This window comes from Salvia miltiorrhiza, chromosome 8 (genome assembly GCF_028751815.1).
Source record: "Salvia miltiorrhiza cultivar Shanhuang (shh) chromosome 8, IMPLAD_Smil_shh, whole genome shotgun sequence".
Taxonomy (NCBI): Eukaryota; Viridiplantae; Streptophyta; class Magnoliopsida; order Lamiales; family Lamiaceae; genus Salvia; species Salvia miltiorrhiza.
The window spans coordinates 29,384,238-29,444,626 of NC_080394.1; the positions used below are offsets into that span (position 1 = coordinate 29,384,238).

Genomic DNA, 60,389 nt, shown 5'->3' on the forward strand with positions numbered 1-60,389 from the left:
GAATACCTCTGGATTTTTATAGACTTTTAAAAGTCTTGAACGAATACACCCAAATTTTCATAGATTTTTAAAAGTCTTGAACGAATACACTCAGATTTTAAAAATCTGCAAAAATCTATTAAAGTCCTAAACAAATACACCCCCTAAATCAGGATAAGTTGTCGTCTTTTTCCTTTGGAATAAGTTGCAATTCTTTATTAATATTATTAAATGAGTATAAATTGCAATTGGGAAACTTAAGTTATGGCTGATCCCAAATGGATTTGAGATCTAGTACATTATATTTGATGTTTTACTTTCAATGTTGTCACTACAAAAAAAAAAAGATTTCTATTAGTCATCAGGCTTCGTAGCTAATATTCATGTTATAAAACACAGTGATGTTTGAAAATGTAACTATTAATGATTAGATACATCATCAAATATTATTAATTTTTATGACATACATAATAGCTACCAAGCCTCATGTCACTAGTGAATTTTTTTTATAGTGTGTTTATTTATATCTATATCTATATATATATATATATATATATATATGGGCTAAAATAAAAACATCTCTTATAATATAAATTATATAGGAACCATTTTCAGTCCTTATGAATCATCAAGATCTACGGTGTGTGTGTGTATATATATATATTAATTTCAACTTTATATACTTTAGTTTAATTTTTTGTGATTATTAACTAGAGTTTATTCCATCTAATTAAGGTATATAATTATTCTTATTATTTAATTCCACTTTTATTAGTTAATAATTAATAGGTTGATAAATTTAAAGTTATGTTATATAAAGTTTTATTTTTTAAAATTGAATTAAAGATAATTTATAATATTATAATAAATTTTATTTTAATAAAAAATATAATAATTGGACATATATAATGACACACCAAAAATTGTGAGACATTAAATATTATCCCAACCCCATTTCAAATGATCCCCTTATATCAAAGGTTCTAAGTATGATAAGAAGGCGACCTCATGAATTTAAAGGTACCACATAGACACTTTCATATTAATACCATCAAATTTAGATTTCACTCTGACTGAAAAGAACGAACATTTTTATGAGCAATTTTTTTTATATAGATTAATAATAATACCATCAATTTTTTTACCCTATAGGCATTAACCACTCTACCACTTAGTTGACACACACACTTCCTGAGCAATTTTTGAAATATAGTAGTAACATGTTGTGTTGCAACATATTTTAAATTGACCACTTTTATAATTGTTAATTTTTATAACTTTAAACTTAATGTGGCAAAATTAAATGAGCTCTAACTATAGATTGTGCTTATGAATTATGATTTGGTTACGTCGATACAAATCTTGTTATTGAGACATAAAAATTATCAAAGATATCAAAATCATATCATATAAAATGAATAATGTATATACGATCACCACCATATAATATAATAACAAGATTTACTTATAAATCATACACTAATTTGTGTCGAATATGTTTTAAAAGAGAACTGATCACAACCTATATATATTAGTTAAAAAGCTCACATGAGCTGTCCCACAATTTCGTGTGTACCACTCTTAATTTATTATAATTTTTAATTATATTTTCTTCAATTTTAATTTGTTATGCTTTAATACAATAAGAAGATAATTAACAAGGGTTCACTTATCCAATTACGGTTTATAATTATTTTTATATTTATTTGAATTGATAATTGATTATTTGGGTTAATTAATTCAAAGTTATGGTATATAATTTTTTTAAATTTCAATTTTTAGTTATAAATATTAATTAGAGTTCATAATATAATAATATTTTTTATTTTTACAATAAATAATTATAAAATAGACAAATTAAGAGTGGTACACACTAACTTGTGGGACAGAAGAAAGCTAGGTCCGAGCGATCATTAAAAGTTTTAAACATGATACAAAGCCGAATCTTTGACAGAAAATTATAATAGAACGAAACAGTCTCATTTTATGAGCACATGGGTAAATTATGCAGGAGTAATATTTTTGAGGTTTTACGAGAGAGAGAGAAATAAAGGATTGCAGAAAGATTGAGGCAAGAGTAGTTTGGTTTTATTTTGTGAGACGTTACACGTAAGCGGCGGACCACGCGACCACCCGTTCTACAAGCTCATTCAACACGCTCATGCAAAAATTTACACACATGCACGCAGGGCCGGCCCTGAGGGCGGGCGGGTATGGGCGACGGCCCAGGGCCCCAAAAAATTGAGGGCCCAATTTTTTTAATATATCTCATTAATTATAGGCTTTATGTATACTAAAAAATATTAGATAATATAATTTATTGTCAAAAATTCAAAGTTCAATTTAAAATCAATTTCTAATTAATTTGATGATAATTTTGTAACATAATTTTGAGGCCCCAAAATTTTAAATATATCTCATTAATTATAGACTTTATATATACTAAAAAAATATTAAGCAATATAACTTATTATCAAATTTATATTATATTAAAACTTCAAAGTTCAAATCGAAATATAAAATTATGTTGACAATGCCAGTTACTGACTTATTGTTCTAAAATGAGCTTCTTAAATTTAAAATTGTTGAAAACGTATTTGAGATCCTAGAGAGATTGAATGATTTGACAATATCTATATACATATATAAAAGCTCAATCACTTTCAAAAATAGTAAGTTAGTTTTCCTACCAAAAATCACCTTACTATTTTTAAAAATAAATTTTTCTTTCTATTTTTTTTATCAATCTACTCTAGATAATAATAATAATAATAATAATAATAATAATAATAATAATAATAATAATAATAATAATAATAATAATAATAATAATAATAATACAAAAACGTACTAAAAATTTAATAAATGTAAATCATATTAGAAATTCTATTTTGAAGTTATATATATATATATATAATTATTTATCTACAAATTTATATTTTAAGCTCAAGAGTTCTAAAATGAAAAAATATAAGTTTAATCTTAGTAACTGCATGAAATTGTTATAATAAAAAATTTAAATATAAACATAATACTATATAGTAAAAATATAAAAAAATAGAATAAAATAAACAAATTTTAAAATGTCATGATTCTTGATCATAACAAATTTTAAATTTCATCTTTGCTAGGTTATCAAAATAGAAATTTTAAAATTAAACTATATATTCATTAAATAATATATATATATATATATATATGCTATTAGTACTGTGTATATTTCAGTAGAAATTTTGTATAAGTTATTTTAATATAATGTGTATATATTATATCATCTTTAATTTTGTCATGTATGAACGAAATTAAAATTCAGGGCAAATTTCAGAATGAGCTAAAGTTTATGTATTTATATTATAACTTTATATAGTTGAAAAAAAATAGCAAAATTAACTAATAGTTTGTGAATTTACAGTCAATTAACGCCTCAAAAAAATATATATTATGAAATGCAAATAAGTAAAAAGTAATTAAAAGTTCCAAAAATCCTTTCAAAACTAATAGAAAATTTGAAAGAAAAATATCTAGATATTTGGGTGGAAATTTTTTAAATAGATAATAATAATCGTTAGTTAAAAAGGTTTTGTCAAGATCTTGATCATTCATTTTATATCCTCCAATTATAAGATGGTTTTATCTTCATTTTAATGATATTATCTTTATTAGAGCTATTTTATATAATAATATAAGTAACTTATAGAATTTTATTTTCTAAATATAATATTCTAAAAAATATAAATTTTTTTACCGTGCATCGCACGGGAGTAATACTAGTTATGTATAGAAAAAGAGATTAAGAGATTTTAGATAACATGCAACTAAAAATGCTAGATAAAGTCATTTTTTATAAGTAATGAAAAATTTTATTTTTCAATATATTGAGGGCCCATTTTTATAATTTCGCCCAGGGCCTCATTTTTCTCAGGACCGGCCCTGCATGCACGCGACGCACATCTATTTTACAAAAACACGACGATCGACAAAATACAAAATTGATGAGGCATCACACGCTCACCAAAAATAATTCAAAAAAGGAATCATGATCTGGAGAAGTAGGACTTGGTGGAGAAGAGACGCTTGGGCGAGAACATCCCCATGTACCTGGGCGAGGCCAGGCCATCGATGGGGCGATAACTCGGCATGATGTAGCCTTCCCTGTCGGCCTGCGGCAGCTTCACGGTGGCGCCGCTGAAGGTTCCGCACTTGGCGAGCTTCCCCAGCCACGAGTTCTTCTTGTGCGCGGGCTTGTGCGACGTCCCGTTGATGTTGTCGCACAGATACTGCTTCACCATGTGCAGCCCCTGCTCCATCACCTCCGGCGGCGGCGACACCAGCGGGTTGCCCTCCACGCTGAGCTTCTGCAGTTTCTTCAGGCAGCCGATGGAGTCGGGGAGGGCGGTGATCTTGTTGTAGCTGACGTCCAGCTCCACCAGCGACATGAGGAGCCCCACCGAGTAGGGGAGGGCGCCCAGGTACTGGAAGTTCTGGCTGACGTTGAGGATCTGCAGGTTGATGAGGTTCTCCAGGTCGTCCGGGAGGGAGCGGAGGCAGTTGAGCCGGGCGTCCAGCACGCGGAGGTTCGTCAGGTGGGACGTCGACTGCGGCAGGAATGCCAGCTTGTTTGAGTTTACCGACAGCTTTCTTAGGTTTAGGAGCTCGAACCCGATCGTGTCGGGGAGTTGCCGGAGCTTGTTGAAGTTGGCGTTCAGCTCTTGAAGGGATCTGCGTAATTATTTAATTAATTAGGGTTTGATTAACGGATTGAAAATGAAAGTTGACCAATAATTGTTTAGTGATAAGCCACTTGATAAGTTAGATAAGATGGATGAGTGGGTATCTGATAAGTTGGGGTGTTTCAGTTTGGGCCCACGTGTGAGTGTACAGGTGTACCAAATATATATATATATGATAAACAAGGAGATCGAGCTGTAGGTTGTTTGATGATTATTATATTATATATATATGTGTGTGAGAAGAGAAGAGAAGAGATAGATATGTAATAAATTACCTGCAGTTCTCGATGGTTCTAGGAAGTTCTTGAAGGAGATTGCCGGAGACGTTCAAGATCTTGAGCTTGGAGAGACATCCTATGGAGTTTGGGAGGCACTTGAGCTGATTGGAGTGCACGTCTAACACGATCACGTTTAGGAGTCGCGCTGTCAACGATTCCGGGATGCTCTGTCAATCACCACTTATAAACTTATATAAATATATATCTCTCTTTAATTAAGCATGAATTAAGGAAACAACACAAATGATCACGTCTTTGCACGTTCATGTATTCAAGCAACAGCCACATACGTCGTTAAGATGGAGAGGACAAAATATGTGGGAGTGGGACAATTCTTTCATAAAATTGTAACTTGTGTTTAAAACTCATTCCGTACATATATTGGTTTTCTTTTCACACAGATTTTATTATTGCACATAAACAGACACTTTAATTCTGGATGAATTCACAGGATATATATATGTACGTTGATTATAAGTTCTGAATATTTGTTCGTAGCTACAACTTCCCAAAAAATTGTTATTTTTAATTGGAGACATAATATTATTAATACAGTAATTTTTTGACGAACCCGAAGATTTATACTTTTATCACAATTACAAACATATATGTTTAATTAATTATTTCTTCCTTGATGCAACCAACGATATGATGAATAATTATGTTTTGATGGAATTTAAAATTTACCTGGAGATTGTTGTTGGAGATGTCTAATTTGCAGATGGTGGCCAAATTGAGAGGGGGATTAGGAAGTGAATCCAAAGACATCCCACTCAAATCCACGATCTCCAGCTTATTGGAATCTTCATCAGAATCCTGTGTCTGCTTCTTACTCCTCATATTAATCCCCACCTGCTGTCGCTGTTCGTACATCATCTTCATTTATACACACACACACCTCTCTCTCGATGTATATCAAAATTAATGAATACAATTAGAAAAGCAAGGGTCTCATCATGAGCAAGATCAGACCGGGGGACTAATTGTATATATGTAGAGAGAGAGAAAGGGAGAGAGAGAGAGAGAGGGGGGCGAAGAAGAAGAAGAAGAAGAGAGAAGGTGGAAATTATTATACTAAAAAAGAGTAAATTAGAGATGGTACGTACGGTCAATAAGAGGTGGTGAGGAATGGCAAAGTACAAAATCCGTATAATGTGCGTAATGACGTTACCAACTCTGCTCCTTCTAAAAGTCAACCCTTTCGGTTACTTGCGCTACCCGCCAATTGCGCTCTACTTCCCCACTATATTTCCATTTTCACTGACGTTGCCGTTTCATTATTAAATTATACTGTATATACGCTACCTCATCTTTTGTACCCCAATAAACATTTTTTTCCTCTTTTTTCATTGGGAAATAAATTAAATATAGTCGATTTCCTACACAAAGTGACACATTCATGATGTGTTTGTGGGATATATCATGGAAAATACCGTACGGTCATTTTGTTTCTCTACGCTGAATGTCGACTCACTCTTCGTCTCTCCCTTCTTCTTCTTTTTCTTGTTTACAAATATATTTTATTTGAACACTAGTACTTTTTTATAATTCACTTGAGTTTTGGATAATGATCGATTAGAAATACATTTCTGTTATTATACTAAGAGTTTACTTTGGAAAGGGCAAACATTTCAAGAATTCAGAAATAGTTTAATGTTCATGATCAGCATTATTTAAGGGATACAGTTGTGCTCGGCTCGAAAAAATAAAAGGATATATATACACAGATGAGAATAAATCCAAAAGTAGTTAATTAAGCGTGACGTTGGAGTATTATTTTTGTCTAAGTTTAATAGATTAATTTACTTGGGACAATTGTAGTACCATTATATATGTTTATACACCCAATCAACCCAATCACATTCCTCAGATTGTATAAAAACTCATGTCAACTACTACCAACCGTCAAAACAATACTAATTAAATTACTAATGTTCAATACATAAACATTTTATATAGAATAATATTTAAAATTTGGATTAAAAAAAACATGTACTTTTTAGAAGCCATGTTGATTAGCAAAATTCAAATTATTCTTTGAATTCGCACAAAAAAAAAGAGGATCTTTCTGTTTTCTCAATAAAAAAAGAGGGATGTCTCTATAACTCTATTGTATTCCCCTGTTGAAATTAAATATCGACAGCCCATAATTAGAATACGATTTGTCCCTCGTAAAATTAATATACAAAAGAGTATTAAAGAGTAATAAAAGGAGCGATCGAGGACAGGCCCGAGAAGGAGACTATGACGCTGGATTCGAATTAGCACTAATCCAGATGAAGACAAGACGCATATTAATTGTTAATTGTTTTGTATAATTATTTTGTAGTGATGAAAAAGACAAATCAAACACTATTTTGCAAGTCAGTTTCTTTATGGCGACAAACTTTGGTGGCTTCCCATTTTTCTAATGCGAAATTACGCTCTCCATTGCGGATCCTTAGGATTCGGATGTCTACATTTTCATGTGTTTTAGTCAAAACAAAAGATAAGGTTGTTTCTCAACAAATTAATAAATAAATAAATAATAGCGTAATCTCATTCAACATTTGAAAGTTTGAGACCTGCCTTATTTTATGGGACTCGAATCCAAAACCTTTGGCTTCAGGCATTAACTTCTTACCGCTTGGTCAACACGTGCATACAAGAGACGTGCCTTATTTATTATCAAGTATATAGCATTATGTGAGCATGTGTTAGCCTAGCAATAGATGGTTAATACACAAGGCCTGAGGTCCTGAGTTAGAGTCCACTGTCGTGTTGTTTTTAAATTTTGTTTATTTATTTATGTTATTTATATATAAAAATATATATATATATATAGCATTATTTATTCGCAAAATCTTTCGTGCGGACATACATAAACTCTAGTATGATATTCATAAGTGTTCTATAAAAGGTGTAGTTAGAACACTTGTAAATGTTATTGAAGTTTGTGTGTGTTCGTATTGAACGGAAGTCCGCATGGGAGACCTCATTTATTTTATTTGAGATTCATAAATTTATTTGAGTTTTGAGTCGAGTTTAATTGAATATAATTAATGGATTATAAATCTAAACTCTGTATGTGGCTAGGGTAGCAATCTCAGAGGTGAGATGTGAACTTGAATCCCACCAATAATATTTAAATCAATATATATATATATATATATATATATATATATATATATGGAGAGGTTCAAATAAGAACCACTAATAAAATAAGAATGGAGAACCATTTTAAGCCATTCGATCATCAAGATCTACGGTGGATGCATCATCTTGGTGGATGGATGCAGGTGCTGGGTTCGAATCCTGAAGGGAGCAAAAAAATTATTTTTTTCGGATGCATTAAATTTAATAGCGGATGCATTAATGTGTATAGCAGATGCAGTAATTTTATTGGTTCTTATGTTCTCACGATAATTGTGGTTCTCACTATAACCGCACCCTATATATATATATATAAATGAATTTATGAGCTCGCAAACTAAGCAAACCATTACAACAAATTTGAGCTTAATCATTAATTATTTTTCAAAATTTAATTTAATAAGTTGAGATGGTTTTTTGTTGAATCAAATCTATATAATATATAAAACATGAGTTTAACGTAAACTTTTTCCCACCAAAATTTCTTTCTCTTCACTTTTCTTTTTTTATTTTGTTTCTCATTTAAAAATCATCAATTTTGACTTATAAAAATATATTCAATATAGATGTTAAATTAAAGATAAAAGAAAAGATCTTTAATTTGATATAAGAATTATAAAAATTTATTCTAAAATAAATAAGTTATTATTGTTTATAGTCACAAAATTAGTATTTTTTCTCTCCTCTCTCATCTATTCTCTCCTCTCTCCTAAATCCATTCTTTTGAATGTCACGTTTATCTTCTTTCTATTTGACTCCTTTTTCTATATTATTTTATTTTATTTTTATATTTTTATTAGATATCATTTTTAATATTTATGCAACTAAAAAGATTAAACTTATATTTGTTCATTTTAGAACTCTTTAACTTAATAAATTAATTAGTTTTATTTATAAAAATAAATCTCATCTTTTCAGCAAAATCAATTATTTGAATGTGCATAAGAACTTTATTTTAAAATTTATATTCAAACAAAATGACCGTATAAATATGATTTAAATATTCATTCAAAAATATATTAAACTATATACAAATAAATAGTTTTGTACATCTTAGAATATTATATGATACATAATGATGCTCATTATCATTTACTTGCTTTTGATATTTGATGATTTATATATTTATGCACAATATCAATTATAAATAATTAATTGGTATTTCAAAAATAAAAAAAGTTCAAATATTTTAAGATTCATGTATTTATTGAGATTATGTCGTTCATAACTTTAATATTTTTGATTGAGATCCATGTTTACATTTGTTTATATTTAATATGTATATTTATTTAAAGGTTAATTGCATCAAAATACCTGACCTTTTCCCAACATTTAGTTTTTTGACAAACTTTTTAATTGTAGCAAAAATTTTAGCTATGTTTCAATTTATTGCAATGTTCATCCCGCGTATATTTCCGGCCAAATCCATGTTGAGGTGGACCTCCGTAAAGCTTAGGTGGCATGTCGTGCCGGGTAATGAAACATTGTTGTCTCAAATCCATTGCAATAAATTGAAACGTAGCTAAAATAAATTGGCCGAAAATGAATGGATTTGGCCGGAAATATACGCGGGACGGACATTGCAATAAATTAAAATGTAGCTAAAATTTTTGCTACAATTAAAAAGTTTGTCAAAAAACCAAATTTTGGAAAAATGTCAGGTATTTTGATGCAATTAACCCTTTATTTAAAATATCGTTTACTTTCAATATCGATCGTGCATCGCACGATCAATGGTAAGTCAGTGCATGCACAATTGTGAATAAATAATGATAAGGTTCGCCACAATGTGAAAAATGCCCAAAATGTCAATGAAAATGCAAGCTAGCCTTCGCGGATATTATTCAAACTATTTTCATTATCCCTGGAAAAAAAAAAGGCTTATCAAGTTTACAAATTAATTCTGACAAATTGAAGAAAAGCGGACCACACACGTTGTGATATAATTTGATGCATGAACAAGTTTATGGACCCGTGAAAAGGAGTTTTGTGCATGAGCGATAATAAGTTTTTTTTTTATTATTACTAATTTTTTTGTTGATTTTAATTTATTTCACACACCTTTAAGCCGTAAAATGTGTATATATATAAACTCGACTTCAAGTGTGTATAGAGGGTATTTTTTTTGCAGCGGTAGAGCCGATTTATTTGAAGATATATACACGGCTTATTTAGGTAATTCGGTTATTCATGACGTGTTTGTATTGATTTTGTAAAACAAAAATTTACTTAGAACACAATAGCTAGAAATTTGTTAGTTTTCAATAACTTGTTGAGAATTCTATAATGTAAATATAACAATATGTTAGTGGAAATTTTAACATTAGCTATTAGTATTGTGTCGTATTAATATGATTTTTTTTGTGTTCATCGTATATATAGATAGATATACATGGAGTAGTTATAATAAAATTCAAAGTTATTCTAAGATGAGAAATAAATTTAGTAAATATAGTACATTAACATAATTCATATTGCATTTTACAATATATAGTTGTATATGCCTTCTTATAGTTGTATGATTTTAATAATTTAGTTTTTATGAGAAATGTAAAAATACGACACAACTCTTGTAAAATACGAATTATGTTACCGTGCATTTATTAAATTTGGTTCTCATCAATAACTTTGATTTTTATGTTATCCACACGCACACACATATATAGGGGAGAGCTAAAATAAGTATACTTCTTAAGATATAAAATAAGAATCATTTTAAGCCCTTAGATCATCATGATCTACGGTTGATTCGTAACCCTGTTGAATGGATTTATGGTCCTGAATTCGAATCCCAAAGGTAGCGGAATTTTATTTTGGGATAAGGTACAAATCCACCCCTAAACTAGACACCCCTAGAGCATATACCTCCCCATTCTCGACCTTGGCCCAAATACACCCCCGAAGTCCAAAAAATGGTGCATTTAAACCCAGCAAAATAACGTTCGTTTCTTGCCGTTAACTTGCTGGGTTTAAATGCACCATTTTTATGGACTCTGAGGGTGTATTTGAGCCGAGGTCGAGAATGAGGGGATATACGCGCAAGTTAACTGAATTTTTTTTTTCTTTTAATTTCTAAGTGGGCCCTCCTAATCGTCGGACGAAAAGAAGTGTCATCGGTAATAACATAGAGGCAGCTGCGTTTTCAGGAGAAAGGGGCGAGGCATAGAACAACAGCCTCACCAATTTTCGGAAGCTACTGGCAACGACGTCATTGGATTTTAGAGAGAGGGATGGTGGCGCCAAGAGTCGACAGACGAGCACCACCCTTGCCTAGCCCTTCAGCGACGACGACAAACTTTTATAAGGGAATTAGAGCTCGATTTGGGTATTCAAAATTTCACGTGAGAGAGAGAGAAGAAGAAGAAGGTTGTGTGTGATTGAGATGGAAGGCTAAGGAGCTCGCCAACAGCCTACTCACGCAGATCAATTGGTGAGTGGGCTGCCGGCGAGCTCCTTAGCTTTCCCTCTCAATCACACACAACCTTCTTCTTCTTCTTCTCTCTCTCGTGAAATTTCAAATACTTAAATCGGGCCCTAATTCCCCTATAAAAGTTTATCGCTACCGCCACTGAAGGACTAGGCAAGGATGGTGCTCGTCTGTCAACTCCTAGCGCCACCATACCTTTCTCTAAAATTCGGTGACGTCGTCGCCGGTAGCTTTCAAAAATCGGTGAGGTCTATGCCTCGCCCCCTTCTCCTGAAAATGTTGCTGCCTCTATATCATTGCCGCTGACACTTCTTTTCGTTTGGCGAGCAGGAGGTCCCACTTAGAAATTTAAAAAAAAATTAAGTTAACTTGCGCGTATAACCCCCATTCTTGACCTTGTCTCGAATACACCCCCAAAGTCCATAAAAAATGTGCATTTTAACCCAACAAGTAACGGCAAGAAACGCCCGTTAACTTGCTTGGTTTAAATGCGCCCTTTTTATGGACTCTAAGGGTGTATTTGGGCCAAGGTCGAAAATGAGGGGGTATACGCTCTAGGGGTGGATTTGTACTTTAACCCTTTTATTTTTCACAATTCATACCTTTATACAGCGAATTCATACGTGTTCTACATAAAATTCATATATTGAAAATTGCTCTTATTTCTTATTTTAAGATGTGTTTTCACGGTAGCCCACCCCTATAATATATATATATATGGTTGGCTTCTACATATCAAATATTCCATAAAAAGTGGATTTGATTAGAATTAAATAAGGAAATTAATGGATATGTTAAGGGAATAAATTACAATCATATCCTTTGTGCTAAAAATAAGAGATATGGCCGCATGAAATCAGATTGAATATTAGACGTCCGATCAAGAGAAATCAATGAACAAAATTGCTTCTCACTTCTCACAATATTTAAGCTTCTCAATTGAACTCTTCCCTATATATAGGGTGAAGTTCTATGGAGACCACTTCTTATATAGAGAATGAAGACCAAATCTTGTGCGTCGATCTTGCTTAATCTAACGGTGATCATTCGTCCATTAATTATTGTAATTTTTCCATATTTATTTATTTCCCTAATTACAACTAATCAAATCTTTTATTTATGCTCAAATCTCTCCCTCACTGATCCGTCCCTCTCTCCAAACTCACGCTCTCTCTCTCTTCCATACATTCGTAGAAAATACTAATGAACATACTAATGTTCGTAGAAAAACAAACGAACATACTAATGTTCACATAGAAAATACTAATGAACGTACTAATTTCGTTGCTATGTTCGTAGAAAAATGAATGAACATACTAATGTTCAATGATGTATGCGTAGAAAAACAAATGAACAACGATATGTTTGTAGGAAAATAAATGAACATACTAATGTTCAGCTATTACGTTCATTGACGAATGGTATCACATCAGAAAAAGAATGGAGTATTTCACGGAATTTCATAAACATACCAAATTAATTTAATATCATGGAATTTTATGGTCCCTTGATTCAGATTCATCCAACGGACATGATGTGGTCTCTATTCTCCATCTAAGTAGGTGGTTGATGAAGCACCAGCCTTCACCTGTGCCTACTTCTAAATCTTCAGTCAAGCACTTCACAAACCATCCCCAATTTGCTTCATTTTCTATCTCTACCGCAACCCATGCAACTGGATACATTTGATTATTGGCATACTTACCAACTGCACAGAGAATAATCCCACCTAGACAAGTCTTTAAGAAACAACCATCAAATCCTAAGATTGGTCTACGTACAATCCTGCTTAAATCATTTTCTTAAGGTATTATATCCCATATAAAGTGCCTTAAACACATTAGAATCCCCAGTCACCAACTCAAATCTTCCATCTGGATCTACCCTCCTGTTTTCTGCAATGTAACTCCTCACCAAACCATAATGGTCATTAACTGTCCCACTAACCATTTGTTGGGCAATTGACTTACCCTTATATAGCCTATCCCTTCCAACTTTGGTCCCAAACCTCCTCCAGATGTCATCCCTCAACTCAGGAATACTGATATTACTCCTTATTCTGAAAACATTCAGATATCTTTCGACAATCCACTTTGAACTGACTAACTTGTTATTCATAGATTTGGTGCATTTGTGTCTCCCACCAAGTGTCTTAATCTTGAAAGACCCTTTTCCACTCACTAAAATGGCATAAACCCTCCACTGACAAGGAGGATCACAGTATGCTTCACACTATTTAGGACCTACCCTTTTGAAATGAATGTATCTCCCATTCTCTATTGCCCATGTGGTAAGAGCATCCCTACACTCCCAGCCATCCTGAAATCTCAAACCAAGTCTAATATCCAAATTCTTATGGTCACATTTTGGGTCATAGACTACCCTTTTAACCCTACGTTTCAAGAACATTTCATCCTCATCTGTTGAGTTAACTGCCCCATCAGATGAGTCATACTCAGAGACATACCCTTCTCCTTGTAGGTCTTGCTCAGTCCTAACATCATCATCAATCATCTCAAAAATTTTCTTGTTGGCAATTAGACTTCTTTTTATCCTAGATTGAATGTATTCCTCATCACCCGAGGCTAGTTCTAGGTCATCCAACCAATCATCATCACTAGAAGCTGAACCTTATGGTGGTTCATAGTCTTCATCCTCACTCTCATTAATGTCCTCTACCCAATCATTATAGTGGTCACTTAAAGCATGTTCATCATCCTCATCATCCACGTATGTATGCTCACTTACCTTACCCTTGCTCTTCTTATCACTAACAGTTTGCACTACATCAATAGGTAACTTAGACTTACCATTTTCACTCATCCCACACTCATCACCCTTGCCCTTCTTATCACTAACAGTCTGACAGTCACCCTTAGCATTAAACCATTTTCCACATTAATTTTGTACCATCAATATACAGGTTCAATACATTGGTCCTAACAGAAATTGTGGCCAACGAATCCATTACCTCTTTATCAGATAATATTTCCACATATTCATCAATCGGAGTCTTATACCACAGTTTTGCAGAACTATTGAACCCTATGCTTTCCACCAACTCAATTACATCAAAATATCCAAACCTATCTCTATCTAACTTCGTTTTTCAGTCAACTATTCCACCTAAATAGGTATCTTTACCACCCAGCTTCATAAAACGACCACCATGATGTAAAAAACAATAAAAAGTTTCACTGCAAACGAACAAAAATGAATTTGTTCTCAGCCATGCAAAAAAAAAAAACAGTTTTTACTGAATAAAGTGAAGAACACTTAAAAACTGATTAAAGGGGCCTACCTTTGAGACATTTCTCCAGTGTTTTGCGGTCCCAGATGCCACCTTCAATCCGACAGCCTGCAATTCTTTAATCTTTCTCCCAAATCACACCCGCAGTACTCGAAGAACAGCGACAGGTCCTTTTCCCGTGTACAATAAGGTAATTCTAGGGTTAAAGTGTAAATGGGGGTAATACTGCGTGATAAATACACGACAATGTTGAAACGACGTCGTTTTAACTTAAATGACGTCAACTAATTCTTAAATTAAAACGGCGACGTTCGATTTCACCGTCCCACATTGACACCTTGGAACGGTTGCCATGTCATTCCAACTCAGCTTTAATTATGTCGCGTATGCTCGCCGGGGGAAAAATCAAACTAATTACTCCGAAGATGTATTTACGAGCAAAATTAAAAGGTTGTGATATATTCCTGAATTTGGTAATTTCTCATGGATTTAGCGGCAGTTAACCCTAAAGTTTATTTATGGCGAATGTATAAGTATATACCTTCAAGTACATATTTCCAGTATCCTCAAATCCAATCACACCAAGACCTTTCATGGCCTACACCAAGACCAAATACAAGATCATTTACATCCAATATTTTCCATTCAAGTTATCAAAATCAAAATATTACCTGAGCTCTCTCTCTCTCTCTCTGTTGTTGTTCCCACATTTCTAGAAGTTTGGCCTTGTTCAGTGGAGGAGGGATTTTTATAAGGCGCCTTCCTCGTTTCACCTGTCAAAGAACATAGGTGATTAGATAAAACTATCTAACTTTATCAAATAAAAAAAATAAAAAAACAAACTATCAGTCGGCTTCGATGGTTTGATGACTTCTTCATTTTTACAAGATCTGATGTTGTGGCCCTCTTGCAAACATCTCTTACACGTCATTTGTAAGCCTGAGCGAGGTAATCTTGTATGACCTTCACAATCCTTTTCTTCAATGCCTCTTCTTCTTTTTTTCTTTGGCCTACCCGGCATGTTTTCTATTTCAGGAGGTTTCACAACATATCCATCTGCACTTAGCCACATCTTATAGCCGTTCATTGGTTCTATGCCATATCTATATGCTTTCTTAAATTCTTTCACCGTATAACAATATGCCACATAGTCCACTGGATCTGCCTTGAGAAAAGTTATTGCAGCAATTGCATGAATGGATGGGATGCTAGTGATATCCCATTCCTGACAGTTACAAGTCTTACCCACTATACTAACCACGAACTGATCTTCTCTATAACGCACCTCAAATTTATCATGTAGAGTGGGAATACAGATGCAATACCTGCTCTTATACTTTAATTTCTCCAACTTTGCGTTGATTGTTGGACACAATTTTGAAGCCACGCCAGACATCTCTTCATGCTTCATGTGTTGTCATTTCATCATTTGTCTTCTTATCGCCTCAAGCATGTCAATTATACGTTTTCCTCGTACATTCAATATATAAGCATTAAAGGTTTTCGATATACTGTTGCATGTCGATCATATCACATGTAGGTCGGGTTGAGATGAAAGCCTTACAAAATCTGACAGGTTCTCTGGCTACAAAGTCATCATGCGCTGCCTTATCTATAGCTTTCATATCCTCCAATGCCTTTTTATGTGCTTCTACGTATGTGAATCTTGCTGCTGTCCAAAAGATATTCTTTAATGTTGGCCCTTTGTTTTTTTTTCCCAGTTGCTATATACGTGTCTGGCGCAATTGTGATGCTCGGCACGTGGAGTTAATTCAACAACTGCATTCAACAAACCCTGCATATAAAACCAGTGTTACTGCAAATGCATGAAAGAGATATAATCTGTAAATATCTTTCTTACCTTCTGTTGATCACTAATGAATGTGAAGCCGAGACCATCTCCTATTCCGAGCTCCTCAAACAAAATCGTAAGAAACCACATCTAGTTCGCTTGGTTCTCAACCTGTACTACAACCCAAGCGATGGGGTACATGTGGTTGTTCCCATCCTTCCCAATAGCAGTTAATAACATGCCTTCAAAACCCGCCTTCAAAAAACATCCATAACAACCTATAAGGTTTCTACAGCCTTCTAAGAAGCCATTCTTCAATGCACTGAAGCCTACATAAAATGACTTAAAACCACCTCCTATTTCCAGATGTAATTCAAACCCGCCTTCTCAATTCACTTTCTTTAATACAGAAACGTAGCTCCTTAGCTTTGCATGATGCTCTTCAGATGTTCCATTCAATAATTTCATAGCCAAAGCTTTAGCTCTATATAACTTTGACACAGATACTTGACAACCATATTGTATCATCAAGTCATTCTCCATCTCTTTGACATTCATATTTGGTCTAGCTCTAAAGATCTCCAAGTATTCATATGCAATCCATTCTAATGTTGCTTGCTTGTTGTGTGCTTCAAAAAGTCAATCGTGCTTCTCAGTTAGTACTTTGATGACAAATGTACAGTCACTTTTCATCAGACTTGCATATACCCTCCATTGACACTTCGTGCATTTTGCTTCTACTTGCTTCTTATTGTTTCAAGTAAATGATATAGAATTTCCATTTGCCACTGAAAAATTCTGAATGACCTTTCTACACTCGGCTGCATCAGTAAACCTCATACCAAGTCTAAGCTTGAGAGACTTATGATCACATTTTGGATCATACCTCACCTTCACAAGTTTTTTCCTTTTTCCAGTATTCTCATCTATGCTCAATTCACTACCACTTGACATTGAGTATATATCTCCATCGCTGTCTTCGTATTCAGAAAAAGCCTCATATGTTGTGTCATTACATTTAGAAAAAATCATCTTCTCTTTCATTACGAGAACACTCGAAGAATCATCATTAGAATTTTTTCTATGATCAGCCTCAATTACCTCAGTTTTCTTCTTCCTATTATCTATATAAACACTAACATAATTTTGCCCCATAACCACATCAGATATCATTTCAAGCACCTCCTGATCATTTTTGATAACTTTGTAAGATTGTGTACTAATATCTCTGAAGCATAACGAATCCCATGAAATGTATCCCAGATTCTCCATCTCATCTTTCAATTCTAAATATCCGAACCTATCAATATCAAATCCAACCTTACTAGATATTAAACCACCAACATATTCCTCATTACTTTCCACCACAACATAAGTCCCACCGTGATGAAAATATATAGAAAATGTATCACTGCACAAAGCAAAATAACAGAGATGTGTGAACCATAAGAAACTGGTTGAATATCATAGCAAAGCCGCCCCATAGTAACACTATATTCGACTACTGAGTATCATAGCAAACTGGTTTCTTTTATAAACATTCTTTTTGTAACAATATGTTCGAGTACTGAGTTGAATATAGTAGTTGTTTCTTTCATAATTTGAAAATCTTATTTTCGATTATTGCTTCTAATTGTGAACCATTCATAATTTGTAAAAAAAGAAAAAAAAAACATTAAAAAAAAATCAAGGGAGGGACCTACTTGTTTGCCTTTGCCATGTGCATAGCAATTTTAAAATTCTATTTCTCTCGACTCCTTCCTTTTTGCTGACAAAGGGAACAAGTTTTTGTCCCTTTTTGTTGCTCTCTAGTGCATGAAATGATTTGCTATGTGAATTCTTGTCCATTTTTTGTGTTAGCAACAACGACTCATTCGAAATAGTGCAGGGAAAGAGTTTAATATGCGAACCCTTTTTTGTTCTTGATAGTAGCGAAGCAGCAAGTTGGTATAAGGGAAAGAATTAATACGTGAACCCTAATTTATTTTAACATTTCTGATTTGTTTGAATGACATGGTTTTTACTTCAGTCCATTGTGGCAATAAAATGCCATGTCATTCTTCCGATTGCTTGAATTTTAAGTCGGAGCCCAAATTGCAAAACTTACAAAGACTATGTATTTATTTGTACAAGTTTAAAAGTGGTGTTGAATTTTAAAAAATGAGTCAAAGTTCGTGCCATATTTTGCAATTTACCCTAATTATTTCATGACTTTGTACTAATTCCCATGTGTTTATAGTGAACATGTTTGCAAGCTTAAGGGCATCTCTAATGGTACACCAAATTCCATTTTGGTGTACCAAAACCTCTCCAATAGTACTCCAAACTCAAATTCAAAATGAGTTTGGGGCCACCATATCAATAGTACTACACCAAATTTGGTGTTGCACTATTCACTTCACCAAATTACTTTATTGAGTTCTATAAATTGCAAACTAACCCCTCTTCTTGGTGAATATTGAGAAGGCGTCGACTTGTTGAAGAAGAGCAGAGTAGGCGATGAAGATGTGCAGCGGCTATGAAGAAGATGAAGATGTGCAGCGGCAGAAGACTCGTTGAACAAGAAATAATAAGGGTTCCTTTGTTTTGAACTTTTAATTGGGAGTATGCTCTTATATTGGGCTGTAGAAATTGACTTAATAAATCAAAATGGAGTCCAAAATTGAAATTGGACAACCATTCGAACAAACAAATGTCCATGGACTATGTGATGTTAATGAATTTTATTTTAAAATTTTGTATCTTTTCTTATTTAATAATAATGATAATAATAATAATAATAATTTGGTTGAGAATAATTTGGTTGAAAATAGAGTTTTAATTTGCAACAATAAAATAGATCAATTTTTAATTACATGACATATTAAAATGTATAATATAAGAATATTTAAAACCATATTAATAATATAAATACCACATGACATAAAAATAACATAATTAAAATTAGACAACATAATTTGAAAATCATGCAGACGCAAATAAATAAACTAATAATAATAATAATAAATTAATTTCCGTACAGTATTTATTTTAATATGAAATTATTAATTAAAAAATTGGGGCAAATGTATAATTTGAAAAAAATATATATGTATGATTGAAGAAGTATAAAAAGTAAGTGGAAAGAGAATATTTAAAGAATATTCTTTTGGGTTTGAGTTTGGTGTAAATGGTCGGAGAAGAATTACTGTTGGAAGTGACCTATAGTGTAAATGGGTTTGAGTTTGGTGTAAATGGTTGGAGATGGTCTAAGTATAGACTATATTGATATAGATAGTTAGCTTGTTTTGTATAGTTAATAACATTAGAAATATAAGTAAAAAAAACAAATAACATTAGAAATATAACAAACTTTAATAAATATAATATGGTTTATATTTGTAAATGATGAATTGATTTATTAAAGCAGTTTAATTAAGCTCGGTTAATGCGTAGTACTACGTGTAATGTCCACATCGACTTGGCTTTTTTCTTCACTTATTTGTGCGTGCATACAAATACAATCACAGAAACAGCAAATGGGAATTCATCTTTTTTAAACCCTGAAAACCCTAGCGCCCAAACCAAACTTCCCGTTTTCTTCCAATGCAGACTTAAAACCCTAAAGCAGAACGAATCATGGAAATTGATCACCCCGAAGGCGAAACCGCAAGAAAATCCGACGCCCTACGAAATCTCTCGTCGAAGGGCGCGTTGCCCACTTCTGTGGCGAAGCTTTCAGGCTCGTCGCGCATCATACCGACACAAACGGACTTCCATTTCTACGATAACTTTGAGGAATTCAAGAACCCCGTCTCGGAAATCGACGACAAGTCCAAGACCCTTCTGAGAAATATCGGGGCGTCGGAGAATTTACTCGGGAAGCCAATCCTGTTGCCGGATGACAAAAACGTTGAATTGGATGAGGACTTGGCGTTTGATTGGCTGGTGAATGTGAACGACGAGATGTACGAGAGGTTTGATGTTTCGTTGGATGACTTCAAGAGGCTGCGGAAGAAGGAAGAGGAGAGTGGTGTGAGAACCATGAGAGTAGACGACGAAGGTGAGGAAAATGGGTTTCAGATGGTTTATGGGAAGAAAAATAAGAAACTTTCGGAGAGGAATGTGGAGGGGGTGGCGAAAGGGGCTCAAGAAGTGAAGGTGGCCGCCAAAGTGAAGCCCAAGGTTCCTTTCCATATACCTTCTATACCGCGGCCGCAGGACGAGTATAAGATAATCGTGAATAACTCGAATCAGCCACACGACCATGTCTGGTTGCAGAGGAGCGATGATGGGTCTCGGTTCTTGCATCCTTTGGTTTGTTCTTCACTTTTGATTACTTAATTGCCCGGGGATTTTTTTAACGTTGGTTGTGTTTGTGAGAAGACTGAATTGTACTGCTTTTATGCTTACTATTGGCAAATCCTGGTTGACTATTTCTGATTTTGTTTTGGTTCAATTTATGCATGGAACATCTTTGTGTATCTTGTTGTATCATTGAGTGAGTTTCTAAGGCAACTTTGTAACGTCATGCCACTCTGAAGGAATCATATTTGTTAGTTCCTTTGTGGCATGGGGAGGTGATACCCAAGCCTCTATATGGCCGTGCCTTGGAACATAAGAATTGGAAAACAAGAGAGCCCCTGGGGGGCGGGGGCATTTTCTTTGAGTGATAGGATAGATTGATAAAACATATGATTGGGTATTTGAAGGATAACGGTGGATTAGACTGGATTGTTTATATCTATTTGTTGTCCTACACTTAAAGTAAATGGTTTACTAATTGTGCTTTGTATGAGTCTAAAATTTCTTTTAGCTTACAGATGAGCATGAAAATGATCAAACACAGATATATGTGAAAATCTTGGGGATGATCGTGTGACTTCCCTTGCCAGCTTTTTGTCCCATGTTTTAAAAGGCACTCATTCTTAAATCTTAATTATTTCTTACGTCACCCAAAAAAGCCCCCTAGCGTGCCCAACTTTACCAAATTGTGCCAATATACTACATCATGCAATGCTAATATATCTTTCTTGTCTTGCAGGAGAAACTCTCTGTTCTTGACTTTGTTGATACGAGTGAGAGTACGGTTGAACCAGAAAAACCTCTTCCCTTAGAAGTCACACCCTTTAAGCTTGTGGAAGAAGTGAAAGATTTGAAGCAGTTAGCCATAAAATTACGTAGTGTGAATGAATTTGCGGTAAAGTTTTCCTTTTGTATTCTTTGTATCGATACAATTGACTATAGCAAATGAATTTGCATATAGAAAAATGAATCTGCATGCATCTAGACATTAGCCACATTGACTATATTCAGTTTTCTAATGGGTTGCCACTATGATGATTCCCTATCAAAGCTTAATGAACAATATAGGCTACTAAGCCTGTGTATGGTGACCTTCTTTTGGTTCTTATTTTAACAGACTTCTTTGAGAATTACATACTTGGTCATCTTGGCCCAAATTAAACCAGGGTATCATTTAACAGACTGACTGCTTTATGTATAGAGTTTAACCACTCAAAATCTATATTTTTGTATGTCTGGTTGTCGACTCTATCATTGTTGCTCTGCTTGTGAATATCATACATGTTTTACTCATTGCGGTTGCAACTCTGTTTATTTTGTAAAATAGGCTGGCGAATAGTTTAAGAACTACTTTAAGATAAGATATGAGGTCTTGTATTTGTGTTTTTGGCTTATGATGCTGTTTTGCAGGTTGATTTGGAACACAACCAATACAGGTCTTTTCAAGGTTTAACATGCTTAATGCAAATATCCACAAGAACTGAGGATTTTGTTATAGATACTCTGAAACTTCGTATTCACATTGGTCCATATCTCAGAGAGTTATTCAAAGACCCAACTAAGAGAAAGGTAAACATGCAGATTATTTTACTTTGTTGTGGATCTTGTGATTGCAGTTTTGTTCATGATATTACTAAATTAATTAGGTAATGCATGGAGCGGATCGCGATATCCATTGGCTTCAGCGAGACTTTGGCATTTATGTCTGCAATATGTTTGACACAGGACAGGTGCTTACTTTAAGCTGATATGTTTTCTCGACTCTGTTTTACTTATTAATTAAAGTATTTTTGGGAAAAAAATATTTTCCCTCTCCCTGAAGCAATCACTTAGTTTGCACTTGAGTACAATGTTTCTTCTTTGTTCATAGGCGTCCAGGGTATTGAAAATGGAAAGATACAGCCTGGAACACCTGTTGAATCATTTTTGTGGAGTTCAAGCAAACAAACAGTATGGTCTTATGCTGTTATAAGATGTGCACTACATGTATTTATATGTTAAGACTTCCCCAACCCCCCTGCATTTGAAGACTAGATGCACTCCACAAATATGAAAAAAAAAAGAGAGAATAGTACTTAAAAGATATTCATTGAAGGAGGATTATAAGACTAACTAGCTTGGTTTCTGCAGATACCAGAATGCAGATTGGCGGATCAGACCACTTCCCGTCGAGATGATCAAGTATGTCTTGTTATGTACTTTGCTTGAGCTGTTCTCTCTCTCTGTCTGTCTGTCTGTCTGTCTGTCTGTCTGTCTGTCTGTCTTTACATTATCATCAGTATATGTGTACTCACTGGGGTGTTAAATCAGTATTATGGTTCATGAATAAGATGATTGGATTGTTACTTTTGTGCTGATTAAAGAATTGGTTTTTATTTCTTATTCCATTTACATTTACGTCACTAGCGGTTGTCTAATTTATTTAATGAGGATTTTGAGGTTGAAATGGAAAATCTCATGAAGTTTATTCTGGACAACAGACTGGTCAACACGTGAAAGCATCAATTCTGATTTTTCTTTTTTTGAAATGTTTAATATAATCTTGAGTCCAATGAGCTAAACTCTTAATAATCTCTACGCACTTAACATTATTTTATGAACTCTGTTCAGATATGCCAGAGAAGATACACATTATTTGTTGTACATATATGATCTTATGAGGACAAGGTTACTAAGATCATCTGCTGAATCTGAAAGTTCTGATCCTCCTCTTATCGAGGCAAGCTCTTTGATACCCTCTCTTATTTCGTATATCTAATTACAATATTTTTGATATTTTTTATTTTAATGGCAGTTCCAAAGAGCTTACTTCTGCATCAGATAAGTGTATTTGTAAAAAAGAAATTGAAAAGAAAAGGCTATTGGATTGGAAGGTTTTTTCTTTGTACAATATAATTTGAAAATAGTGGCCTTGATTACTTTGTGGTGCTTTGTAATTCATGAAGTTCCTGGAAGATGATTAAATTGCTGAAGGGACAGGCCATTAGCAATGTACTCTTTAGGTTTGAAAATATTCTGGATAATTTGCTCCCAGTAATGCTCTAGTGGGATTAGGGACTTAGAGAGAATGAGAACGTATTTGATTGTTGCTGTTGAGAATATATATGATATATTTTGGAAGAGAATTTAATTTCTTGTCCTTTGCTTAGCTAGTTAGTGTGTACTTACCTCATTCATGTTGTTTCATTCTGGTTATTAGCTGGATTTCCCCTGTGCAATTAAAGATAATTACAACTTAAGATCCAGTTTAATCCAAAAACAGGACAGGAGTTATGGTCCAATTTCAGCTTTTATTTTAGCGAAACGTAAGTTTTGATTTGGTTATGATTAACATAACTGACCTACAAATGGAATTCTCCTTCACTGCCTGCTTGATTTTAATTTGAGACCTGAACCAACTCTGCAAAACTTTGGGTTGTATGCATACATTTGAGCGCGGATTGGGGTTGTCAATGCTTATAAAAAACACCCCAAGGCAATGCCAAGATGACGCTTCTCAGACCACCGTTCCACCATGTTTCATCAGCAGCTGCTTCAGCTCATCTCCCTTGAACAGGCTTCAGCGTCCCCATTCCAGTTCCTATAGATTTGCAATCTAGCCATCTTGTATTCTGTCCATACTGGTGACAGTAGACTTTATGTATATCTCTTTGGAAGACGAAAACATGTTGCTCACTCTTTATTATTTTGGTTAACCGAAAACAGACCTGGAAAACAAGTGTTTTAACTGAACCATGTATTTGGTTAGGCTTCTGGTATTGCTTATTAATTAGTTGAATTTTCAGCCTGGTTAAATTTGGTTTAACCAAATGAGAACTTCTAGTAATTGGGGGTTTATATCACGTAGTTCAACTAGCAAGTTGTGGGGGATTGTAAGATGATAACCGAACCCCTTAGTGCCTAGCTCGTTAATGATTATCTGGTGCTTTGTTGATGTGACCTTTTTATAGACCTTATTATTTGGGATTCTTTGCTCTTCAAGCACAGGGATTTATAATCTCGGGTTGGAGAAACCTGACCTTGGTTCTAGTGTCAAAGTCCTTCTAGAAACATGTAGAGTATCTTCTAGGAAAATATTCAGACTCTGAACTTTATAAATTATCTGAGCTTTATAAATTATATGCATGCTCTGATCAGCTGGGTCATGCTTATGTTATTTGCTATATTGCTCATGGAACACCATAATGTTAAAGAACATGAAATCATGTTAGGAGGAGGTGTTGACTGCATACATACATCTGTATTTTTGTTTTGCGTTCAAAGGACGCTATTGTACTTCAATTCTCAAAATTCAGTAAACTAAAATTAAATATATTTCCTATTCTTTGTTTTATGTTTTAATGTAATTCAAGGCTAATAGGTTTTCTTATTCAGACGAGATTTAATATATGCTCTTTACCCTATTGGATTTGATGCCTGAATAATAAGGCATGGGGAAGTTTGGTTTGATTATTGACCTAGCACCTTCTTTCTCTTTCATGAGTTTGATCTAATTGTTATTTTGTGACTTTTGACAGGTCTACAAACGGAGTTATGAAATTTGCACTCAACTTTATGAGAAAGAACTTCTGACAGATACTTCTTACCTTTACATTTATGGGTATAATTTTCTTTTGTTAGCTAGTGCTGATGGACAAGCATTAGTACTTGTCGTTCATATAGTCAACAATCTCTTGGAAATTTGGGTTGTGTATCTCTGTGTCTTCCATTCTCTGACTACTTTCTTAATAATATTGCAGGTTGCAGGATGCTGATCTCACCGCTCAACAGCTAGCAGTTGTTTCTGTAAGTTTTTTCAGTCCTTCCTTGTCCTTTTGTATTATATGCTTATATCTATTGCCGTGTACGTTTCCTGTTGGCCGATTATAAGATCTCATTTACATTTGTTCATGTAATCATTCACATGGGTTTGAGCCTTAATTTTTTGATTTTTCCTGATTTTTCCTTGGCATTTTTGTTCAAACTACTCGCCGTGTTTCTCACGTAACTCCTGGAATGCCTGTAGGGACTTTGTGAATGGAGGGATATTGTTGCTCGTGCAGAAGATGAGAGCACTGGTTATGTTTTGCCAAATAGAACTCTTATCGAACTTGGTATATTTACTAACTAATACATCTTTCAGTGGCTTCTAGCTTTCCTTCGATTTTCCATGGCATTTCCATTACATGCTAATTTACTATTCCTGGTTACTCACCTGCTTCATTTTTCCTTATCAATTTTTGTCATGGAAAAGCTAAACAGATGCCTCTCACGGCAAACCAATTGCGTCGGGCTTTGAAGGCCAAGCATCCATATATTGAGCGAAATCTTGGCTCAGTTGTTAGTATTATACGTCACTCTATCCAAAATGCTGCTTCATTCGAGGAGGCTTGTAAATATCTTAAGGAAAGGCGTACAGAATTGGTATGTCTTAAACAATTCAATTGAGCTGCTTCTTTCAGTTTCCTATTTCTAACCAATATGAAGATTAGGCTTGCTTGTTGGCCTGATAGTATATGGTTAAGATTTTTTGTTGCATTGATCAATGTTTGTTGAACGTTACTCGTTGTATTGCGTAGGAGAATGTTGAAACATGTAATCCCAAATAAATATGTTAAACATAGAGCAATAGATTGAGTACTCTATTTGCCTGAGATTTTTAAGGAGCAACAGAACATAGATGAAAAATATTTAAGCAGCACTTGCTTCTCTGTCCCATCCTTCCCTTCTCTTTTTGCAGTTCAATACATGTAACATATCTTTAACGGTGAAATGGGTCATGTTATGCAGTCGCATGAAGCCAGAACTTTGGTCCCAGAAGAATCCGAAGTTTTGCCTTCTGAAGCACCTGAAATATCAAAAGTTGACGAGGAAATCGAATGTGTACGAAATAGCAGTTTACCTAGTGTTCCTGCAGTTGAGAGTTCTAAGGTTAAAATTGCTGATAACAGACCAGAGATTTCCCATTCCTCTCCTAGGAAGAAAGTGAATGAAACATCTCCTGCACGTGGGGACTCCAAATATGCACATACTACCACGAATCCATCGCATTCAGTAAGTTTCTATATTTATTTTCAGTTAGCCTTATCTTAAGTCTCACATGTGCTATATATCATCCAAACCTGTGAATAACATCTTAATATCCAGCACCATTTCACAATTCACTGTTTTCCTCAGTCCTGATATAATAATAGTTTCTGATGTTTTTGTGAACACCAAAGACCTTTGTAATAGTTTAATTGCCTGTTTGACTTGATTGCTGGCTAAAAGCACATGATTTACATACCTTTATAGACTGTTGAGATGTTCCAGGGATTTCTATGGTAAAAACATTTGGTGCTTATTTTTAGGCTGAAGCAACGGTTGAGATGCAAAAGAAGCCATCCCGTGCCTTTGGGGCATTGTTTGGAAATTCAGCCAAAAGGAAGTTCAATCCTGATAAAAGAGTAAGTTTGCAAAGACGTTTGTTGATTCAATCACTTCCTGTGGTAAATATGTCATCATATAGTTTGCTTGAATCTCAGCATTGCATAGAACAAAAGTTGTCTCTACTGCTCTATGATTGAAGGAAAATTTGTTCCATATTCTTTTCTTTCAAACATCCGTCGGTTTTTCTTGGGATTAATTTTTGTGTTTGAACTTTTAGGAGAAAGAAGACTCCAAACTAGAGCAGATAAAATCAACAGTGAGTCTCCCTTTCCACGCATTTTCAGGCGGAGATGAAAGATTGCATTTGGAAGTTGAGTCTGCGAAGATTCCAGAAGTTGTACATGAAGAAGACCCTCCAGCTCCTGCAGCTGATTCAACTTTAGTAGATATTATTGTTTTGGATGATTCAGACATTGAGGATTCCGAAGAGGGTAACTTGGACGCGGCCAGAGACGATCAGTCGAGACAAGTCGAAAACAATGAAGCCGGATCCACCTTGGAAGGAGATGAACCCATATCACTATCTGATCTCTCCTCCAGCTTCCAGAAATGCTTTCCATCACTAGGTCAAGCTATGGGTTCAAAAGGGGTGGACAAATCTCGACCATCGGAAGGCACCTTAGATGTGATACCTTTTGACTATGAAGCTGCTCGAAAAGAGGTCATATTTGGAGGCCAGAAGAAGGTGGAATCCACGGTGGAAGGCGACAGCAGTTCAAAGAGAAAAGAAAGGAGAAAAGGTTCTACTGCTGTAGGCAAGGACGACGAGCCAGCAGAACACCCACAGGGTAGACGGCGTCAGGCTTTTCCAGCATCCGGAAATCGCACAGCAAGTTATCGCTGAGTTTCCGAGCATCACTCAAATTATCTACCCTCTTTCGTGCTAACCTCGATGTAGAAAGGTAGTTGAGAGAAAAAGAAAAAAAGAATATAAATAGATATCCAATTTTTTCTGTAGTAAGTCATAATCGTAAGCATTATGGGAAACTTGCTGGATATTCTTGTAGCTTATGATAGACTAATAGTTATTGCCTTTCTCTGATAAACTGCCTTGTGCTCGTGATGGGTATTTTAAATTTGAAATAACCTTTACTGGTTTCGATCTGTCTGTGTGTGAGAGAGAGGGGTCTCGTTTCAATTGATGATCGGTCCACATAATTTTATTAACTAATTGCAGTTGCGGTTGAATGTACTTGCACGGAAATGAAAAGCAGCACAAGCAAGCTATCAATTCAAACATCACAATCTAAAAATCTATGCATTGTATAAGCTTCTATAACATTTATGACCATTTTATACACTATTATCCGTGTAAAACAAAAACTTCACAATCTAAAAATTTCCTTATATACAATACAAAGGAGCAAACCCTCGAAACACAACTCTAACACAGCACCTCAGACAACCTGCCGATACAAAGAATGGAGATAAATTACTAGTTGATGGTTTCAAACTGCAAATGCATATAAAATAGTTACCTCTCAGTCGGATCGTTGCGAAGTACTTGCTGGTTGGTTGTCCACTATTTCAACGGGGATTATCGGAATGGAGTCCCACCATTCCCACAGTCGGCGATTGCCTTGCTCATTCTGCATAGACCTCCCACTTTTTGATGTCATCACAGCACCATACACTACACCGGCCATTAGGATATATTTGAATGGGATCACGGCTAGTATGGCCGCACAGCAACTCGTAGCCACCATCACCGTGTTCGTGTGCTGCACATGCGACCACCCCACATATTTAACTAACGACATTGAGGCTCACAATATCTCATGTAAAGGGAAAGTCTCGGAGTATGCATACCTTTGGAGCTTCGGAGGTCAGTATTGACCAGATTTTGAGCAATGCTATGTTCGTCTGCTTCATTGTCTCGTGTACGGTTCTTAGTCCCTGTTGTGCAGTTACTATACTCTCCATTGCCGACTGGTCGGATCCAGCACAGATGACAATTTTGTTATGCTTTTCTGGGATTCTTCTCCTCCTAACCTGTAGCATCGTCGCAACCATCCACAACAACAACGCTGATATAGCAGGACCCGCCCATTCTCTACGTTAACAAAAATTCTGTCATGCTGGCATGCAATAACTAAAGGAACTCAGAGTTAGGAAATCATGGATTGCTTACTTGTAGATGACTATCAGTGAAGATAAAACCAGAATGGAAGTGGTCATGGGCCGTTCCCATTGCAAGACTCGTTGGCCCCGGGTGGCTAAACTTCCAACCGGATTAAGCAGACCCTGCGCATCAAAATAAGTTATGCATTTTCACATCACATAGCCTACTTACCAATATTGAAAAGGAAATGGAAACCTTATAAAACTTACAAATACTCACCATAAGAACCTGCGCGCTTTCACTGATTCCTTCCTCTTTTATTCCCTCGGCCGAAGCTTTAGCCACATCAACTTCTTTGGCTTCCTCTCTCGATTGGTTTATAGCATCCTCCAATAACGACAGACTTTCAGGCTGCACCATCCCGGTGTCACCAGTGATCTGCTTCGGCTCTAGGCAAGGAATGCAGGGTTGAGAGACGTTCAAATTCCTGAGAATCGAACTGGCGCTGCACGGATTTCCACCTGTGATTGTTTTCACACTGTCGGAGAGCTCCTGTAGTATGTAATCCCCCTTTGGCAGCTCATTCAGCAAGGAAAATATTAAGAAGCTCTTCGGCTCCGGAGGTGAAATTCTAAGCATTTCTCGCGCTGCATGAAGTCGAATGATCCCTAATATGGTCCTTGCATGCAATTCCCACACTTGTAGTTCCGATTTCACCTTGAACTTGAGCAGAAACTGGTGCAGCAGCATGATCTCCTCCACGAGAGCAAACCAATGGTCACGTCTTGTTGCACTCGTCATCTCAGGGAACTCTATGATGACGCCCTCCTGCCTAACATAGTCAGAAATACTGAGATGAGACATAACAATCGTAAAACCATAATTTTGTAAACAATATTAATGCACGGTGCACTCAAAAATCCACTGAATAGCTTATACTCACAATTCAGAAGATTCATAAACTATAGCTTTGTCGAAAAGGGGAGCACCCCAAGGACCAGTCGCCGTGGGTTTTACACTATGCTGAACGTCCTTTGAAAGGTCGAGTTTCAGTGCATCTTCATATGATACAATACCCGAGGCCTCAAAGTAAAGGGCATAGTTCGTCAATGTCAACCTGCCTACAAACAATATCTATCCCTGTTTTACTTGAGGAAATCATCGAGCAACGCTAGTGCAAAGTAAGTCGATGAAAATGGTAAGACCGACCTGGCCAACTTGTTCCCCCAATATGGCGCACCACCCTGTTGGAACTTGCAGTTCCCTCTACGTGCAATATAAATTCATCGTCTGCTAGCTCCACGCCCGCTGGAGTGTCTTGCTTCTGTAAATGCTTAATACATCTAACAAACTCAAGAATGTTATTATATATAAAATACTTAGTGCTCGTTTGGTTCAAGTAGAGGAATGGAATCAAATAAAGGAGTGGAATGGTAACAATAACCATTACTTTTATTGAGTGTTTGGTTTAACAATGGAAATGAATCATCAATGAGGGATTCCCTTTCTTTTGTTTCCCCTCTATTTTGAGGGGTAACAAATTGGGTGATTGAGTTACCCTCAAGTAAGGGTAATGATTAAGTCATTACCCAAACCAAACAACAAGTAATGGATTCAATTAATTGAATTCCTTTCCAACCATAAAAACACCCAACCAAACGTGGGCTTAATAATTTATCTACTCCTACGAGAAAAGAAAAATTGTCACAGGGGACTTCAAGCTGCAAGCACATCTAGTTACGCACAGAAGAGAAGTGTTTCTAGATATTTTCAAATACATTCTAAAATTGTTTATGAAAGAACCATTTCTCTTCCCTCCATGTTCATAATCTAATACTAAACCTTTTCTCTGGAAAATGACCAAAGTAAACCATATGATATACCTCTGAATCTCTTTCAAGAACTTGTCGTATGCTGGAAAATGAAGCCGATTAGCTGTAGGCGCAGTCAGTGTGTCATAAGTAAATCTTCCATTGACTATGTCTACTACCAAAGGAACAAGTGTTCCCAACCATACAAATGCATCTTCTCCTGCACTTGGCTCTCTATCAACCTACCAAAACAATCACTTGAGTATACTCATCAAGAGCATGTCTTCAATTCTCAAAGCAATGAACAATAGCAGCTTACTAGGAGTGGCATGAGATCTGTATAGAAAATAGAAACATCATCTTGTATTTTGTTGGTAACTGCTGGAACCTTTCTCTCCTCTTTCTCCTTTGCCATAGACTCCTACAGAACAAAAAGGATCGATGCTGTAGCATGAGTTGTATAAAACGGAAGAATTGCAATTGTTAAAAGTAAGAGTTGCTCACAGAGTGAGATTCTTCATCTGTGGAGCTTGGCATCTCCCAAGCCAGCATCATATCAAATGTGAAGCGGCTAAAAGAGCCGTTGCTGATTGTTTCATCTATGGTTCCACACAGGAGTGCAAGTGCTTTTGTACAGCAGAATTCTACTAGTTTCTTTGAGTAACTATCCATTTCAGGCTTCCATCCTCTCTCGAATTCTTGAATCAGATGATCCACAGAGGAATCGAGCTTTCTGTGAGAAATCGAGTGGATTTGTCATCACAAACTAAAAACACTAAGAGGGTGTTTGCTATTCTCACAAAACTAATGTAGGCTAATCCACCACATACTTTGATAGATTGATTAATTTGAAGCTTATTCTATACTCCAATCACTAGAATTAAGTATTTTGTTTATATTTTTGCTGAAAGAAGTCTTATGTATTTGGAAATCAAAGTGAAATTATATATACTAGATCGCTAGCAGACTTGATACTCGTCTTGATTGTGAAAGTGAAGGCTGATTAAGTAGTAACTAAGGGCTTAAACTTAACTTACATTGCACTTAAGCAGATGTCGAAAGGTGAATTTCTCTATGAACAAGTTGATAATTTTAAAGAAGAGAGGTGATAATTATCCCAACATGCTTATGAGAATTATAAGTTTAACTCTATTTTTATGGAGGACACTAGTTGTTAATGGGAAATTAAGGCCTTCATTACGATTTCTGATCTTAATTAGTGAGAAATCCTCTCTAACCATTCAATTGAACCCTAGCTAATGTACATTCTAGTTATCTGCAAATGAACATCTAATTCTGCTTAATAATGCAGGAATCATGAGAAGAGAAAAATATATGATATGATTATAATACTCTGAAACATGAAATAGTGGAGCATTTTGATACGCGTATGAATATTGGCATCAATGATAAGCAACTAATTGGGCATTTCCGAGAAAATGGTTGAAGAAGAGAGAGAGATGAAGCGTTACTGGGCGCATGTTCCAATAACGTGGTTAGCAATGGATGAAAGATGCTTCTTCTTCTTCTTCTCCATATTCATAATAATGCAAAATTGCAGAATAATTAATGGGATTGTGAATTGAAGGAGGCGATCCGGTATATCATGCTAACTGCTGTCTACATGTTTGTTAGGGACGTGACACGTGGCCGCCATGCAACGCCACTCTTACTCTTCACCTCTACTTTAAGCGGTTTCTTCATTTCATTTTTATACTATCAAATAATCTAACTTTTTTTTTGTGAATCCTCATGCAAATTTTCACATCATTAATAAATTGAATCACAACAAAAATTATATTCTCGAAATTCGAATTCGACTTTAGAAAAATACACTAATACGCATCGCCCTCTTAATTGACGGCTCTTTATAGTAAGTTTTAACTGCATAGATCATATAAGATGTATACACTTCATGATTTCTTTTATCGGTGTTTGCTAGATGGCTCACGGATATTATTTTTGATGATATTCTTAATATGAAATTCTTGGTTTTCTTTATTTAAAAAAAAAATGCTCTCCACTTCTAGATTTTGGATTACCCCATTTTCTATATTTGCATTTTTGACTTTCTACTTGGGATTTGGATTTCCTTCCCAATTATTATTATTATTATTATTATTATTATTATTATTATTATTATTATTATTATTATTATTATTATTATTATTATTATTATTATTATTATTATCGATGTAATTGTAACTTGTAGTAACTTGTAAGATAATTAGTATTCCATCCGTTTCATTAATAATGACTAATTTTCTTTTTTTATCTGTTTGATTGATAATGATATGTCCTCGAAAAGAAAATTACCTTTTCTTACAATTTTTTTAAATTTTTTATTACTTTTATCTTATACTCTCTCCATTCCGAGAAATTCAAGTAGTATTTATTTTCGAGTTGTCCCTTGAAGCTTGAGCATTTATTTTATATAACAAAAGTTTTTTTCTTTATTTATCTTTTCATTTTTTTCACATATTACATATAGTATACAAAATATTAATTCCTTAAAATTCGTGTCGAAAAGAATTTTTTCAAACTTCACGGAACGAAATGAGTAATTTTTTTTTTTTTAAATAATGATGTCAAACAATAATGATAATAGGACAAGTGAATGGGTAAAAGTTGATAAAATTTGGACAACTTTTTGAATACTCAACCCAACAGCTAAAAGTATTTTAAATTGAAAATATTGAAAAGTATCGGGGTGGCGTAAAATATTAGAAAAATGTAGGGACCATATTGCAAAACCTCAGAGCAAGTTATTCTCCTGCCAGCAAAGCATTATCAATCTTTCTCACTCGATAGATGCCATTCGTCACCTGTGTTAAAGGGCTGTAAACGTCGTCGTTTAATCCCCACCGTTTCAAGTATTTCTCATCAGTGATTAGTGATCACTACTCCAAACCCCTCTTCCCCTTAACACTAGCTCGCAATGACCTTCAACTCCGATGCTGCTGCTTCCATAGTCCACCTCAATATCGGTCTCTCTCTCTCTCTCTCTCTCTCAATGTGTGTGTCTGTGTGTGATCCCGCAGGTCAACATGTCAGCATATATATTCATATGCTTCTCTATCTATCAGCATACGTGCCTCTACATACCTTCAATTATGCAGTGTTTATAATTTCTATTTTGTGTGCTGATAATTGTAGAGAATAAATATGAACAGACTTGCCTATATGAATACACATGTGCCTGTGTAGGCGCTTAATTCCTCAATTTTGTCTGTTACAGTACTGGATTAACTCAGAGGACTTTAGTGAAACTTCAGAACCTACTGATCATGGAAACAGTTAAACTGTTTTTATTAGTTTATCATGATCATAGTCCCGGGCAACATTAGATTATGAGAATGCGTAACATATCTGGATATTTTTAACCTTTCTTGAAGATAATAGCATCTGTCTCTCTATCCGTGTGTTATTGTCCGTGTAGAATGAAAAACCTGAAATTGGATGAAGAATGAACCATAGACCAATATTCTAAAGATTATAAATTGAGGGTTTTCTTCAATAAGGGGGCATTTAGTTTGGTGATAGCTTGGATATATAAAAATAATATAGGCTAGTCCACCCCATACTTTGATGAATTTAATAACATTGAGCTTGTTGGATCTTGTTTAAATACTTACATCACGACCAACACCTAGTCCACGTAGAACTTTTTCTTCTCCAGAACCAACCATTCTTTGAAATCTCTATTTATTTCTATCTTTGTCTTTATTGGGGGTGGTCATGGGACTGCTATTGAGTATAATTTGGTTAAACTTGCCATGAGGGTATGGCTTTTGAGTTTCATTACATCATATCAACGTTGCTGGGGTGAAATGCTCCCTGAGAAAAGTGTTCTTATTTTTTTCTAGGTGGCAAAAAGTATTCCACGACAATTGATACACTGACACAGCGAGAGCCTGATTCGATGCTTGCAGCGATGTTCAGTGGTCGCCACACAGTCTGTCAAGATTCTGATAAGGTACATGCACTAGTAGATTAAAGACATCAAAAAGTTCACTGCACCTTTATAGTCACAGCTTGCATCATTCATTTATCATTTCAAAAGGGAAGCAATTATTTGGATGTCGAAGAAACTGATCGATTCTATTACTGAAATCTCTTCTACAAAGTAAAGTTAACTGAATGTTGCACCACATATTCAGCTGTCACTCTGTCCACGTATTTATGCATAAGTGCGAATTTATCAAATAGGTTACTGCTCAGAAATTTATAATGACTTTTTCATAGTCATGATACATGAAAATTAATGTTTTTCAGATAGACATATACTTTTAGGACCCAAACAACTCTCTGCAATTCGGTAGTTATCTGTTTTTCTTAATGAAATGACCTATTAACAAGTCTCTGACACTCTGTTGTCTAAAAGATTTAATTGGTGTTAATATCATTGCAGGGATATGTTTTTGTTGATAGGGATGGAAAACATTTTCGACATATTTTGAATTGGCTGAGAGATGGTGTGGTTCCTTCTATGACAGAGGTTGAATATTCAGAGCTCTTGCGAGAGGCTGAATATTTCCAACTTCTTGTGAGTCATCGATTACTAATTGCTCATTCCATCTCAGTAAAATAAATTATTTTCTGTTTTATTTTTATAATTATTGGATGTCCTTGCTTTGAAGCTTCTTCAATCGTGCATCAGGAAAGTCATACATTTTTCTCAACCCCTTTTGTTGTTTATGTGCATGTAAAATACTACTTCCTCCGCCCACGAAAATATGACGTAAGGGCGGGTGACACGGGTTTTAAGAAAACTTGTGTTGTTTATTTAGTAAGTGGATAAAGGGGCCCACAAATTAGTCAAATCATTACTAAAAATAGGTTAGGACATATTTTCGTGGATGGACCAAAATGGCAAATTAGGTCATTTTTGTGGATGGAGGGAGTACATTTTTCTGACAGCTATTCATGTCCGTGTCAGAATCAGGTTGCATTTGAAGGATTGCACTAGATTTTGTGATTCCAATAACTTCATTTCTCAAAGTAAAACAAATTTTATGATGGGACTAAAATGTTTAGAGTAATGGAGATTTAGTCTAGTAATGCATTTGGTCCACTGAGATTCTATAAAAGAATGAAGTTCCAGCTCATGTACGAAAGGTTGGTGCTTTGTTTCTGTGAGCAACATGATTGTCTGCAAGATCCTTTATTCTAGAAAATGTGTTTTGACCTGTTTACTTTCCATTGGCACAAGCATCAAAATAGAATAAGTTGGATGTGTGAAAATGATTGGTCATTACTCACAAACATGAATTTTATCATTAATATGTGAAGTCGTGACATTTTGCCCGACTTATATCTTCCATGTCCTAGCTAAGTAAAGGAATATGAGGACACTTGCGTAATTTGCAATTCTTGCTGAGAATTTCTTTCTTGATGTGCTAATGGATTGAGGGACCTTGCATGTCTGATTCTGATTCCAGGGATTAATGGATGAAATTAATGCGTCTTTAATTAAGAGGAAAGAGGAAACTGAAATGGGTACTGAATTGACACGCATTGATATCATTAAATGCACACAGTCTGAGAGGGTCAGATTTCGAGGTGTTAATCTCTCTGGCCTTGATCTTTCTAAGTTGGTATGATCTCTACTCAACTGCTTTACTCTCATCAATGTTAAGCTGGAGTGTTTTCTATTTTAGTGCTTATGTTGTGATGTGCTATGAACATATCCATCTTTGCTTGAATTTTCCCCTCTAGGAGAGAGTTATGAAGCTAAACTAGTAGATTGGAAGGTTTAGTAATTATATGTAGATTAAATCAGTACATATTATGTTAAGTTTTGTGTCTATTTCATGTTTTGAAGTGTTGTAGAACTACAAGAGTGATTGAAGTGTCCTTATATAAAACTTCTGGATGATTTCAGGTGTATTTTGTGATAAGCCTTATTTCAGGTGTATTCAGTGATAAGCCTGCAATGCTAACAAATGCTCTTTCTGGCTTATCCTAGGCTGCATTATGTAATGAAGGGGAATTCATAGCAATTATGGTTGCTTGGATAGCAAATTTATTTGAATTCAATCATTTTAGAACTACTTGTTAATTAATTATGATTTAAATTACACTCACTTAGTATCCATTCATTTTGACTCTTCAAAAATTTGAATCCCTTAATCCAAATGTCACCTTAAGACCGATTATTTTCTTCTTCCTTTTTCTTTTTATATTTTTGTTCTTCATGATAGCAGTTTATTGTTTTTATGTATCCCCCTAGTTTTTGTGTTTGAGAAGTCCTCAGCTATACAGTGCAATCACTCACTAATTAAGATTTGCTTTTACCATTACCAACATGTAACTGTGTACAGGTTTTGTTGCTTTTATAATTAAGAAGAGCTTTTTCACCGTTAACTATTAACAATTTCTGTTTGTGAGTCAATTTTGTGTTTTCAAGTTTCTCTATTGCTTAACTGTTGCTTTTCATGTCCAAAAATTGCAGGATCTATCATTTGTGGATTTCAGTTATGCATGTCTCAAAAATGTGTTCTTTTCTCGGGCTAATCTTCAATGCGCAAAGTTCAGAGTGAGTATCCTTGAGGAAAAGTGTCTTTATTAGCTTTATAAAGCCAAATTGACATATATACATTCTTTCGTTCTCACAGGATGTGGATGCTGAAGCTTCCATATTTCACAATGCCACTTTGCGTGAGTAAGTCTATTTAATGTAGCATTTGGTTGAATTCTTACTGAAATTCTTGGGATTCTTGTGTTGGTTGTGATGATGGAGATGGATTCTACTGGTCTGAATGTCTGATCCTACTTGAACTGCCATTTAATTTAGTTGAATCTATGTCAGATCGTGTTTGTCATCTTCAGTGAATCTGTTTTGCCTAGGGAAGATGTGAGTTCACTGGAGCAAATCTTCGTGGAGCTCTCTTAGCTGGTGCCAATCTCCAGAGTGCAAATCTGCAAGGTAAACTTCATTGGTTATGTTCATATGTCTCTGTTGACATTGGCACATTGCTATTCATATGTAAATTGACTTGAAAGGAACTTTTCATCGTGCTGCACCAAAAATACACCATTTTATTATTATAGTTGTTGTGGATCATAATAGGAATCTCTATTCCAGAATCAAGGAAGTAATTATCTTGTACTTGTTGCACCTTGAAATCTTAGACTTGAATTTAGCCAAACATTTCTATGCATGTCTGCACAGTGCACACAGTGTGACTAATAACATATGTAGGTGTTATAAAAACATACCAATAAATATATGGAGGTTTTCTGTTTTTGATACTGTTCTATCTTCAGAAATGTAGTTGAATGCTTCGATTGTGTAAAGACATACATGTTAATGCATGATAATAGTCCTGAATACTTTTTTTTTTTGGCACTGCTGAATACTTCCTTTTTTTACTACTATACCCTAACATGTATTTTTGGGGCCCAATTCTTCATGTGACGGTGGACTCGAACCTCAGATCTTTGGTTTCAGGCATTAACACTAGACCAATACACACATACAGTTCAAACTCTTTTTAATGAGTGCATATTTGTCATTTGCATGGACATATACTTGTATTGGATTGTTAGATCTCCAGTAAAAAACAAAATGTCTTCTTTTCTTCAAAGATTTCTTGTTCGAAGGACTGAGAAGTACTCCCTTCTAGACTGTTTTTTTATTGCAATTGCTACCCTTAAGTGTCTTTTTCATATTTTGCAATTTTATCTCTTGTGTCTTTGGAAGCAACAATTACTGAGTGAATGATTGTTCTCCTGATGAATTTTCTGAAATGCAGATGCTTGTTTGGTGAACTGTAGCTTCTGCGGAGCAGATCTGCGATCTGCACACCTGCAGGTTTAGACAAGGCGCATAAATACCGCTTATAGTAACTTTATCAACCCTATCAGTAGGAAAATATAATCAGCTCATCTGTTTTCACCATACCTATGTTCTCAACATTTTATCTTGGTAATTTTGTTAGTTTTTTCAGCCCATTCATGAATGAAACACAAAAAATTGTTGAACCACTTTCAGACTGCTGATCTTACAAATGCCAACTTGGAAGGAGCTAATCTTGAAGGAGCCAATTTGAAGGTAAGAGTTATTGCTCCCAGTTATTTCCTTGTAAGATCAGAAAGGATATTAACTGGATAGATTCTGTTCCAGTATTTGATTTTGGTAATGAGCGGAAAATATATGTTACAGACATCCATCTGCTCAATTCTTTCTTCAGGGTGCTAAGTTAACAAATGCGAATCTGAAAGGAGCAAATCTCCAAAGGGCTTACCTACGGCATGTAAATCTTCGTGATACAGTGAGTAACCTATCTGTTCATCATTTTAGGAAATTTTCTCTGAATCAGATATCCATTTAGATTAGGATGGCGTGGAAAATGACCAACTTTTTCTTCAATAAACTGCAGTGATGAACATATTTATGACTGAATTTCAGCGAAAATCAATTTTTTACGTGACATTTTCTGTTGTTCCTCCCACCTACCCATTTGTTTCATCTTGTTAGGCCATAGAAATAAATTTGCTGTAGGAATTTTGTTTATTCAGGTTAATGCATTGGGATATCAGCTTGTCTTGTGACAAAAATAGCACTATGATCATCGTTATAGTTTAAACCTTTCATTTTTTTTAGTCATAGATTAGCATCATAGATCTGGGTTCCAGCACAAAGGGTCATGTCATAACATCCTTTGAAACTTCCTATTCAGATTATGTGCCTTTTAGCTTTAGGAACACTAGTCTACGTAAAATTACCAAAATGAACTTAAAAATTGAATTTGAGGTAGTTCATGATCGAGAAGGTTCAACTGTAGATTTGTATAGCTAGGAATTTAAAAGAAAAAGATAAGATGGGTGGTGACTTGATTTTGAGTTGCTGCATTCAAACACTTGCTCAAAAATGAAACTGGAGATGAGGTTTAAGATTTTTGTGAGCGCAGTTGAATTTGATGAAGCTATTATGTTTGGTTGCAGGATTTGGAAGGTGCAAAACTTGATGGTGCCAATTTATTAGGTGCAATCAGGTGACGAATAAGGGAATTTATGTTGGTTGAAGTTTGTCATTTCTCCTAATTTAAGTTTCATCCAAACTAGAGTTGGTTTGCTACCCTCCCATTCTTATCGTTTCCAACACAACTCGCCTATTTCTGTGCTATGCGTGATTTGCGTATCAGTATAACAATGTATCTCGACTTTCATAATCATGTATGCTTGCGTGGGGCGTTTCTATACTTTGACGTTTATTTCTTTGAATATGTACTTGTATGCTCTCAGCTTTTAATTCACTCTTCATTTTCGTCACACACACAAAACATTGACAACTCTTCAACTTTTTTGAAATTTACGTAGCCAGTACTAGAATAAATGGAATGAAATGAGACTTATGTACAGCACTTTTGTACGTCGATCTCCAATTTCACATGAGTTGATCTCCTATTAATAATAAATTTAACTATTTTGTCTTATAAAATATTTATATATTATATTATAGGGAAAAATTTCAACTAACTATTGAAAATGTTATACTAATAGAAGTCAATCAAAGGGTATTCGAATGTGATGTCTTTCACGCATACGGTGCGTTCTCTTTGGTTGTAAATTTATCATGAGAAAATGAATGATAAACAAAATTTAATCTTTTAAATCTTTTTTTTTTCTCCCATTTCCTGTAAAATAGAATTTAATTTTTGGAGGGATAATTTTATCCTTCCTTTGTAGTGAAAAGGAGGAATGAGCAAGAGTCAAATTTTATTTTGTAGGAAATGAGAAAAAAAAATGATTTAAATGGTGAAATTTTGTTTATCCCTTATTTTCCCATAATAAATTTACAACTAAAGAGAACGCACCCATAGGAAATTAATATATAAGGGGCGTTTGTTTTGCAAAATTTATACAATGTATGATTTAATATTTTTATTCTCAAAAGCATGAATCAAGCCAAATTAGCTAAATAATAGAAATAATACAAGGAGGGTCTAAGGATATCCCAAAGTTTCAATTTATCCAAATAAATAAAGGATTAATCTAACTATTTTTTATCTATCATGTCTAATCCTGCAAAGTAAATGTCCCTAAATAATTTTCTGTAAAACGTATATCCCTTAAACATGTATACGTTAAGATTTAGTATGAAATTGTTAAAAAAATTCAACTTCTGATGACTAAAACCAAAAAGTATGAAATTCTTCAAAAATAGGATATACGTACAAAAAAGTAAATAAGTGGATGTGGGCAAAGTAGTCCTTCAAGAACTTGTAATATCAAACCATTTTTCATATATAAATAGAATGATTATAATAATTCATTATATTAATCTCACATATGGTGTCGCGTGGTTGCGGCCGCTGAGGAAGGAAAATGTTGTATGTATATACAATTAGATGTTGAATCAGTAACCCAAATAGTTGATAACTTAAAATAATTGCTCAACTCCGCAGTTGAATGTTCCTAGGCACCGCCCAAATATAAATTTAGGTGGAGATTATGTTAGTCTTCAACTTTGGGATTGAGAAGTATAATCGGATTTGAGGCCACATTGGATTAACATAATCATCATATCTAAACTACTCTAAATTCTAATAATCAGAGTGGACAATGAGCCGTTAATTCCGTGAGTCATCTTGTTGTATAGTATTAGTAATTAATATCATAGACGCAGAACCGGTCACCTACCCACCGTGGGCAAGCATAACGTGCCCACCATTGATGTGGCAATTTTAATTAGGAAAGATAACTAATAAATCTTACTCTAATTAAAATTATCTTACTATAATTACAATTGCCACATCATGGTGGGCACGTTATGCATGCCCACGGTGGGTAGGTGATCGGTTCTAATCATAGACGTTGTCCCACGCCTAATAGTAATAGACTTTGTTCATAAATTGAGTTTATTTTGATACTTGACCATATATTATATTTTGATTTACTTACTTTAGTAGTGTACGGTATTAAATACAATACTAGTATATTAACGGCTAATTTTAGCCATTACACATGGTCGAATCAAAAGTTCTTCCCTCCACACAGATTTAACATGATGCATGGTTCTGTTAGATATTTTTTGAGCAAAAAGTCTAAATTGCCCATTTTGTCTACTTGTTCCTCTAAATTGCAACCACCAACTCCTCTCTATGAAAGACATAATGACATGAAATGGACAAAAAATACTAACTAATTAAAATATCTAGACAAGCAAGTTGGAAGCATTGTAAATCTATATACTAATATATAAAAGATCAGTTATTTTTTCAATAAAATTTCTCTCCTTCTCTCATATCCATGTATCACACACGTTTTTCTCTCTTCCACTCCTATATAACATTTCTCTCTTCTATTCATTTTTTCATATTTTTATGATTTTTTAAAAATCTTCAAATTTGATTTAAGAAAATCGCTGTGTATCTTACATTAAAGATTATGATAAGATCTTTAATTTGATGTAAAAATCATTAAATATAAATTTGGAACAAATAAGTTATTATAATTTCAAATTTTGAGGTGGTTATTTTTTCTCTCTCCTTTTTCTTTGTTTATATTCTTTCCTTTCTTCTCTCTATCTCTCTCTCTCCTTATTCACCTCACCTTGTTATTATAAATCTCTATTTCTCTCTCTGTCTCCTATACAAATTTATCTTTCTTTTTTTATAAAAATAACAAAATAAAATAGTAGTATCATATTTATGTGTTGAATTATTTTATCAAGCATAACATAAAAATATTTAAATTAAAATTTTAAACTAAAAAATATGATGCCCTTTATCAACAAGTGTCTAGACAATATATAAAAATATTTATTAATTTTATTTTTTATAGAAACTGATAATGAAATAGCAAAGAACAATTTCAAATTTGAGATAGAGTAGATAACATTTTTGTATTATATAAATTTCACCAAAATTTCCTATTAATGTTGGACATACGATTTTTTTTTTACTCTCTGTTTTCTATTTTTATATTAATTTTATTTTGTTTCCTATATTTTTGTTTGATATCAAGTTTTCTATTTGTTATTTGTATATATTTTAATTACTGTAATGTTTAATACAGTTAAGAAGAGTGAGATTATATTCCTTCATTTTAGGACTCTTTAATTGTAAAAATCTATATCTATATAATACATAAAAGATGAGTTTTTTTTCCCTCATTTTTTCCTCTTTTTTCTCTCTTTTTCCACCAAAAATTCCACTATTTTATTCTTTTTTACCTTTTTATATTGTAATTATTTTATAAACGTCATCAAATTTGATCATGAAAAAATAATCAATATGCATCTTAAATATAGTATAAAAATCATCAAAAATGAATAAGTTATGAAAAAAATAAAATATTTTATTTTCTTTCTCTTCACTAAAAATTTGTAACTTTTTTTTATTTATGTTTATGTACAAAAATATTTATGATGATGAATAATATATGCATAGTGCAAATTTTCAATATCGAATAATTTTTAAATTTATTTAATAACTATAATTATCATTACACTTTGTATAAATTGAAAATTTATATTTTTAAATTCAGAATTTTATTGAGTAATTAATGTGAATTATTATATTTTATTAAAATAAATTTTATATTTATTTATATTTTGATTTTTTTATTATTTAAATTTATCGTTTAATTTCGATGTCGGTCCAATGTGCATACCATAGTTGCATTTAATAAAGTAAATAGTCAAGAAATGCATCTTTGGGGATGCATTTGGTGAAATAGTAGTAAGTTGAGAGCAATTTGAAGCAGCAGTTTATGTGGACACAGGTAGAGAATCATTGTTGTCTTGTGAGTGGTTATATCATGTCTCGCCAATCCAATTCCACAAAAAATGAAGTCTATGATGGGCTTCACTTTCACAATCACAATTTCAGTTTATTTTTCTGGTTAGATGGAGCTCAACCGATTCGATTTTTCTCGCAAAATACAAACGACCAATCCAATTTTGACAAATGCATGGAGATTTGATGAGTGATGAGGTAGGTCATAGTACACGTGGCGAGACGAGCGTCAGAGGCGTACTGTATAGAGATGGAAGTGACCGCAGGATAAAAGTATTACCAATGTCGGCAACATTATGGTGGTCCCACTCCCACATAATACAGCCCAAGAAAGGAGCAATACCGACGATGCCTTCATGCTTTTCACTCGTCTCACAAAAGGCTAAACAAATTAGCTTTATTCTCCTTTCACCCAAAATTAAGATACATTAGAGGGTTAATTAAATAAAGTATTTAATCCGTCCGGATAATAACATCCAAGAAAAAGTAAGACACATAAATTAAAAAAAGCTAGTTAAAATAAACGAGGAGGGGGAACATAAAGTAAATAAGTAAAAAAATATTTCCTCAAAAATAAAAAAAATAAAAAGAGATAGAGATATTATTTCATTTCTTGAATTGAAACATTATAAATGAGACGTCCAGAAAGAAAATTTGGGACATTATTATTGTGACGGATGGAGTAATACTTAAATCTTAATTAATTAATAAAATCTGAATTAAATTTTTTGACACATCTAATTCTATATTGATGTTAAAATTTTAAAGTTTATTACGTGACATTTATTATATAAGCTAGTTATAATGAAGTAGAAAATCAGATATAGATTTGTCATTCACATAGGATAAAACGTTGTCGAAATTTTAATTCGACCGAGTTTCAAAAGTTAAAAAATTATGGACTAATTGATAAAAAAAAATGTTTATTAAAAATCAAATTAAGAGAGTGTTTGGCTGAGCTTATAAGCTCTTTAAAACAACTTATTTGAGAGCTTTTTGCTCTCAAAGCTCATTCAAAGTGTTTGACAAACTAAACTCTCCCAAAAATAAGCTCCCCAAAAATAAGTTCCTCTACCCCAATTTATTTTCTCATTATCTTATACACAACTCTCATTTTACAAAAATAACTCAATTATAATTTTTTATTTTTATCATATATCATTCTAATTTTATTTTTTTTATTTTCTTTCTTTAACAAAGATTTTATCTCACCAACTAAAAATTCTCTCTTTAGTTTATAAGCTCAATTATTCAAATACTTTGACAACTTATAAATTCTTAAAAAATTACTCCCTCCGTCCCGTTATTAACGACACGTTTCTTTTCGGCACGGGTATTAAGGAGAGTGTTATTAAGAGAAAAGTTGTAGGGACCACATGTTTAATGTTATTGTTAATTAATGTTAAATATAGTTAATAAAATAAATCTCTTCTTCATCAACACCAGCGAGAACACCAGCGAGGCCGCCGCCGCCGCCTTCCCTTCGCCTCGTCTGTCCTCCTCATCTCCGTCCAACAAATGTGTTTCCCCCAAATTCAAGAAATCCAAGAAATTCTGCAACTAAAGCCACTAGTTTCAGATCTCAACTCAAGCTTGTAGGCCCTGTACTATCGGATCTGGCCAAGGCAGAGAAGCCACCACCGACCCTCCCCTTTACAGAACTCCGGCGACAACAGAGGGAAGGCGGTGGAAGAGAGGGAAGGAAGAAAGGCGAGAGATGGGTTGTCAAACACAAAATCCAAAAAAATGCACGAAAAATTACACCCAAAGATGGGTTTTCAAACACTAAAATTACAAACCCATCTCCAATCACCAAAAAGTAAGGCTCGAAGCATTTTAATAAATTCTCAAAAAAATTACAAACCCAGATTTTGACTGATTGAATATCAAAACTTACAAGCCCAGATTTCCGCCATTTCCGCTGGAGTAGAGAGTGTGGCTGAGCACATTTCCGCTAGTTTCGCTGTCGTCGCCGGCGAAGCACATCAAAGCTTGGGTGAGTATCGAGCCCTAATTTTTGGAGGCGGAACCACCAATAGGAAGGAAGGACTCAAATCGCGGAGAAGGCGGCCTTCATTGAACTCCGGCGAACAAAATGGGGGAGCGCGGAGGCGGCACACCAGTGGAAGAGAGAGGGAGCAGAGGCGGCGGTAACTGTTGGCTCTGCATGCGCCGCCGCAACTCGCAGCGGCCGCCGCCTCCGCGCGAGAAAAGGAGATCGAGAGTGAGCGCAGAGGGAGGGCAATGGAGGAGGGTGGGTGGACGCGGAGGCGCCGCGCCGTCGCCGTGGAGGAGGAGAGACGGCGGGGTGTAGCAACTGTGTGTGTGTGTGTGTGTGAGAGAGAGAGAGAGAGTGGGGGAGAGAGAGACGGAGGGAGGAAGTAGTTATTAAAATTAGGCTTTTAATTAGGGTTTTAATTAACATTAATCACTCCCTTATTTTTTCCAAAATATGAAACGTGCCATCAATAGCGGGACAACCCAAAAAGGAAAACGTGTCATTATTAACGGGACGGATGGAGTATATCTTATAAACTTTTGAAATATCTTATAAATTCTAAGAGCTTATAAGCTCTTTTAAATAAGCTTAGTCAAACAACCGTCTAAGAGGGTGTTTGGCTAAGCTTATTTTAAAGAGCTTATAAGCTCTTGGAACTTATAAGGTGTTTCAAGAGCTTATAAGATGTAATTTTTAAGAGCTTATAAGTTGTCAAAGTGTTTGGATATTTGAGCTTATAAGCTAGAGAGAGAATTTTTTGTTAGAGAGAGACAATCGAAGAAAAATGAACTTGAATGATATATAATGAAAATAATAAATTATAGTTAAAAAATATTTGTAAAATGATTGTTGCATATGAGATTATAAAAAAATAAGTTGGAGTAGAGGAACTTATTTTTTAGGAAGCTTATAAGCTCTTGGAGCTTATTTTTGGAACTTATAAGCTGTTTGAGAGCTTATTTTGTCAAACACTTTAGATGAAGTTATAAGCTCCTAAACAGCTATAAGCTGTTTTGAGGCCAAACACCTTCTAAGTGTTTATAGACAACTAACACTCAAATAAATAAATATATGTCCATTTCCAATTGGTACATATTCTCCGATTCCATCGATTGATTACGATTTACGGACACTTGTCGTTGAAGTCCCATTTAGGAATTAGATCCTCTATCCATTATTATCTTTGATATCGCAATCAATTTTGAGATAATATTTAACTTTCCAATATTATAAAAGGGGTTTTTACAAACAAAATCACGAATTATTTCGAATTTATAATTTTAATGTGATTTTTGAAGTGTGGCAAATTAAATCACCATTTTTTTAATTTTTGCAATTCTGTTTCCCCATTTTTTTCCGATCTCCAGATTGTTGAATTGGAGCTTACGGAGATTAGTAAAGACGACGTCATTTTTGTGAGGTCTAAACGACATCGTTTCATACAATTTCAATTAAAATTTTCTCTAAATTATAAGGGATCATATCCTATATTTGCACCATAATTTTTAATATTTAGTAATTTTATTGTAAACGACGTCGTAACATGAATATTACGTGGAGAACTAATCCACATAAACTCAAACTCAACAATACAACGACCGGAAAAAAATTGGGGGATGAAATTGCAAAAATTAAAAAGGTGATGATTTAATTTGTAACACTTCCAAAATCATGTTAAAATTGCAAATTCTAAATAGTTCGTAATTTTATTTGCCAAAACCCCCATTATAAATAATATTCCATTGCTAGTTTGAGAATGATATCTACTTACTTTTGATGTATATGTAATGTGTGTGAATTCTTTTCGTATTTACTTTTTTTATCTTTTACAACAAATAAATACTTCACATGTGTCAATTCAATATGTCACATAATTTTTTTAATTGGATATCATATTTCAATAGGTCATTTTATTAAATAGAAAGTTAAATATAATAAACATCCACACATAACTCATATAATGGTATTGAGACTCACACATAATTATCTCTCACTAGTTGGTAGCCCGTCGAAAATCGACGGGAATTTATTAAAACATAAATTTTTGTAATTATTCAATATATTTTTTTTTTTGAATAATTTTTTTCACTAAAATAAAACATTTAATGAATATGTTTTTAAGTAAAAGATGTAATATTTATTTGAAATTAACTTAAATTAAATGTCTATGTAAGCAAAATTTTGATCCAAAAAATATTAAAAGAGAAATTGCAATATTTTAATTTTACTCAGAAGTGACCGCATAAATAAACACTTGCAAAGTTTTTCCTCATGGGATGTGCATAGGGATGTCAATCGGGCCAACCCACTCGGTTTCGGGCCAGCCCATTTGGTTTCGGGTTATTTTCGGTTCGGGCTAGTCGGTTTTTTATTTTTTGGGCTAAAATTTTTCGACTCTAACCCTAACCCACTCGGTTTTGGGCTAGCCCGTTCGGGCCCACAAATTTATGATTTTTTTATATGTATAATTTTTTTTATATGGATAATCATATTATTGTAATAAAAATATGTCGTGCTTTTTAAATCAAAACATTTCGCCTTATTTAAATGCAAAAATTAGTGTTATTTTAATGTAAATTTACATAATATCTAATTTTAACTTTGTTTCCGATAAAAATTGTATATAGATATAACATAAATTTCTATATTTCTTTGACTTTTTATATCATAAATATTTATTATTAATCGTTAGAAAAAAATCAAAACATATTATACAAGCATCAAAATGTTATTATCAAATTAAAAAGTAAAGTATTAAAGTTTAGAAATCAATTATTAAGAAAGTGTTCGGTTAATCGGGCCAACCCACTCGATTTTCGGGCCAATCCTATCGGGCTCGGGCTATTTTCGGTTCGGGCCATTTGGGCTAATTTTTTTTCGGGCTAAAAATTTTCAGCCTTAACCCACTTTTTTTATCGGTCTATTCGTGTCGACCCATCGGTTTCGGGCTTTTTTGACATCCCTAGATGTGCATCTCTAATACGTTTATCACCTGCTACTCTCATATTTAGTTATTTGCATTATTTTCAAAGTGGGGTTGAAGAAAGAAGACTGAAATAATGAACATTTAGCCTTAAATCTGAAATAAAAAAATACGTATATATGTAATAATCTACGAATTTAAAAGTGAAAAAAATGAGAACATTACCACGCCACACGTGCTTGTGCCAGGCAAAATCTATATATATATAAAAGCAAAATAAACTCTATCCTACGTGGCGTCGTATAATCACTTCATTTTATTTTTTCTCAATTCTCATTCATTCTTATTTTTTTCTAAATTTTTAATCAATTTTCGTACCTAAAAATTGTCAACCTCTGTTTCGTATTTTTGGATTGATGGTATTCAAACGAATAGCTTCATTATTCGTCGACATTTCCTATATTTAGAATAAGTAAATCAATTATCAAATACGTAATGAATCATACAACAAATGATATTTCGAATCATGCAAATCGAACATTACTCTTATTCCTTATTTAACTTGATATAAAGTTATTTAGTTGGGAAAAAAGTTCTTTATGCTTTGAGGAGATTTTCATCATTCTGAATATTTCATCATATTTAAGATTTTATTTTATTAAATCTATTTACATGAAGAAAAATATTAAAAATATCCCTCCCAAATATATACATTAAATATTCATGTCATCTAATTTATCGAATTAATATCTACCTTAATTTTGTTTAAAATCATTCTAAATATATCATCATATTTAAGATTTTATTTTATTAAATCTATTTACGTGAAAAAAAATATATTAAAATTATCCCTCCCAAATATATACATTCCAATTTGTTTAAATCATTATATATGATTGCAAAAGAAAAATTAGCCACTTAAGAAATTCACCAATTTCTTATTGAATCGTTTTATGCGATGTAATCTAATTTAAAATATTATATCTACCTGATTTCCATTATGCCAATATGTAGCACTCAGCCAATTAGCACAAAATTAAAAGACACCAAAAGAAAAGGGATATAATTAAAATAAAACGAATGGTATCTAAACTGAGAAAGGAATAAATAAAAGTTAATCAAGATAAGATTAACCAGCACAATGATAATTAAAGGGCTGAATGAATACCTCTACGTAGAAAGAGAGCATACAGAGAAACAAAGGAGAAATACTGGTATATGAACTTGCCAACCGTGAAGAATAGTTGAGGTTAAAGAAATAAAATTAATTATACACCTTTTTATAGATGAAATATAAGATAATTAATTTCACAAAGAATTCTATCTTTGATAGGATTCATCTATATTTGAGTCAATCTTGAAATATTTGAAATAATAAATATTGAGGATAATTCAACAAAAACAAAATCAAATTTAACACTCTTGAAATATTTGATCCTATCTTGATGATAAGGTAGACTCAGATGAAAATACTACTGAAATATTAATAAGTAATTGTTGCCCTTTCTTTTTTCTGTCTTATATCCTGAATGTTAAGAACTCTCTCAGTGTCAACTTATTTATTTTGCTCATGCGAGATGCATTATACGGAATATCTAGATAGCATGATTATTCAATGGTATTTGATTTATCTATAAATTTGTATGATTATTTAATGGTGTAGGATTTATCTATAAGTTTATATAAATTATTTAATAGTTTTTGGATGTGGAGATTGATTACAGATTTATAAATAAATAATAATGATATATTAAAACATTATCTTTAAAGAAAGAATTACAGCATACAAAAAACAAATTTAATTACCATGAAAAGGCAATACTATATACGTAAAAACTATTATTATGTGTTAAAACTAATCAGAATTACATCATACAAAAAACAAATTTAGTTATCATGAAAAGGCAATATTATATACGTTTAAATCTATTTACGTGAAAAAAAATATATTAAAATTATCCCTCCCAAATATATACATTCCAATTTGTTTAAATCATTATATATGATTGCAAAAGAAAAATTAGCCACTTAAGAAATTCACCAATTTCTTATTGAATCGTTTTATGCGATGTAATCTAATTTAAAATATTATATCTACCTGATTTCCATTATGCCAATATGTAGCACTCAGCCAATTAGCACAAAATTAAAAGACACCAAAAGAAAAGGGATATAATTAAAATAAAACGAATGGTATCTAAACTGAGAAAGGAATAAATAAAAGTTAATCAAGATAAGATTAACCAGCACAATGATAATTAAAGGGCTGAATGAATACCTCTACGTAGAAAGAGAGCATACAGAGAAACAAAGGAGAAATACTGGTATATGAACTTGCCAACCGTGAAGAATAGTTGAGGTTAAAGAAATAAAATTAATTATACACCTTTTTATAGATGAAATATAAGATAATTAATTTCACAAAGAATTCTATCTTTGATAGGATTCATCTATATTTGAGTCAATCTTGAAATATTTGAAATAATAAATATTGAGGATAATTCAACAAAAACAAAATCAAATTTAACACTCTTGAAATATTTGATCCTATCTTGATGATAAGGTAGACTCAGATGAAAATACTACTGAAATATTAATAAGTAATTGTTGCCCTTTCTTTTTTCTGTCTTATATCCTGAATGTTAAGAACTCTCTCAGTGTCAACTTATTTATTTTGCTCATGCGAGATGCATTATACGGAATATCTAGATAGCATGATTATTCAATGGTATTTGATTTATCTATAAATTTGTATGATTATTTAATGGTGTAGGATTTATCTATAAGTTTATATAAATTATTTAATAGTTTTTGGATGTGGAGATTGATTACAGATTTATAAATAAATAATAATGATATATTAAAACATTATCTTTAAAGAAAGAATTACAGCATACAAAAAACAAATTTAATTACCATGAAAAGGCAATACTATATACGTAAAAACTATTATTATGTGTTAAAACTAATCAGAATTACATCATACAAAAAACAAATTTAGTTATCATGAAAAGGCAATATTATATACGTTTAAATCTATTTACGTGAAAAAAAATATATTAAAATTATCCCTCCCAAATATATACATTCCAATTTGTTTAAATCATTATATATGATTGCAAAAGAAAAATTAGCCACTTAAGAAATTCACCAATTTCTTATTGAATCGTTTTATGCGATGTAATCTAATTTAAAATATTATATCTACCTGATTTCCATTATGCCAATATGTAGCACTCAGCCAATTAGCACAAAATTAAAAGACACCAAAAGAAAAGGGATATAATTAAAATAAAACGAATGGTATCTAAACTGAGAAAGGAATAAATAAAAGTTAATCAAGATAAGATTAACCAGCACAATGATAATTAAAGGGCTGAATGAATACCTCTACGTAGAAAGAGAGCATACAGAGAAACAAAGGAGAAATACTGGTATATGAACTTGCCAACCGTGAAGAATAGTTGAGGTTAAAGAAATAAAATTAATTATACACCTTTTTATAGATGAAATATAAGATAATTAATTTCACAAAGAATTCTATCTTTGATAGGATTCATCTATATTTGAGTCAATCTTGAAATATTTGAAATAATAAATATTGAGGATAATTCAACAAAAACAAAATCAAATTTAACACTCTTGAAATATTTGATCCTATCTTGATGATAAGGTAGACTCAGATGAAAATACTACTGAAATATTAATAAGTAATTGTTGCCCTTTCTTTTTTCTGTCTTATATCCTGAATGTTAAGAACTCTCTCAGTGTCAACTTATTTATTTTGCTCATGCGAGATGCATTATACGGAATATCTAGATAGCATGATTATTCAATGGTATTTGATTTATCTATAAATTTGTATGATTATTTAATGGTGTAGGATTTATCTATAAGTTTATATAAATTATTTAATAGTTTTTGGATGTGGAGATTGATTACAGATTTATAAATAAATAATAATGAATTTGTTCATAATTGTGATCTTGATCAAATATATGCGGATACATATGAAATTAATTTATTTATCTATGCATTTACTCATAATATTTGAAGGAAAAAATGTTAATAATTGAATTTTATGGTTTTTAAATATTTAATTATTTATCTGTGCATATTTATATTATTTATATAACTATAATTATAACAATCTTAAGATAAGGTAGAATTATATTTTTCTAGAATAATGTATTGAACCGACGAATATGATCGTGAAAATTTCATAATTATAACAATCTTATTTGTAGAATCGTATTTTTCTAAAAGTAGCCAAATTAGAAGTTTATCATTATTAATTTTTGAAAAGTTAGTATCACTGCATAAATTAAACATTTCCATATAAAATCTAAAATATATTAATGATAAGGTCGAAATTACAATCAATCAGTTCCAAATCTAAAATATATTAATGATAAGGTCAAAATAACAATCAATGAGTTCCAAATGGTTTTTTTAGATATTTAATGATTTTTAGGTACGAAAATTGATTAAAAATTTAGAAAAAAAATAAGAATGAATGAGAATTGAGAAAAAATAAAATGAAGTGATTATACGACGCCACGTAGGATAGAGTTTATTTTGCTTTTATATATATATAGATTTTATTCAAAAAATTACGGCGCCGTGCTTCATAATACTAATCTTTTAATTACTCTCCTAAAATTACCACAATAAGTCATTACAATATCATTAATTAGCGATATAGAAATTAGGGAGCCCATCTAATGATTCTAATTGAGGATATGATCAAATCTCGACCTGTATTAAACAACCTTCTTGACTAGTCGAGGGAAGATTTTTATATATATATATAATTTTCTGTATCGTGGCATGGCGTTGCACCGACCATTAATTGCCGCGTCCACATGTGGGCCCCACTAGCCTAATCCATTATCCTTGCGATTAAGTAATGAATCATCAATCCTTTCTCTATAAATAGGCCAACCCAATTTCAGTTCCACTCATCAATTGACTACCTCCACCAAAACAAATCAAAACAAAACAAAGAGAGTTAAGTTCTAGAAAATGGCAGGCATCATCCACAAGATCGAAGAGAAGCTGGGTATGGGAGGCAAGAAGGAAGATGAGAAGCACGACGAGGTGAAGAAGACCGAACACGCCTACGGATCTGGAGATCTCCACAAGCAGCCCGAACATGGCTACGGATCTGGAGATCACAACAAGCAGCCCGAGCACGGATCTGAATATCACCACAAGCAGCCGGCAACCGAGCACGAGGCAGGCCTCGTAGATAAGATCAAAGATAAGATCCACGGCGGCGAAGCCGACGACAGCAAGAAGAAGAAGAAGGACAAGAAGGACAAGAAGAAACACGACGACGGCCACGGTCATGACAGCAGCAGCAGCGACAGCGATTGATTTCGTACTTTTTCTAATCTCTCTCTCTCTCTCGATTAATTGTTTGCTCACTTGGTTAGTGTCGATCGTCTTGTTGACTTGTTTTCCTCTGGCGTGGCTGATTTGCAGGCTTTTCCGCATGACTTGTGAGATGTGCAAATATGGGAATAAAATAAAAAGAGAAAGGGGGAGAAAGAGAGATGATGTTTCTGTGAGAGAGTGCATATCTCTGCTTTGTCCTGTATGTGAAGTTGGATGCTATTATTATTGTATTTCGATTATTGTAATTCTCCATGTTGCTTCTCCGAGTGTATGTAATCTTTGCTGTACTTATTTTAAAGGGGATTTCTTCCCCAAATTTACTCACGTAATGTCTCCTCTCTCCACCTTTTTTTTATTCTTCCCCAAATTATTTAGATTCCTAGTATTTGAATAGAGAAAAAATTTAGAAAATACTCTCAAAAAAAAAAAACGATTATTACTGAAGAAGTGTTAATTAGTTTATGATACTCCTGAAAATGCAACTCATAATTTTATTCATAGAATGGAATTATACTAAAATATATAGCTAAGACGCTTTTCACTATTACTCCCTCCGTCTCAATAAAAGTGGTCACTTTTTTTTTGGGCATGGAGATTAAGAAATTGAGTGTTATTATGTTTTAATAGAGTGTGTAGCCTACAATTGTTGATCAAATTAGTGAGTAATTGTTGACTTAATTAAAGTAATTTTGGCATTTTTAGAAAGTGGCCTACAATTGTTGACCAAATTAGTGAGTAATTGTTGACTTAATTAAAGTAAATTTTTGTCATTTTTAGAAAGTAACCACTTTTAATGGGACACCCAAAAAGAAATATGGCCACTTTTATTGGGACGGAGGGAGTATTAGTTTATACAACAAGTGTATACTTCCAGAACATCATTATTTATTTTCCCACATCGTCAACAAAAACTAAATAGTATTAATTATAAGATAAAAGTAGTACTTAATTATAGAGTTAAAATAAAAAAATGCCCATTTTCGTTAAGTTATGATGAAAAATGCTCACAACTTATTGTATTTATACTCAAATTGACTAAATTTCAATATACTTGCAATTATAAAAATAACTTGTTGTCGGAATAGTAGGTTGTCGTCCGAGCGGCAACCTACTTAGTGAGGTAGTCACTCTGACGGCAACCTATTTATCCGATTGACAAACTATTTTTTGGATTGAAATTTTTAATTTATTATAAGAACAATAGTTTGACGGTCGGAAAAGTAGGTGTTGCCCGGACAACTACCTCATTAAGGTGGCAACCTATTTTTCTAATATTAAGTTTTTTTTTACACTTTTCTTATATAATTGTAATTTTGTCAAAAAAATGTAACACTTTATACAAAAAATGATATAAACTCATCAATAATCAAGGGAAATTTTGACCCCTCACTTTAATTTTGGCATAATATCAAGTTTTTTCTTTTATATATAAAAGTGAGCATTTTTAATTAGAAGTTATACATATAAGCATTTTTACCCATTAACAGTTAATTCTAATTATTTTTAGAGTAAATAGACAACTTAATCCTTAGTTAAATTATAATAAAATATAGGGGGAAATCTTTTTAAATATTGTTGGGGATGGATCCAACAATCACGTGAATAAGACGTCGGGTACGTCTGGGTCGGCGGGCACTAGCAACCTAAAACCACAAACACGTTAGAGCCCTTCTAGGAGCACTAGTGGGGGTGTCGATGGAAGGACCTCCGACGCTCAAGTCAGTGAAACAATTCGAATTAATTGATAGGAAAAACGAATATGATGTGTAAAGATAATTGAACAGTAGAGTAAAGGTAAGATAGTGAATCTCGTCGGTCGAACTGGTGTGTCTGGCTGGTTTGTCTGACTGGTCAGAGCAAGCCCCAATCCAGAACGTGAGAGCGTGGAGGCGTAGAGATCGAGCAAGTGAAGAAAATTGAGAACGTGAGTAGGTGGAGTAGCTGAGAGTACGAATGAATGGATGAGTTCATTGACCTAATTAATGTTTATTTATACTGTGGTAGTCTGACGGCTAGGGTTTGGCTGACACGTCTCTTTAAACCCTAGTTGTTCCGATATTCGTGGAGTTGACGTTCATCCTCTCTTCCCGCATTCCTCCCCAAGTTATTGCCCTTTCTAGGGTTTGAATCGTTGGGCCCGGATGACTTAGCGTATGGGCTGAATTAATTAATTCAGTTCATGGACTAAACTAATTATTTGGGCCGCGAATATTAATTTAAATGAGCTATACGAAATTTGTCCACTACAAATATCACGTAATAAAAAAGTAGAAGTTTTTTGGGAAAAATCTTTTTAAATACCTCATATTAAAAAATAGAAGTTTTTTACACCTATTCATAAGAGTATAAGTTTTTTATACCAAAATGTGTTAAATTACTACATTAACCTTACTACATATTAATAAGTTAAAAAAAATTAAAAAGTATAAGTTGCGGCTTGCACACGATGCCAAGACACGATCGTGTAGCCATCGTGTGCGCACGATGCCAAGACACGATTGTGTAGCCATCGTGTGCACAATTTTGCGCACACGGTGGCTACACGATCGTATCTTAAGCCTTCGTGTGCACAATTAGTGGTATATATACGTCCACACGATGGTTGCACACGGTGGCTACACGACCGTGTCTTGCCATCGTGTGAAAGCCATAACTTAAACTCTTTTATTTAGGGGTGTTTTAGTCATTTTATTGATTTTGGTATGAAAAACTTATACTCTTTTGAATGGGTGTAAAAAATTTCTATGTTTTATACTTTGGTATAAAAAGATATATTCTCTCAAGTTTTTTACACCCATTTATAAGAGTATAAGTTTTTTATACCAAAATGTATTAAATTACTACATTACCCTTACTATATATTAATAAGTTAAAAGAAATAAAAGAGTATAAGTTACGACTTGCACACAATGGCAAGACACAATCGTGTAGCCACTGTGTGCACAATTGGGGTACGTAACTGTGCATACGATGGCTACATGATCGTGTCTTGAGTCTTCATATGCACAATTAGGGCTATATATACGTGCACACGATGGCTGCACACGGTGACTACACGACCTTGTCTTGCCATCATGTACAAGCCGTAACTTATATTATTTTATGGGTTAAGGTGCAGATAAGCCCCTGAAGTGTGAGCCCTTAGAGCGATTTGCTCCCTTTACTAACTGTGTGTGCTACTTACCCCCTAAACTACCAAAAATCGCACATTTAACCCCTTCTTGACTAACACCGTTAGTCAACGTTAGTTAGTGATTTTTTCTTTTGTTTCTTTAATTCTAATTGTGGGGCCCACCTTCCTTTCTTCTTCTTCTACGCTTCTTCCTCCTCCTCACACTGCATCTCTCTTTCTCACTCTCACCAAACCGTCAGCGGCGGCGCCTCCCTCCCGGCGGCAAGTAAATCAAATACCCATAACAAGTAAATCTCCAGGGCAAGAAAAACAGAAAATCTCAATTTTTGAAACTCGGACAAGTAGCGCTCGGCAGAAGGCAAAATCACCACAAAATAAATAACGATGGGAAACTCGGATTCAAAAAGCTTAGATCTACAGCAGCTAAAAACAGGATCTTACACACCAACATTAGTTCATGCTGACAAGAAAGCTAATGAAACCAAACTCCAATGAAAATGAAATCAAACTCCAATAAAAGAAACAATAACAAAGGATATGATTTGCGGACGGTGGCCATGAGTGAGGGATAGATTTGTTAAATAACATTGGCCCAAAAGTGGCCCAATCTCCTTCGACCTCCGGCGAACAGTGGCTCTCCCTCTCGTCTTGATTTAGCAATTTACGGCATCAGCAGCAGCAAAAGTCGGTCACCGCCGCCTCATCTCTCATCTCCATCTCGGCTCGCTTCTCAGACCGGATACCCCATCAACCTTCCTCCTTGGCAACGACAGCCTCCGTCACTTCCCTCGATCTCCCCCTTGGCGACGACGAAGCGCCGCCGCCTCCCTCGGTGTCTCTCTCTCGCCTCTCACATCACAGATCTCCCCTTTCTTCGAACGGTGACTACAGCAGCGACAAGCCGCCGCTCCGCCTTCCTCGGACTCCGATGGACAATGACCGCTAGGCCGCCGTCGTTCTCTCCTGTCACACCCTTAGCAAAGCCCAGATCAGCCTAGGCCAGTCCATTTCTCTCTTTGACCATGGCCGGGCAGTAGCAGTAGAGGGGGATACGAATTGTAATAAAAAAAATTGAAGAAAACTACAAGTGGGCCCCACAATTTGAATAAAAGAAAAAATTACTAACGTTGACTAACGGTGTTAGTCAAGAATGGGTTAAATGTGCGATTTTTGGTAGTTTAGGGGGTAAGTTGCACACACAGTTAATAAAGGGAGCAAATCGCTCTAAGGGCTCACACTTCAGGGGCCTATCTGCAGCTTAACCCTTATTTTATTTAGGGGTGTTTTAGTGTTTTATTGATTTTGGTATGAAAAACTTATACTCTCTTAAGGATGGGTGTAAAAAATTTCTATATTTTATGCTATGGTATAAAAAGATACATTCTCACTAAAAAAAAGGGACAACTCTTTTTAAATACCTAACAATAAAAAATAAAAGTTATTCACACTAATCCATAAAAGTAGAAGTTTTAGATATCAAAATGAGTAAAAATACTAAAATACCCTTACTCTATTACTAAATGATAAAGCAACCCCACTCTTTCATACGGTCGTGGTCCATGGTGGATGTTTATCTCCACACGGTGGCTGAACACAATGGCTATACACGACAGTGCTTTACCGTGTCCAGTCACTGTGTGCTCGACAGCCACCGTACGTGTGCAAAATTTTCACGATGCACAAAATCGTGCTCACAGTAATTTGCACACGATAAGGCGCATCATCGTGGGCACGGTGGTCACCACCGTGTGTTTATGAACAATCCAAACCATGTCATTTAATTCTTTGTGTTGTTAATTTTAGTATTTTGTGATTCTTTTATAGTAAACGTTAATAACTACACAACACCTACATGTAACATTCATAGAATTCATTAATATGAGCCACTTCGTATAGATGATGATATTAACTTATATATTTATATTTTAAAAATCTAAAAAGATTATAACGATATGTAATAGATTTGTTAATTCAATATATAACTTTAAAAATATGTATATTGTTGGTGTTGGGTATCGGAGGGTTGCTGAACAGGTATATGGGGGGGGGAAATACACCTGTAGGCTATTTTTTGATAGCTTTTGAAGTTAACTGAAATAGTATCAACTGATACTGAAAGAGTTTGAAGAGAAGAGCAGTTAAACAGTTTCAATTAAACAACAGAACTTTGACTGATATCCAAAAGGGAACTTCAGTCAGGATTTGAAACAGATGAGTGTTATGAATCTTATTGATTATCCGAAGATTTATCAGTTAGACTAATAACACTGGTAGCGGAAAACTTAACTTTTGAAATAGCCTTTGATTAACACGTTGTCAGGTTATAGTTTCACTTTGCAATTAATCAGTTTCAGTTATAAACAAGTTTGTGCACAGATAAGAAAGTAAAACTGAAAGCGATAAACAACAAAGGATTTTTACGTGGTTCAGAACAAGTTACTACGTCCACGGTCAGTTAAACACACTGACAATCACTCTAGGCTTGTGCTTACGGGTGCAAAACAAACCTTAGACTGAAAATACAATTTCCAGTACCAACACTCTAGGTTGGATTTCTCGCTCACTCTTAGCTCTCTAAGACACAAGTGTCTTTTCCAGCGGGTGGCTAAGATCTTTTGGAGTCAGAACACTGGTCTGAACTCCTCTCTACTCAAACACTCTTTTCGCTCGGTTGAAATGAGGTTCGAAGTACCAACTAGATTACAGAGAACAGGCTCTTTGTAATCGAAAACCTAAGGCTTTGGATATTACAAAGAATTTGCCTAAGGAACTAAGAGAATGTATGAAATCAGAGAACTGATTTTAGCTTTGGGAATTCTCTTCTTCGATTCAAAACTTTTGAAGGCAGTGAATGGCTGAGTTGCGATTTTGGCAGAGTTTCAGCTTGTGCGATTGAATCGGTGAAAATTTTAGTGTTCCTCGAGCTCTATTTATAGGGCAAGTCTTGAATATATAGATCCGTTGGCTGAGATGGTCCTTAAGAATTCATCCATTGTGAGAGTAAATTGAACTTGGCTGAGGCTTCAATCTTCGAG

The 60,389-nt window shown here is 33.9% G+C and overlaps 5 protein-coding genes across 5 annotated transcripts; 3 read left to right on the plus strand and 2 right to left on the minus strand.

The window, feature by feature from the left end:
- Window positions 1–3,913: 3,913 nt before the first annotated feature.
- On the minus strand, window positions 3,914–6,069 carry LOC130997541 (plant intracellular Ras-group-related LRR protein 6). Its single transcript, XM_057922880.1, has 3 exons — window positions 5,675–6,069; window positions 4,985–5,154; window positions 3,914–4,698 (listed from the first exon to the last, which is right to left on the minus strand). The coding sequence occupies exons 1-3, from the start codon at window positions 5,867–5,869 to the stop codon at window positions 4,014–4,016; spliced, it is 1,050 nt and encodes a 349-aa protein (XP_057778863.1). The 5' UTR covers window positions 5,870–6,069; the 3' UTR covers window positions 3,914–4,013.
- Window positions 6,070–20,090: 14,021 nt separating this feature from the next.
- On the plus strand, window positions 20,091–28,384 carry LOC130997542 (protein RRP6-like 2). Its single transcript, XM_057922881.1, has 14 exons — window positions 20,091–20,884; window positions 21,612–21,767; window positions 22,283–22,441; window positions 22,519–22,602; window positions 22,743–22,822; window positions 23,003–23,053; window positions 23,483–23,591; window positions 25,390–25,472; window positions 25,612–25,657; window positions 25,878–25,965; window positions 26,106–26,275; window positions 26,642–26,905; window positions 27,202–27,297; window positions 27,498–28,384. The coding sequence occupies exons 1-14, from the start codon at window positions 20,207–20,209 to the stop codon at window positions 28,122–28,124; spliced, it is 2,691 nt and encodes an 896-aa protein (XP_057778864.1). The 5' UTR covers window positions 20,091–20,206; the 3' UTR covers window positions 28,125–28,384.
- Window positions 28,385–28,511: 127 nt separating this feature from the next.
- LOC130997543 (uncharacterized) lies at window positions 28,512–32,780 on the minus strand. The gene is made up of 11 exons (XM_057922883.1): window positions 32,626–32,780; window positions 31,658–31,886; window positions 31,473–31,574; window positions 31,226–31,395; window positions 30,552–30,685; window positions 30,286–30,463; window positions 29,622–30,174; window positions 29,412–29,524; window positions 29,090–29,333; window positions 28,759–29,001; window positions 28,512–28,686 (listed from the first exon to the last, which is right to left on the minus strand). The coding sequence occupies exons 1-10, from the start codon at window positions 32,694–32,696 to the stop codon at window positions 28,762–28,764; spliced, it is 2,034 nt and encodes a 677-aa protein (XP_057778866.1). The 5' UTR covers window positions 32,697–32,780; the 3' UTR covers window positions 28,512–28,686; window positions 28,759–28,761.
- Window positions 32,781–33,945: 1,165 nt separating this feature from the next.
- Window positions 33,946–40,359, plus strand: LOC130997544 (FH protein interacting protein FIP2). The gene is made up of 11 exons (XM_057922884.1): window positions 33,946–34,140; window positions 35,020–35,129; window positions 35,565–35,699; window positions 36,595–36,750; window positions 37,608–37,691; window positions 37,771–37,817; window positions 38,008–38,081; window positions 38,911–38,969; window positions 39,150–39,209; window positions 39,349–39,429; window positions 40,103–40,359. The coding sequence occupies exons 1-11, from the start codon at window positions 34,092–34,094 to the stop codon at window positions 40,154–40,156; spliced, it is 909 nt and encodes a 302-aa protein (XP_057778867.1). The 5' UTR covers window positions 33,946–34,091; the 3' UTR covers window positions 40,157–40,359.
- A 13,254-nt stretch (window positions 40,360–53,613) lies between these two features.
- Window positions 53,614–54,545, plus strand: LOC130997545 (protein SRC1). Its single transcript, XM_057922885.1, has 2 exons — window positions 53,614–54,204; window positions 54,309–54,545. Exon 1 carries the CDS (start codon window positions 53,847–53,849, stop codon window positions 54,198–54,200), a length of 354 nt encoding a protein of 117 aa, XP_057778868.1. The 5' UTR covers window positions 53,614–53,846; the 3' UTR covers window positions 54,201–54,204; window positions 54,309–54,545.
- Window positions 54,546–60,389: the final 5,844 nt, after the last annotated feature.

Bases quoted from the DNA above. Each gene is read 5' to 3' on its own strand.
- LOC130997541 (XM_057922880.1), bottom strand. From the start codon at position 5,869: ATGAAGATGATGTACGAACAGCGACAGCAGGTGGGGATTAATATGAGG. The intron at 5,155-5,674 runs GTAAATTTTAAA...GGTGATTGACAG, and splicing joins TCTCCAACAACAATCTCCAG to AGCATCCCGGAATCGTTGAC. The intron at 4,699-4,984 runs GTAATTTATTAC...ATAATTACGCAG, and splicing joins AGAACCATCGAGAACTGCAG to ATCCCTTCAAGAGCTGAACG.
- LOC130997542 (XM_057922881.1), top strand. From the start codon at position 20,207: ATGGAAATTGATCACCCCGAAGGCGAAACCGCAAGAAAATCCGACGCC. The intron at 25,658-25,877 runs GTAAGTTTTTTC...GAATGCCTGTAG, and splicing joins AACAGCTAGCAGTTGTTTCT to GGACTTTGTGAATGGAGGGA. The intron at 26,276-26,641 runs GTATGTCTTAAA...CATGTTATGCAG, and splicing joins AGGAAAGGCGTACAGAATTG to TCGCATGAAGCCAGAACTTT.
- LOC130997543 (XM_057922883.1), bottom strand. From the start codon at position 32,696: ATGAATATGGAGAAGAAGAAGAAGAAGCATCTTTCATCCATTGCTAAC. The intron at 31,887-32,625 runs GTAACGCTTCAT...GATTTCTCACAG, and splicing joins GTTATTGGAACATGCGCCCA to AAAGCTCGATTCCTCTGTGG. The intron at 30,464-30,551 runs GTCGGTCTTACC...TATTGTTTGTAG, and splicing joins TGGGGGAACAAGTTGGCCAG to GCAGGTTGACATTGACGAAC.
- LOC130997544 (XM_057922884.1), top strand. From the start codon at position 34,092: ATGACCTTCAACTCCGATGCTGCTGCTTCCATAGTCCACCTCAATATC. The intron at 39,210-39,348 runs GTAAGAGTTATT...TTCTTTCTTCAG, and splicing joins TTGAAGGAGCCAATTTGAAG to GGTGCTAAGTTAACAAATGC. The intron at 39,430-40,102 runs GTGAGTAACCTA...GTTTGGTTGCAG, and splicing joins ATGTAAATCTTCGTGATACA to GATTTGGAAGGTGCAAAACT.
- LOC130997545 (XM_057922885.1), top strand. From the start codon at position 53,847: ATGGCAGGCATCATCCACAAGATCGAAGAGAAGCTGGGTATGGGAGGC.